Genomic DNA, 72,089 nt, shown 5'->3' with positions numbered 1-72,089 from the left:
AATGGGCACAAATTAAGAAGATTCCATAATAATGCACACCAAAAAGTGAATTGCAGATAGAAGTCTCATGTCCCCTTATCAATATATAATAGCTTAATATCTTGAGCAGGCACATTTTGTGATACTCATGGTTAATTAGGACATCCCCACCCTTACTTTGATACAGAAAAAGTCAATTAGGTTAAGAGAAGTTTAGGTATTGCTGGCATTTCATCTGAGTCTGAGGAAAACTGTAAATGGCTCAGAATAAACAGTGGCTAAGTTATAAGACTAAAACTCATCCTGCATTCTCATGTACCTGTAAATGCAAGTCATTTTTCTCTTAAGCACAGGCTCTTTGCATTCTGATTGGTTCAGCGTGGCCCATTTATAACAAAACAGACCAACAGATGGGACTTGAATTTTGCACTAACTCAAAGTCAATGTCTTAGATCCATCTATCAATGAACCAAAATGACTAAGACGTGGGATGCTGAGGTGTCAGGAGGTTCAATGGTTAACACTGCTATTTCACAGCTGTAGGTGACTAGGATAAAATTTTGGTTACTGCATGTGTAAATTCTGCATAAGCACCCTCTGTCCATACAAAGTTTGGCAGAATATGTTGTTGGATGTTGACTCTAAACAAGTCTGTTGTTAGCAGATGTGTCACCATTTGACTGGCACCCCATCCAGTGTTATTTCCTGCCTTGGATTAGACTTCGCCCAGAGTGACCTTTAATGAGAAAAAAAATAGGTACAATATAACAGATGGATGAGTTGGATGGTAAATGCTGAAAACAACACTCTGTTGCACTTCATATTGGGTGAAATAAGTGTCCATGGATTAGAAAGTGTTACTTGTGGACAATGGAGTGTCTCATCTTGATCTTGAAAGGATGAAAGGTGTCCTAAACCTCTTAATCTAAAGCCAACAAGAAACATTGTTTCCTGTGCATAAAGGCAGTAGATTAAGAATTAATCCATGTGCTGATATTCAACACAAACTTGGATTGTCCTACTCAATTCATCCATCCATTGATTTTTCAATCTGTTTAGTCTAAAAGATGGTTAAGATAAACGGTATCCTGACAGCATCGGGCACAAATCAGTAACTAGTTGCAAATGAGACACCAGTGCATTGCAGGCCCACTTAACCGCAATTCCATTGTTAACCACAGTGGTCTAATTAAATATGGTAAATCGAAGGACACCAGATCACTTGGAGAAAGTCTGTGTACATGTGCGTGCAAGGTGAATGTGAAAAGTCTGTACAAACAGTGACCACACAAGGAGCCAAACTTGAAGCCTTCAGTTGTGAGGCAGCAGTGCTAAATATTTTGTCTCTATGCCAACTAATTCTCATAAACCCATTTAACATTTATCTTTTATGTTAAAATTTTGCTCTTTTATCCACTATATGACATGTAAAAAGAAGACAATTCACAGAACAGAAAAATAAACAGCAAAAAATTCCTTCTTCTCTGCAGGACACAATGACAAATGCACATGTTTATAATGAAGAAAACTCATTAGAATTTTAAAGCTGACGTGTTCAAAAACTTGGAACAAGCAGAAACCAATATCAGGAAGTACAACGTTTTCTAGAAATGCACATACCACATTGTCATGTAGAATTCACAGAGTGCAGTGCTCATCTATGGCTATGCACCAGAGGTATAGTGGGCAAACTTTACATTGCAGGCAGCACAAGGCAAGAAACAAAGTATAAAACACATGAGATCCTAAAGCAAACTTGGGGAGATACTCTAAATGGCCTCAAATACTGTATAACATTGTTGGATGAGTTCAAGGATAAGGGAACACAGAGGATACCAAAATGTTGAGGCATGAACTCATATACTTGATTCTGCCAGCTGGCTTGAAGATCCAGGAAACTCCACTGATGTGTGGTGTTTCAAAAGCTTGACAAGAAAATAAAAAAATTATGCCAGCACAAAATTCTGTTAATGCCAGGGATTAGGCTTTGATTAAAAGAATGAATGCAGAGAAAGCCGCTGCTGAAATCCAGACTTGGTCATTCCAAGTATAGAAACTCAGTGCAGGAGTCTGTTATGCATAGAGATGGACATGAACATTCCTCCTTCCTGCCTTGTAGTACTGTATCTAATTTAAACACATGCCAAGATGGCATGCCAAGATGGGCAGCCTCCTTCCATTTATGCACACTATCCATTGTTAATGTACAGTCATAATTGTACAGCCGCAGTTCTCAGGTTCAATCCTGGGGCCTGCTGTAGCTGCAGGTTTTTTGTTCCAACCAGGTTCACAGTCAGTGAGTCATTTTATCTCTGATTGATGTTACTGGTATTTTTTAACATAACTTTAAATGATGTGTTGTATTTTGTCCATTTCTATTCACCTTTTTTCTGTAGAGTTTGCTCCCTCAATTGTATCCTAATAAGGACAATTAAAAATGAGCAGAGTAAACACCTGGGCAAACACCACTGAATGCTGAAAGGCTCCAGCTAGTCAGTGTCAGATCCCCACAGTGCTCATTAGTAAATAATAACGTAAATAACCAGGACTCCTGGAAAAGTGGACTGTAAGTCACAGTGACGAGGAGTAAAATTTTAAAAACCAAGATAAAAAAACACTGTAGTTTCCCCATGTAACATACATAAAAGCTTGCTACATTCCAATAAAATAATAAACCCAGTTTTTCATTTTCTGGACTGACATGAAAACAAAGAAACAGGGAAATGACACCTTTTGTAAATTAAAGTAGGTGTCCAATTAAAAGAATAAATTGGTCAGGATGAAAACCTGCAGCTGCAGTGGTTTCCCAAGACTGAACTTGAGAACACTTACACTCTCTTATTGGCCTAATTTAACATCACCAATTAACCTAATCTGTAGCCAATGTGTATATGTTACGGCCAAAACCAGAAACCGGCCAAAGCGGAAAGTGTCTGGCCAAAGTCGCTGTAAATTGACCGGCCAATGTCCGATCTTTTCCTCGATTTTGGGATTTGGCCAGCCAGTTTGCGAAATGGCATGGGGTGATCGGCCAAAGTCGGAAGAAAAAAGACATGAGCAGCGATTTGTTGCGCACTTAGTAGTGCAATTGCATCGAGTGCAGCCCTGGCACCTCTTGTTCAGAAAGCGGATGCCACTTGGTTGTTTCACTATAATTAAGATTAGGTATATAAGTAGGTTTCACCATTTCTGTTATCATTTTAGCCCTATAATAGTGACTTAACATCAGGGATCTATTTTATTGACCTTAAGGTTAGTGTTTGGGCGAGGGGAAGGCCGTCTCAAGTGGCGTCCGCTTTCTGAATAAGACCCACCTTGAGCAGTTTCTCGTGCAGAATGGAAAACTCACTTCTGAATTTGCATCAGAAATTTTTAAGCATCTTCACACCTTGAACGGACAGTCTTACATCAGCGCATCGAATTTTGGCCAGGGAGTTCTCGCCACTTCATGAAATGGCCGGCTAAAGTAGCATATACACTGGTCATTTCAAGTAATTTGGACTTTGGCCACACCTCTCGGCCAAAATGCGAAACGGCTGGCCAATTTGGGAACTGGCCGAACTTCGGGTTTTAGGATAATGAAGTCAGCTAGAGTGCAGTGACAGTTTTTGTAAACTCCGTACAATTACTTCATTACCTGAACAGAGATATGAACATCTTAGCAGTATGGAGCTGTAAGTCAGCAGTTTTTTTTTTTGAGCTAATAAATGATTGTAGCTCATTGCTGACATTAACTAGACTAAGGTTGGTGAGGTTTCGACAAGCAACCATCATACATAATCTAAGCATGCTTTTAAGGGTAAAATAGGGCAAACAAATATAAATATGTCTTTTACTAAAACATGCCAGTGTGTCATTGAAGAAAAAAAATAAATCTGCACCTGCCTCAGTTCATCAATTGCATCTGAAGCAATCTGTGATAACATGCCTCCAAGTCTCCTGAAATTTGATGCCGCTAAGCTCAGAAAGAAGCCTTTCTATATTACACTCCAATCCAATAACTGAGATAGTCTGTTACATAACTGTTTTAATACCTAAGGATATTAAAATATGGATGTTTTGCAGAATCCTAGGCTGCTATTACAGATATAATAGTTTGAAGATTCAACAAAGAATCAAGATGACTTAGCACCAGTGCAGGCTGCTTGAGCCTAATACCACTTCAGATACAGTTGGTGAAGGTGAGTAACCAATGTCAAATGATGCTGTAACTGTTCCATCTTTATAAATTGTGGGTCTACAGGTATATAGTATGCAGTGATTCACAGCGGTTAATACATGTCTGAAGAAGATGAAATGTACAATGGAAGTCATAGCAAACCTGTAAACAATGTTCCTGACATCACCCCACTGCTTAATCTGGAGGCCACACACTCTCTTAAACTCACTTAATTGCTCATATAACTGACAGCTGCTGTGTTGAAGCATTCTTTGGTGTATTGTAGCAGCAATTTAACTATCATGAGTTCAGCATTATCTAGCCCTGTCCAATCTTTGCCCTTCCAGAGTTGAACCTGTATGGTTCCTCTAACACCGGTCAGAACTGTAATGGGCACGCAAACCTAATCATTTGCATGCCTGACCATGCTGATCCCCCATTATGCTGTAATGCAGATTGGGTCATTTCTTCCACATGCAGCTATTTTTTGTCACAGTGTACTTCAATAATGAAAGGCATAAATCTCCTGGTAGTGATTCCTCTATACAAATGTTTTTGCATAGTAACAACAAAAACAAGCTGGGAGCACATTTTCTTCCATTATCTATGAAACTGAAGTTAAGAATATTAGCCAGTGTCAGTAATTAATAAAGCTGCAAAGCTTTCCACAATTATAGTAGGAATGTTTGTCATCTGTTTCTAAATTAATGTAGCCACCAATTTTCCAGACCAAGTGATAGAAGATGGTGTGCAGATTTAAAAAGTAAAGATTTTTAGCTTCTACCAAACATAATAAAGCCTACAGGGATTCTCATCGAAGAAGCACCCAAAGGTAAATAAGAATGCGGACCAATATTAAGACATCTTTTCTTGCAATAACCCTCCCTTATCCTGAAAGTTTACAAAAGACTGCCAGTCATTTACATGGTCATTAGACTACTAATACAGACACACAAAAGAACAAAAATGTTGACATATGTTAAAAAAATTTTTTTTAAAAATTGCCATGTCATCCATCAATCATCTTGGAGAATAGTAAAGCATGAATTCATATTCAGAACTGAAAACTTGAAATATAGCTCCCACAATATAACCATTAGACAGTGAATGTATTTTGTGAAATTTCTATTAAAAATGGCTGTGGTACTGTGGGCAGGATTTTGGGAGTCTAATAGAGAAACACATAACTTGTGATCTCCTACTAAACAAGGCACTTGCATGTTCTGCATTGCTTTTGCAGCGCTGTCATTCTAAGCTCTACCCTACTATACTATTTTGTACCAGGTGCTGTGCTGAAGCAGGCTGTGCCAGTTTTAGGAAATCAACCGTTACTATTATGCCCTCCAGCTAACTTCAGCATTTCCTAATATGTGAACTCCCATCTTAATCAACACACAGTTTCTTCCGTGTTTTTGTAAATCAATTACATGTGAGCTAAAGAAAGTGCTTGTATTGTGGATTTTCAGTAGTGTAATGGCATTTTTGCCAGATGCCGAAGACTTTACTTTTGTATTATACTTTGAGTTTAAGACTCATGTATATTATTCATTCACTCCATTTTGAAAATTCATCAGGGTCACAGGCACCAGACCTGTTAATGTAAAATTGGGCATGTGATGGGAACCAACCCACATCACGGTCAAATTAAATTAACCAGTTAGACTAATGTGTAAATATTCTGAAAGTGATTCTTGACTCATATTCCAAACAGGTACACAAACTATACTTAGGATTATCAGCTAGTTTTTTTCACAAGTATTAGCCCTGTTGCCATCCGGAATATAATAAAATGAAACCTATCCATTTGAGCATTTTCAGATCTTCCTGTCCAACGAGTTCATAGTCAAGGTATTGAACCAGCCATAAATGGCATACTAGGCCAGGAACTTTCAAACACCATCCGCACACTTTTTCAGAACAAATCAATCATGTGAATGTGTTTCTTTAGAAACTGAGAATTCTTAGGAGGAACAGGATAAGCATGAGAAGAAGATTCTGCATAGAATTCACGTGAGACTGCAAAACAACATACTGCAAAAACCCTATGAGGGGCCACAACTATCTATCGAGCAACTGTTCATCTCTGATCTAGTAAGCAAGTTCCATAGCAAATTACAATGTTTCACATAGTGTGTCTTGATTCATTACTATGCCAGTTGAAATATACTAAAACCATTAACCAAAGACTGGAAATTATGGTTCCCGGTCTGCATAGTTTAAAAGTATTAGAAAATAAAATCCTAATAAGTTAGTCAAATGAAACAAGATTATTCCCCCTTTTTACTTATTGAGTGACAGATCCTTTCTGCAATGTACTCTAGGGTCTTTGAAAGGAAGAGAGTTTAAAATTTACTCATAAATTGTAGAGATTCTATCTGAGTCTTCAAGACTGATGAATAATTCTTCTGGAATAAAACAAGCTGGAAGGTGAGGGAAATTGGACAGATCCTGTCCAATGTCTTTACAGCTTGCATATTTGCTACCCAGTAATAAAAGTGAAAGTTGTTTAGTGCCCTGCCCCCTTCTGGTTTAGGTCATTGTAGAGTTGCCCTTTGGATGCGTGGATGTTTCAGATTCCAAATAAATTACGTTATGATTGAGTCTAATTTCTTAAAAAATAATTTGTTAATGTGTGCTTTGAAATAGGAAGAGAAGCTTGGGAAGGATGGTCAGCTAAACAACATTGCTTCTCCCTGCTAACATAAAGTGGAGGGTAGACAATCTAGTCATGTCTTGTTTAATTTTTTCCATGCAGACAGCAGAATTTTGTTGAAAAAAGAGCTTTATATTTACTTGTGATATTTACCCCATGATATTTAAACTGATCTGCTAAGATAAATGGGAAGGTGTCCAGTCCAATATTACATGCTAGGGAATTCACTGGAAAAAGCACGCTTTAATTCAAATTGATTTCAAGTCCAGGTATCTTTTGGAAATCTGCTAATGCTTCTAAAACTGCTGGCACAAAATATTGTGGATCCAATATATACAGTACCAAATCATCTGCATATAGTGATATTTTCTGTTCAATCCTTCTCTGAAAATCCCCTTTTTCTCTGATGCATTTCGAAAGCATTAAAGAGCAAGTGATAAGGGGCATCCTTGTTGAGTACCACGGTCTAGTTTGAAGTTATCTCAAATAATGTTAATACAAACTAAGGCTTCTGGACTAGCATAAAGCAGTTTGATCCATGCACATATGTTTGGGCTGAACCCAAATTTGTGCAATGTGGTGAATAGGTTGTCCCATTCAACCGTATCAAATGCTTTTTATGCATCTAAAAATAATAAGATCTATGGGGTGTTAGATATAACGCGTGTATATATTATATTAAACAAATGTTGAAGGTTAGAAGTCAAGTATTTGACTTTAATAAATCTGGTTTGGTCTTGTGATATTACTGAAGGAAACACTTTCTCAGTCCTTCTGGCTAGAACGTTGGAGAGTATCATAACATTGTTATTCAGAAAACAGATTGGTCTGTATGATGCACATTGTGGTAGGTTATTGTTCTTCTTAGGAAAGATGGTAATTAATACTTGGCAAAACGTTTGAGGTAGAATTTTTCTCTATAAACGTTGCTAATAAGAGTGCAGCTAACTTATTTGAGAATTTTTTTATAAAATTCCACTGGGTAGCCATCAGGGCCAGCTGCTTTCCCACTTTGAAGTGAGTTTATAGTATCTAGTAATTCTGAAAGTGTCAGTGGTTTATCCAGTTCTGTAGCACTAAGAGTATCTAGCTGTGGTATCTCTAATGAATAAAAAAACTCACTAGATTGTGTCTTATCTACTTTAAAATGAGTAGAATATAAGGACTTATAGTACTTTCTAAATGTGTCAGTTATATTTTTATGGTCAATATCTCCATCTGTGTTGTTAATAGCTGTTACAGCATTATGGACTTCCTGCTTGTGGATTTGTTGGGCTAAGACCTTATTGGCCTTTTCTCCTTGTTCATAATAATGATGTCACGATTTAAAGATAAGCTTTTCTGTTTCTTTAGTAGTCAAGAGGTCAAATTGTGATTACAAAACCTGTCTTTTCCTATAGAGTGCCTCATTTGGAGACCTGATGTATTCCTGATCTATTCTGGTAATTTCGCTGATTAACTCAGACGCCTTCAAAAGTTTCCAGTTTATTTTTGTGAGAAAGATATGAAATAATCTTTCCTCTTAAAAATGCCTTCAGACTTCCCCAGAGTATACCAGCTGAGACCTTTGAGGATGCATTTGTCTCAAGAAAATAATCAATTTGTTTGGATATGAAATCTGTACAGATCTCATCAGCTAATGACAGGGGGTTAAGATGCCAGCTACGAGATGAGTGTGTAGAACATAGTAATTTAAGCTCCATAATCAGAGGGCCATGGTCAGAGATAATGATAGCATCGTACTTACAAGATTTGATAGTGGGCAAAAAATTATTGTCTATGACGAAATAATCAATTCTTGAGTAATAATGTATGGGGGAGAAGAAGGAGTATGCTCTAATGTTAACATTTAACAACCTCCATTGGTCAGATAAGTTATGATGTGTTAAAAACTGTGTAATTAATTTTTACAGTATTAGGTGTTATCGCCATTGTATCTGAGGATCTATCCAGGTCTGGATTTAAAACACAAAGTTTCTGGCCATTATAATTTTGTGAGTGTTCACATTAGGGACAGATGGAAATACATTTTTCAAGAAAGCTCTATCATCAGCTTAAGGTTCATAGATATTAATAAAAATCATTTTATGATTAGATAAATTGCCTGACACCATGACATATCACCCTTCAGAAATAGATAAGATGCACTGCATTGCTATTGGGGGGGGGGGGGGGAAAGTATACATCTCCTACATTTCTGGAGAAAGCTAATGAAGGGCTTGCTAAATAGCAAATGAAAGTCACACAAGATTGGGACGCCCCTTAAGACATTGATTAGAATGGACTTTATTTACATAAATTATTACTTAATGTACAGAAATAGGTTTAAAGGCTATATTCAGATCTGGCATTCTGGATTAGTTTCATAACCCAAAAATGTGAGAGTTACATTAAATGGAAACTCTAAAATGTATCGGTGTGAGTGAATGTGAATGAATGCAAGAGGCTTTTGGATTTGGGTCAGATCCTGCATTGGTCTCAGTCTTGGTTAAGTAGTTCAAAAACAATAATCAGAGCTGTATATTTGAGAATGTAAGTCACCTAACGAACCTGCATTGCTACATTTCCTAAAGTGATGGTATAAAATGAAACAAGAAGCAACACTTTTTGATGAAAATGATTCAATAATTTCAATTTTTAAAAAGTCAAAACATTTTATTATATAAAGTAGATTCAAACAACAACTTACTAATTTATCAACATTCATAATCAGCTGCAACAAAGTTAATTTGCATAACCAAGAATTCTAGTCTATACTTGTTAGTACAGGAAATGAACTCTGTTGAGGAGGCTTGGAGAGATTTATGCCTAGCATGTCAGTTTACATGCTGTTGAAAGCCAGATTCTATCCTGGCCACTTCCTTCAGCGTAGTTCATCCTCAAAGCATCTTGTATCATTGACATGTATTTTTTCTGGGCACAAAACCCAAAGTATTACATTTCTCAGGCTCCACCTAGTCAAGAATTTGAAAACCAGATGGCTGATTTGGGATCGAGATTTTAAATACCATTTATTTCATTTTGCTGAATTCTATTTTTAGGATCTGTTTAAAGTTAAAACGCATCTCCTTCTATTTAGAGATCAGCGTTATACTGTTAAATATACCGGTGGTGTGTCCACTTTATTTGTAATAATTTAGATTTCCTATAGCACAATATGAGGATGGGAATTTGCCCAGTGCGTGCTCTCTGTCTCTCTTTCCATCTATACATGCAGTTTATATATATATCTATATTTTATATAAAAAAATTTTGGGTCAAGACGTGATCATCTCGGGGAGGGACTTTGAAATCCCGTGAGACTACTTGCACGTCACACTCTACTTACAAACAATTTCTCAGAGACACTTTAACGTCCCGGGAGACAAGGAAGTGAGACAAAAGGACAGCTGCTGTTCAGGCTTTTAAATGATCGTCGCACACTACGACATGCAGAACACGCAGTGCGGTAGCAGCAGCTTCAAGCCAGCAGCTGATTCGTCCACATCTCCTTAGAGTGCGTTCAGCCCCCCCCAACCCCTTCACAACGCGAGCGGCAGAGTCACGAAATGGCAAGCGTGAAGCGCGCTCCCGGAGAGAGGGGTTAGGGGTGGGCGATGAACGCGAGTAGGGGGCAATTACATTTATCTGCTTTAATAATTCTGTATACATTTTCAGGTTTCTAGCTATGGCCCAGGCACATTAAATATGGAATGTGCATATTTAAAAATAATCTAGCTATTCTACATTCACCAGTCACTTTATTAGGTGCACCTTTCTAATACTAGGTTGGACCCCCTCTTGCCTTAAGAACTGGCATAATTCTTCGTGGCATTGATTCCACAAAGTGCTGGAAACATTTCTCAGGGATTTTGGTCTATATTAACATGATTGCATCACGCAATGTTGAAGATTTGTCGGTGGCACATCCATGAAGCAAATCTCCTGTTCCATGAGATCCCAAAGGTGCTCTATTGGATTGAAATATGGGGACTGTGGAGGCCTTCTGAGTACAGTGAACTCATGGTCATGTTCAAGAAACCTGTTTGAGATGATTTGTGACATGATGCATTATCCTACTGGAAGCAGCCATCAGAAAATGGATACACCACAGTCATAAAGGGATGGACAGGATCAGCAACAATACTAAGGTAGGTATTTAAACAATTGGTGCTCATGAGGTCCAAAGTGTGCAAAGAAAATATCCACTGTAAGAACTGGTCCGAATACCATCAGACAAACACCAGCGCTTAAAAAAAAAACACGTTTTATTCTTTTCAAAATCCCACACAACACCCAGTGCTTCAAGCACCAAACACTCCCAGCATGGGCCTCTCCCAATGTCCGTGGGTCGCCTTTCTTTCTCCTGTCAGTGGAGCTTCGGCCTGCTCCAGCTCCCGACTCTAGCTCCCTGACTGTAGGAAGGCGGCCCCTTTAATCTTCACCAGGATGTGCTCTAGGTGCTTGCTGCTGATCTTCCGGCAGCACATCTGCCACACTAGAAAGTGCTGCCGGAAGATCAGCAGCAAGCACCCGGAAGCACTCTGGGCATCCTCCTACCCAGGTGTGGTGGATGTGCAGGTTTCCCGGGCTCCACAACGCCTGGTCACAGGCCCCTTTAGGCTTGAGCCTCCGGGCTCTGTCCCCGTGGTCCCCTCCTTATCCAGGGCGGTTGTCCCCTCGTAGTCCGGGGGACGTATAAGCTGCCTCCCGGTCCTTCCAGGCATCCCGGCTGGGTCTGGCAACCAACCTTCTGCCACACCACCAATACAACCATCCTGAACCGTTCATACAAGGCAGGATGGATCCTTACTTTCATGTTGTTGATGCCGAATTCTGACCCTAACATTAGAATGTCAAGGAGAAATCAAGACTCATCAGACCAGGCAACATTTTTTACAATCTTCTATTGTCTAATTTTGGTGAGCCTGTGCAATTTGTAGCCGGAGTTGCCTATTCTTAACTAACAGGAGTGGCACCTGGGGTGGTCTCCTGTTGCTGTAGCCATCTGCTTCAAGGTTCGATTGTTGTGCATTCACAGATGCTCTTCTGCATACCTTGGCTGTAACAAGTGCTTATTTGAGTTACTTTTACCTTTCTATTAGCTCCAACCATTCTCCTCTGACCTCTGGCGTCAACAGGGCATTTTCGCCGAGAGAACTGCTGCTCACTGGATATTTTCCCTTTTTCGGACCATTCTGTATAAACTCCAGAGATGGTTGTGCATGAAAATCCCAGTAGATCAGCAGTTTCTGAAATACTCAGACAAGCACAACAACCAAGCCATGTTCAAAGTCACTTAAATCACCCTTCTTCCCCATTGTGATGCTTGGTTTGAACTTCAGCAGGCTGCCTTGACAAAGTCTACATGCATAAATGCATTGAGTTGCTGCCATACAGATTCTTCTAAAAAGTTGTCAAAGCTTCTGCTTCAACTACATATCTCAGTAGTTTGTTCCAGAGTTCCACAACTCCACATAAAGAAGTGCTTCCTGGCTTCAGTTTTAAATACACTAACATTTACGCTGCTTATTCAAGTTCAAGTATATTGTCATGTGCTCATAGTAAAGGTAAACATTTGCATATCATAACAAAATGCAACATGTTACCACACTATGATGCCATAATTAGCAAAGATTACAAATCAGATGTGGACCTTACCTTGAAACACAAGACTGGAATCTCTAAATCTCAAGCATATCTTTAAACGATGAGAAGAAAGGGGCATGTCCAGGGATAAACTATGTGGACAGAAAAAGAACATGCAAACACCAAAAATAGTGTAACCACTGAAGTATGCAGGGAAGCTCACATGAACACAATCTGAATTGCAAAATCCAAATTGCCAGTTAATATGCCTGTAACACAACTGACATATTTAGATACTAGGATATTATAAGGCAAGAGTGATAATCGCTGTGTCATCCCTATAGATAAAGTCAAATCAAGTCAAGTTGGGGAGCATGCAATGGTACAGTACGTTGCCACACCCACTACACAACGGAACAACTCGGGATCCCGGTTGGCAACCCCCCAGGCAGACACGCAGTCCAGTCCCACCCTCTGGAAATGACCTTCTATCTGTCGCAGCCAGGTGTTACGTGGGCGACCCCTCGGTCTGGTCCAGCCACTCGGGTCCCCAACAATGAGGATCTTACGAGTTGGATCACCCTCCAGGAAACGCACCACATGGCCGTAGTGCCAAAACTGACGCTCCCTCACAATGCAGGTAATGTGCCTCATTCGGGACTCCATGAGCAACTGCTCATTCAACACAAAGTCAAACCAACGGTACCCAAGGATTTTCCGGAGAGACACAGTACTGAAGGAGTCCAGTCTTCATCTTAGGTCACTGGACAGCGTCCATGTCTCGCAACCATATAACAAGACAGGAAGCACCAGGGGCCTCATGTATAAACGGTGCGTACGCACAGAAATGTTGCGTACTCCCGTTTCCACGCTCAAATCGCGATGTATAAAACCTAAACTTGGCATAAAGCCACGCACATTTCCACGGTAACTCATACCTTGGCGTACGCAATTTCTCCGCTTGGTTTTGCAGACTGGCGGCACCCAGCGTCAAAGCAGTGCTACTGTTCCTGTGTGGTCACCCTTTCTTTCTTAGCTCCACATTCCTGACGCAGCTTTATAAATACACTGAAACGAACTGCATATTGTTTATTAGTGTAATGCATCTGATTGTAATTAACCTGCAGCAATATAATGGTCCAGGGAATAGCCATAGTATTCCAAATACCATAACTGCTTTAGCGTTGGAACTCTCACTGCATCTTCTTCTTCTTTCAGCTGCTCCCGTTAAGGGTTGCCACAGCAGATCATCTTTTTCCATATTACTCTCACTTCACCACTCAGAGTATTTATATCACTGTATCTGAGTGGGGAATCACAGCAGCAGCTGATTGGAAAGAGAAATATCGGTATACAGCATGGTATACAGCATGAAGCAGATGCTGCCTGAGCCACGGCAAAATGCTTTAGAGACTTCCCAGTACGGACTTCGCGGTTTAGAAAAGGTTTTATCCCAAGAACTCTAAACGCACTCAATCAGTCCATCAAGTGCTCCTTGTAGAACTGTTTACTTATAAGTACAATTAACTCACTACAGTTATAATATTGCACAATCTGCGCCACTTTATAAAGCGTGTATTTAAATATGATGACGGTATTAATTTTTAAGATGAAATGCAGCAAAGTATGTTGATTATACTATACAGATAAAACTTTAACTTCATTTAAATAATCTGTATTGTTAATCAGGGTTGGGAGCGAGATCCTGCCCCAAGTGCAGGAGTTCAAGTATCTCGGGGTCTTGTTCATGAGTGAGGGAAGAATGGAGCGTGAGATCGACAGGCGGATCGGTGCGGCATCCGCAGTAATGAGGGCTCTGCATCAGTCTGTCGTGGTGAAAAAGGAGCTGAGCCATAAGGCAAAGCTCTCAATTTACCAGTCGATCTATGTTCCTACCCTCACCTATGGTCATGAGCTATGGGTAGTGTCCGAAAGAACGAGATCGCGAATACAAGCGGCTGAAATGAGTTTCCTCCACAGGGTGTCTGGGCTCTCCCTTAAAGATAGGGTGAGAAGCTCAGTCATCCGGGAGGGGCTCAGAGTAGAGCCGCTGCTCCTCCGCATCGAGAGGCGTCAGATGAGGTGGCTCGGGCATCTGATCAGGATGCCTCCTGGACGCCTCCCTGGTGAGGTGTTCCGGGCACGTCTAACCGGGAGGAGGCCCCGGGGAAGACCCAGGACACGTTGGAGGGACTATGTCTCTCGACTGGCCTGGGAACGCCTTGGGATTCTCCCGGAAGAGCTAGAAGAAGTGGCCGGGGAGAGGGAAGTCTGGGCATCTCTGCTCAAGCTGCTGCCCCCGCGACCCGACCTCGGATAAGCGGGAGACAATGGATGGATGGATGTATTGTTAATAATTAAACATGTGAGGACACGGTGCCGCAGCGCTAGCTAGTTCAGGGATTGTTCCTGCATTGCGTTGTATTCTTGCGCTGACGCGACACTGGAAAGATAGACGGATGGAATAATTAAACATGTACTACGAAGATATTTCAATGTTCCTTAAAAGTTTTGAAGAATCGGCGTTCTAAGTTTACAAATGGCTTCACGTCTATTACATAGCTGATTGTGTGGCGATTGGGTATTTGGAGAAAGAAAAGTAAGGACAGGAATTGGAGGTTAGTACGTTTGAAAGAGACAGTACTGCTGTGATAAATTATTTCATTGAAGGTCGCGCATGGCGCAGCAAGCATGTTTAATAACATGCTTTCATTCCTATCATCATGAAAAAGATATCACGTATACATCTCAGTATTTTAATTATTCAGACAGCTGTAATATCACGAATGTAATGGATTATGTGTCCTGTTGGAGAAAGAGAAAGCCCGTCTGTGCACACACAGAGCACAAAGAAGATCAAATACAGAACAAAGCATTTAACGTCCTACTTTAGTTACAATGGGATTTGAGAAACTAGTAAATTAAACGATTTTAAGATGAAGTTTATGATGTTCTACTTTAATGGCAAAATAAACTTCGTGATTAAAGTGGAAATTTCGAGATTAAAGTTGACATTTCGTGCATTTTTCCCACTGTGTGCCTATTTTTTTGTCTGTACCCTAATAAGCTTTCATATGACACTCAGACGGTGGGCTACGACTTGCCTTTTCACGGCGACTTTGATATGTGATTTCTTTTTTATTTCGGACACTGTGCGACTTTGTGAACTTGAGCTTTCGAGTTTCTCCGACACTCTGTCACTCGATCAACTTCCTTTTGTTGATTATACCACTGTTTAAACCAACAAATACTACATTTTTCCTTTGCCTCCACTTGGTATTCGCTGAAATTCTTATATTTTCCCCCGTGCTTTTCCCATTGTCTTTTCTCAGAAGGCTATTTATATTGATTTGCATATTCAAAGAGGCGTAATTCTGGGAGGAGTTGGGACGGGACAGAAGGCGTGTGCACGTGCGTTACTTTTCACGCTGATTGGGATTTATGTAGTGGAAGAACGTGAAAGTTTGCGTACATACAGATTCCTGCATCTGGATTTTTCTGTGCATACGCACATTCCCGCTTTTGTGCTTACGCCATGTTATAGTGTGAGTTCTACGCACGGCGTTATATATGAGGCCCCAGGACTCTAAAGACTTGGACCTTCATCCTTTTGCATAGATATCGGGAGTGCCACACACCCCTTTCCAGCGACCTCATGACCCCCCCATGCTCTCCCAATCCGTCTACTGAGTTCACAGGAAGAGTCACCAGAGACATGAATGTCACTGCCAAGGTAAGTAAACCTCTCAACAACGTCAACACTCTCTCCGCAAACAGACACACTGCTGATGGCTGTGCCCAAGAGGTAATTAAAGGCCTGGATCTTGGTTTTTATCCAGGACATTTGCAAGCCCAGGCACTCGGACTCCTCGCTCAGTCTCTCAAGCGCCCCGATCACATCCTCCATTGACTCCGCGAAGATCACAGCATCAGTAGCAAATTCAAGATCTGTAAACCTTTCTTCACCAACAGATGCCCCACAGCCACTGGACCCTACGACCTTGCCCAACACCCAGTCCATACAACCACTGAACAGAGTAGGAGCAAGAACACACCCCTGACAAACCCCAGAATCAACTGGGAAAAACGCAGAGGTCCTGCCTCCACTCTGCACAGCACTCACAGTACCAGTATACAGGCTGGCCATGATATCCAGCAACCTCGAGGGGATCCCACTAATCCTCAGGATGTCCCACAGGGCAGCTTAATCAACTGAGTCAAACGCTTTGCGAAAATCGACAAAGGCTGCAAAGAAACTCTGCCGATATTCGCGTTTGCGCTCCATGAGAACCCTCAGTGCCAGGATGCGGTCAATGGTATACTTCTTAGGCGTAAAACCAGACTGTTCCAGTCGCTGGTACGTGAACAAGTGATCACGGATCCTACTGAGGACGACCCTAGCAAGGACCTTACCCGGCACCGAGAGCAGTGTTATCTCCCTGTAGTTGCTGCAAATCAGACGATCACCCTTCCCTTTCCAGATAGGGACGACAAGTCCTGTTTTCCAGACAGTTGGGATGATGCCAATCTCCCAAATGGAAGCAAAGATTGCTAGCAATGCCAGAAGGACAGCCTTACCACCAGCCTGAAGAAGTTCACCCCGGATACCACAGATCCCTGCAGCCTTTCCCTCCCTCAGCTGGTTCACCACCTGTGCAATCTGAAGTGAGATTGGGTGGTTCACAGCTAATTGGAGGATCAGCCTCAAGAACCGTGGACCCAGAGATATCCAACATCCTAGCCTGAGGATCAGTTTTGAACAACTGCTGAAAGTACCCTGCCCAGCGGGTTACAATTGCAGTGTCATCCGTAAGAACGGTCCTTAGATAAAGTCTATCTGATGAATATTGTTAGGTTATGAGGTATTTGCACATTCAAAATGAATACTTGTGAGATTTCTCTGGACACTTTTGCACCCTAATACATTTCAAAGACATGCATGGGGGTGTCCATTTTAAATCCTGGTAGATGTTTAAATGAAACATCTGAGTAGACCCTGTCATAGACTTGTTTTATCTCGTGGTTTACATCTTGCTTTGTATGTGTGATCTCATTTTTACAGCCATTGTGCAGAGTTTGTCATAATAGGTGAGGATGTGGATACAGATTAAACGGTAAAACAAAAGCACTTTTTAAAGACTTTACAGAATTGCTTTCACCAGTTCACTAGTAAATCTTACAATGATCTCTAACTTTATTTAATGATTAAGCTTATACTTCTCCACTTCGTACGGCTGCTCACCCTCTTACCTGCAGGGAACCTGTTCTCTTCTCCGTGAGTTCTCCAATTTTAGCAAATACATTTTTCTCATTATAGGCATCTTCTTAAGTTTTCAGTTTAATACTGAGTAGCATGGTGGTCACACAGTATATGACTTACTGTTGCTGCTAGGCTTGAGGATGAAAGATAGTTTAGCTGAACCTTTAGTATAAAGGTTCATCATCACTAACGTGACGTAGAAATACATAGTGAATTACATAAAACAAAATCACCAAATTGACAACATTTTAAATTAAAACCTCCATATGTTATATGAAGGTATGAACTTAGTTTAAAAATTACAGCATATAATTTATTACGTTATACTTTTTAAAAATTAGTTGCTATTCCATTGCAGAATATTTCACAATAGAGAACTTGGCATTTCACATTTATAACTACTGACTTCTGAACATCAGTGAAACAGGATATAGAGTGAAGAAGGGCAGCATTTCAGTGGGATGGAAATGGAATGGAATGAGTTAACATGTTTGTCTGAAAGATAACCTCTACCTCAAAACATATTGGTAAAGGGTATATAGATACTCTGTAGTTGGTAAATTATATTTAAGGCTAGATAGGTGACCAAAGTGGGACCAGAAGCTCTTATTTTCAAGTTTGTTTTTTGGGGGGATTTGATCTATGATGTTCTTCTAAAATCCTGGTGAGCAGGAAAAGTATTATTCTGTTTTTAATGAATGGACACTAAAACTCAAAAAACATCTTACTCTTGAACTACAGTAAATAACTCTGTTTTGACAATGGCAGCTAAATAAGCCTGTTACACCATTTGCTTTATAAAGGTGCTTGACTGCATTGTGGACACTGCCCACATGCTATTTTACTTGTAACAGACCCTCCTGAATTACCTGCCAGCAAGAGAATGTGGCCAACAGCTATGAGGGGGTAAACTGAATAAGAGATGCACATATGTTCAAGAAACCATAGTAAGAATCAAAGAATAAAAAATCAGAGAAACTGTTGCCTAAACCTAAAAGCTGAACCATAAACAATATCATAAGGGGAATAACCAGAAATCGATAACCAAAAATGTATTATCATTAAAGCCTTGACAATATACTGTAAACAAAGTCCAGAAGAGAATAGCTAAGAGCTGATAACCAAATGACACAAACCACTAAGAGCTTTCACACTGAAGTTGTTTGAGGGAAGAATCCTTAATCCTGGATACTGCAATGAATATGAAACAGGGTCAATTTAAAGTGTTTAACCGACTTAATTTTCAAGAGGAAAGACCCACACTGACCCACAAAATAGTGTGGAAACTCCATACAGGCAGAGAGAGACCTGGTCAGGATTTGAACAAAGTCTCCTGAAACTGTAAGGCTGCTCCATTGAACACTGTGCCATAGTGTCAACTAGCATTTAAACATTTTGTATTGGTATCTTCCGTCTCCTGTCACCATTACCTATATCTACAGCACTTTTTGTTCTCTGCACTTTCCACTTAAATTGTACAATGGTTCGGCTATGACATGTGACAATACTACTACTACTACAACAACTACTACTACTTCTACTATTACTATTAAACTGTTGAAAGAATATTGAATAATGAAATGGTAAGCTTGCTGTACAGTATGTAACATATTTTGCCACTTCAGCCAAAACAGCTGTCTAATTCTTGATGTAGTTTAATATCTCTGAGTAAAATCAACACCGGACTTTGGCATTCAAACATCGTAGTGTTTCAATGCATGTAGCATATGATACAATTAGATCCTGTCAATATGCAGTATGTTTCTCTGTTTTGCACTAGTGATCAAACACTGGCAGTCTGATGGTGTTTCCATCTCTACTGATGTCTGTTTTAAAATTATTGTTTAAAATCAGAATAAGTTAAACAACATACATTATAAACAGTTGCAGAACACTGCAATTATAAAATAGATATGTAAATGATGTAATTGTGAACATGTGATTGTGTACAGTCTGTATTAGGTGCATTGGCGATCCTAAATTGTCCCTAGTGTGTGCTGTGTGTGTGTGTGTGTGTGTGTGCCCTGCGGTGGACTGGTGCCCTGCCTGGGGTTTGTTCCTGCCTTGCGCCCTGTGCTGGCTGGGATTGGCTCCAGCAGACCCCCGTGACCCTGTGTTAGGATATAGTGGGTTGGAGAATGACTGACTGACTGTATGCACACATACACACTTACCTGTAAACCTTCATACAGTATATGAAAGAACACATGAATAACCATGGAAGACAGGCTAAATTACTGGTTTGCCAGAGCTATGACTCTGGGAAGCAACTGTCTAGGTGTGTTTTAGTTTTTACTTTAATTGACATTGATAGTGATTACCAGAGGGGTGTTTTTGGAACAAGTGGGTGAAATGAGTCATTGATGATCCTTTTGATGCAGTATAATACTTGACAATTCACATTTAAATAATCAAAAACTTCTTTTTATCTTCTAGTTGTATTTTCAACTGCTAATTCTGCCATATGGTTGCAAAATATGGTCTACTCTAAATTACAGTATACCTGTATGACTCAGTATAGGTTTGAATTGCTAGCATGGGTTGTGCGTCCATTGACAGCCACCATCAATGGATTGGCAAATCCATGCAATCAGTACATATGGGTTCAGATGGAATCTTAAAATGTCCTCTGTTTCTAAAATAAGGAACCCGGAAGCATATTCTGAATAGTTGTGCCAAAACTCACTGCTATCTTGACTAAGCCCTAAAGGCCACTGCTAAAGTTGCTATCAAAGGTATCTGGGAAAGTAAGCAAATTCCACCTTCAGCACAAAGTAATACAAGAGCTCAAGAACAGCTTAGATCTTATAAGTGAGCATTGTGGCTGTTGAATGTTTTTTAAAATAATAACAATAATACATTTTATTTATATAGAGCCTTTACCATGCTTGGAGAAAAACCTCAATTTTGGAGAACACCACAAATATTGTATCTAGAGAAGGAGGCCTATGACAGGATGCTCACTGAATACAAGGGACTAACTAGTTTATGGCTGTTGTATAGATTTTTTAATGCTATGGGTTTTGTAATAGAGTGGGGAAGAAGAAAAGAAAAAAGAGAGACAAAGAGAGAGAGAGAGATAATGCCACAAGATGCTTCTGGCTTAAGAGATGGCACCACAGGGCTTTAGCTCAACCTAGGCACAAGTAGAGTTCTCATCAGGCATAGCTGGGTACCTGGAGTAATAAATATGATAAAGCCTGAAACACTACTGAAGATGTCAAGGAACATCAACAGATGAATAAATTCAATTATTACAAAACAGCATTAATATCATTTAAATATCCTGCAATGTGCCGACCTTTAAAAACATGTCTTTTCACTTTAGATGCTATATGATGTTCACATTTAAATAGACCCTAATTACAAAACTAATTATTTTTGTATTTTGAATGTGAACAGAAAAACAAATCATGTGAAACTGAAAATAAAAATCAATTTAATGTATGATTCACACTTACTGAGGCAGATGGAAATATGACTGTACTCACAGTTGTAAGTTGCCAAACTTAAACAAAATTGATATGCAATGAATAAGCTTTCCTGAAGAAATAAACCTTAATGAGTCAAGAAACAAACATTTACATTCCCCAAAGAAAATACAATACCAAATAAAGTTTTCCAACCATTTCATTCTTTTTTTAGGCGTTGAACTGTCCGAATGGGAAGTCGTGTAAAGTATCAATGTAAAAATGTAAAGATCGTGGCATAATTTTCCCAAGATACACAGTAAGACACTGGATGAAAATTTCTAGCATCTGCACAGTAAAGACAGTACAACTTCATCCTTAAAGTAAAGAAGACTGAGGAAATACCAAGGTTGTCTGACAACATATTTTCAGACCAACAGTAAATTAAATGTGAGAAACATACAGAGTGAGCAGAATCGTGGACTACCATTTTACAAACAATTTCGAAAGATGTATGCTCATGTTCTGTCATGCCCTGATTCAGACTGCCAGGAAGTACAATGAAAGGAGGTTCAGCAAATGCTGAAAGCAATTATTAGACCTATTAATTACATTTTTACATAGCAGTTCAATTATCACAATAATAAGTCAAAAAGCAAAACTGTTGTACAAAATCTTTCAGTAAAAAGTTTAAGAATTCTGTATTGGGAATAGGTTTGGCCCAGTGGGACAGACGTGAACACCACTGCCTCACAGCTCCTGAATCCTGAGTTTTAATCTCATCCTAGATATAATCAGAATAAAGGAGTGTACATGTTTTCCCATGTTTGCAAGGGTTTTTCTCTCACACTCTTTAAAAAAAGCATTCTTGGTTTACTGGCAATTCAAAACCAGCCAAGTAGGAATGATTTTGAGTGTGTGTGTGAATATAAACTGCAGTGGGCTGGGATCTTGTCAAGGGTTGGTTCCTACCTTGTTCCCAGTAATGCCATGATAAGCGCTCACTACTTCTGACCCTAAAAATGAGAAACAGGTTATAAAATGTATGAATGGGTTTGTCACAAGTAACAGTTTTCCTTGTGCTGTGCTACATGACACTTCATGATAGTCATTTACAGTGATCAGGATGCAGATACTCTGCTGTGAGTTAACCCCTCTTTTGGGGTGACCTTTTTCATTTATGATCTGGAGAATGTACTTTTAGAGCCTCTTGAAAGACACTCTCAGTTAGTTAGGAGGACTGTTAATTAGCCTCCACCCTTCTTGGCCTCCTGACACTTTCACTCAAGTTCATGTTTCTCTTCCCTCAGGATTCTGTCATCCCAGGTTGTTTTGCCCTCTAGGCATTTCTACTTCTGAATAATATACTAATATAAAGAATCAGTGAGGACATTTAAAAACTTGAGCTCTGATCCTGATTGATTCTATCATACTATTATCTATGCAGTGCAGAAGGTTAACTTTAGGTGATACTACTAACTATTCGGGGTATTTTTAACAACTTTAGCTTAAACCGAGTTACTGTGCTATTTTATTGCATAAAATAAAGTATTACAACAAATGCAAATCTGTTTACTTTTAAAATGTGTATAAAATTCCCTGTGAAGATGAATGTTCTTTAAACGGTTGTTGAACATAATGGCTGATTAATTGATGGGTGATAAGTGATTCTTTGGTTAGTGCTGTTGCTTTACAGCTTCAGTTCTTGATTTGTAACTTTGCTTGAGGACTGTCTAGATGGAGTTTACATATTTATGTTCTCCTAGCATTTGTGTGGAGCTTATTTCCATGTTTTAAATATGTAGGTGCCAGGATGATTAGCCAAGGGTTGAGTATGTGTGAATGTGTTCTCCAATGTAATGCTGTCCATCTAGGGATGCTGTCTGCCTTGAACACACTGATGTAGCAATAGTCTCTGTCATTATTGTAAATACAAATTGCTTCTCAAATGACTTAACATGCTAAACTGTTAAATAAATAAATGTACTATAAAACTATAAACTGGATAAATAAATGATTGATTAAATATAAGATTTATATTAAGTAAAAGTATGAAATCAAAAGAACTGCATTTATTAATTTGTATTACCCAGTTGTTTTAAACAGTCTTAGTCTATCCATTTATAATTAATCTGATTTAATGTAATTCAGGACCATGGGGGCAAGCCTTTCTCAGTATTCCATTTCATCACAGAGCACACTCATGCACACACCCAGACCAATTCATATTCAGCTAATTTAGAGTTATCAAATAATAAATATCTTTAGGATGTTGGAAAAAATGGAGAAAAACTCACACAGACACAGAAAAAGCAAAACTCAATATAGGAAATGGCTGGCCCAAGATCAGAATTCTGGAGCAGCCAGGTGCTTTGCCACTCTTTTACCCAGTAATGAATAAAAAATGTTTTTTTAGCACTTTGAAAATTAAAATCACATGTTCACAAGAAGATTAGCAACTATTCTTTAAGTTAATGAACGTTAAAAATTTCACCATTAAACTTGAGTTTAATAGAGCCCCTTCTACTGTTAAAAATGGAAGTTCAAACATGGATGGAAATAAATGTTCTATTTTGTTTTGGAAACAAAACACTTTTTCCAAATTCCTAACCATCGTGCTTTCCTCTGTATGTAACCATCAACAGTCAAACTCAAATGAAGTCAAATGCCTTCATTTGAACCTCACAAAGATTCTTTGCTCTCATGTACAATTATTCATTATTTCTGATGATACAGATCTAAGATGATGGTTGACATGAAATAACCGGTTTGTCTATGTAGCAAGTCACTTGAAGTTCTTCTGTAGACAGACAGACCAATCAACAGGCAGACAAATAGATAGAGAGACAGACAGAACCTACATATTTTAAGCCCAAGAGGATACTGCAGATTTTCAGCATCCTCATACAGCAGTCATGAAGTCCGTGATTATATTAAATTCGCTATGCTGATCTGCTCCCGTTTCATCTTACAGTACTCTATGACTGGAAACTGATCTGATTTTCATATTAACCTGGCTTTTGGCTCCGGGGCGATCACGCCTGAAATTACCAAGCGTTACTCCTTGTGGCTGTGTATTGGAACCTCCAAATCCTGCTACCTCCTCCTGCTATGCTTTCTGCTGCTTTGCTATCGCCGCTCACCTACGCTACCACACCCGCCTGTCCTACCGGTTCCGCTGTGCTGTGCTGCTTCTCCAGTGCTATTCAGATAAGTATTGCCCAGTATCATGCTAAAATACTCTCATGACAAACTCCTTCTTATTAAATAGTTTGTCCAGAGCAAGTGGTCTGACTGGAACATCCTAAAAGACGCCGGTATTTTGCAACGCCCGAAATATACACATCGCGGGTCAGGTCGCCGCCACCGCCGGGCTGCGAATGAAAAGACCACCGGCAGTATTTGCTCAGGAATACGCCGTCTTTCTCATGACCCTGGAAATAGAAGTGTCAGTGTGCCAAATTTACATTATGTGGAAATAAACCCTGATCGCGGCTCTGTGCAAAAAGAAGCCTCATTAACTAACATTGCACTATTTAACTCGAGGTCTCTTAATGGCAAAGCATTGGTGCTGTCAGAACTCATCACTGACACCAAACTTGATATTCTGTGTTTAACGGAGACTTTGCGAATTTGCGTCTCTCACAGAGGCAACTCCAATTGGTTTCACTTTCCACACAGAGCCTCGCAGCTCAAGACAAGGCGGTGGGCTTGCAGTAATTGTCAGAGCTGACTTAAACATTAAACGAATCCCGATTGACTGTCCATTGTCTTTTGAGTGCCTGGCTCTTAAACTAATAACGAAATCAGGTCCTGTCTCACTCATTGTTCTTTATCGTCCCCCAAAATACAATGCATCCTTATCCGATCTGATTTAACTTTTGACCCACCTGAGCTCTTACTCTCAGAGAATTATCTTTCTTGGTGATTTCAACATCCATATTGACATCCCCACATCTAAACTGAGGAATGAATTCCTATCCTTACTGGACTGCTTTGACTTGACACAACATGTTGATTTTCCAACCCACTCTGGCGGTCATATATTGGATCTGATCTGCACTTCTGGACATCTGTTGCCAACATTTACAGCACTGATTTGGGACTCTCTGGCCATAAAGCAGTATTTTTCACTGTTTCACTGCCTTTCCCTCCTCTTACCTGTAAATGACAAATTTCTTACAGAAACCTTAAAAATATCTGTCCCTCTATCCTTTCTGGATCCATTTCTGATCTTTTACTGTCTTCACCTATTCCACCAACACTAGATAGTCTTGTTGACCACTATAACTCAGCCCTTCATTCAGCATTAGATAAAACAGCTCCTTTAAAACATTAAGGAGGTTTCCTTTAAACGTTCAGCTCCTTGGTATAACTTAGAATTGCGATCTATGAAAGCAGCTGGCCGACGCCTTGAGAGAATGTCACGTAAGACTGGCCTCACCGTGCACATCCAGGCTTTCTCTGACCACCAAAGAGCTTACAGAGAAGCACTAACTTCTGCCAAGAACACCCATTACGGTAGAATAATAGAAAGTGGCCACGATAACCCAAGGGTTCTGTTCTCTGTAGTTAATAAACTACTCGAACCCGCATCTGGCCCAACTACCTCTTCTACTGAAGTCTGTGAGGAATTCCTCCACTTTTTCCGTAACAAAATTAATGATCTAAATAATTCAACTAACATAAATACATCATCTGTTTATATCTCTCCCTGTTTTCCCACTCCATCCAGCTCCTTCTCTAAGTTCTCACCGGTCACATCTGCGTCTGTTAATAACCTGCTTTGTAAGATGAGGCCGACTACTTGTGTACTGGACCCCATCCCCATCACACAACTTAAATCCTGCCTTCATGCCATAATCCCGACTGTTACAACAATAATAAACTCATCCCTTGACACTGGCTCTGTGCCGCCCACTTTTAAAATTGCTTCTGTAACCCCAATGTTAAAAAAGTCTGGTCTTGATGCTGACAATCTTAACAATTTCCGGCCTATTTCCCACTTACCTTTCCTGTCAAAAGTTCTTGAGCGTGTTGTAGCTTCCCAACTCACCAATTACCTAACCTCTAATAATTTGATGGAACCCTTTCAGTCTGGTTTCAGGGCGCGGCACAGCTGTGAAACTGCTCTGCTACGGGTAACCAATGATTTGCTTATGGCAGAAGACTCTGGACAAACCAGCATATTAATTCTGTCAGACCTCAGTGCAGCATTTGACACTGTCAGACATGACATCCTACTGTCCAGAATGGAGAACATGCTGGGTATCTCTGGCACTGCCTTCCAGTGGTTCAAGTCCTATCTGACTGATAGGCAAGAGTTTGTTAGTCTTGGCAAGAGCAGATCCAGCTCAGTGCCAGTCACACAAGGAGTCCCTCAAGGCTCTGTCCTCGGTCCTCTGCTTTTCTGTATTTACATGCTTCCCCTTGGCCATATTATCCATAGCTATGGACTGGGTTATCATTTTTATGCAGATGATACTCAACTCTATTTCAATGTTAAAAGTGGAACTTCATCAGAGCTTTCTCAGCTCACAACCTGCCTTAGTGAAATTAAAACCTGGATGGAGCAGAACTCTTTAAAATTAAATTGCAATAAAACTGAACTCCTGCAAATTGGGACTAAAATGCAACTTAATAAAATGAGATCCTTCCCAGTCTATCTTGGCAGTGATCTCATCAGACCTGCCTCTACTGTAAAAAAATCTTGGTGTCATTTTTGATTCCTCCCTCTCTTATTCCGCCCACATAAATCACATTAAGAAACTTTCTTACTTTCACCTCCGTAACATATCCCGTGTTCGCTCCTTCCTCTCCTTTTCTAACGCTGAGAAACTTGTCCATGCTTTTATCACATCCTGCATCGATTATTGTAATTCCCTACTGGCAGGTGCCCCTTCTAATCTTATATCACAGCTCCAGCTTATTCAAAACTCAGCTGCAAGAGTCCTTACTCGAACCAGCAGCAGCGAGCACATCACACCCATCCTGCTCCGTCTTCACTGGCTCCCTGTATCTTACAGAATCGAATATAAAATCCTACTAATAACTTACAAAGCCTTAAATAACCTCGCGCCAAACTACATCAGTGACCTTCTCCATCACTATGTGCCTGCCCGCCCACTAAGGTCCTCTGATTCTGGCAATCTTGTTGTGCCCCTCACTAATCTACACTCCATGGGTGACAGGGCCTTCAGCTGTATAGTGCCCAGACTCTGGAATGACCTACCAAAATTAATCAGGTCAGCTGACTCCATGAATTCTTTTAAAAAACAACTCAAAACTCATCTGTTCAGGAAGGCTTTTAGCTCTACTTGACTTTATTACACTTCTCTCAGTTTACTTCTCTGTCAAGATGCTAATGTAACCGGTGTGTGTGTGCTAGACCATCAATTATGTTGTCTGCTTCTTTTTTTTTCAGAATTCACTGTCTTAATCTTCTTTATTTATTTATCTGGTTTGTACAATGCTATATACTGTATACGCTGCCGTTCTTTATTTTATTCTGTAAGTGCCTTGAGCATGGGAAAGGCGCTATATAAATAAAATGTATTATTATTATTATTATTATGTATGCACAAAAACTAACTTATGTTTAAAAAGCAAATAAACAAACACATACTATATGTCTGTAATCTTTTTAAAATTATCAAACTAGAATAGCAGAAATATACCACATAGGTTTGAAGATTCTTCATATAATTCCTTAGAACGAAAGAGACATATGGAAAAGAAACTGAAATCTGTTACGTCTATGCAGACTGTTCTGTTATCCTTGTCTTCTTAGCCACTATTTACCATAGTGGTAAGAGTAACTGCATCAATATCTTCGGTGAATATTCACTTACAGTATTCAGACCACAAAAGATTTACTACAGACACTAGATACTATATAACATATTGTGGAAACAGTTCTACAGCCAATGACAATGTTGATATCTGAACTCTAGTAATAATTAGAAACAAACATACAAGATAATAAATATCAGAGACATTAACTAGAACCACTTGCAGATTCAGAAGCTTGTGCTCATTTATTTTAACTGAAAACAGGTTACTCAGTGTCAAGACCACATTAAAAAATTTGAATATCTAGCAACTCTTCACAAATTCATCCTGTCAGTTTACCAATAACAGAGAAAATAAGTAATAAGTGCACTTTGTTATAGTGTAACTTGACAAACTGACTTTTTTTTGGTTGATTACTAATTACATATATCTTTATAAATGTTTTATGTCTAGGCAAAGACATATAGTGCAGAAACATGCACTTGCAGCCATGCAGTCAAAGTATACTCACACCAGGCCAATCCAGTATTGCCAAGTAAACTAACAGCACATTTGATGATGATGATGGCATCAAATCAACATAATCAGAGAGAACAAGCAGATTAAATGCAGAAAGGATTCATGCCTAGTATCAAATTCAGGTTATGAATTGTAAGGTGCGCTATTCTTTGAAGTGCCACTGCGCCACCTGGAAACACTTTAATTAATTTAAAGGCAGGTATGACAAACACTGCATTAGTGAAGAGAGTCTAATGTGCACCACCATGCATTGGTTAAACACTCTGAAACTGCTTGAAGAGAGAATGCAGCATATCTTGGCACAAATATATTTGATTTCTTTCTTTTATTAATATAAAAATAAATAAATTGCAAAAATAACAATAATATGGCCCCTGGCCCCAATAATTTTTGATTAAATGAAGCAGTTAAATATTAACATTCCCAATTTCTTCTGAATTTCAAGAATGGATAAAAAGTAACACAGGCTCAATGAATATGAGAAGTATACAGTACAACACAATCAAAGGTGAGGCACTGGTATAAAGGCCTGTAGTATAGTAAGAGATACCTTAGGTTTCTCGCCAGGCCTGGATTAAGTATCTTGGCAAATGAAAATAGCAACATTTGGAAAACATGTTATTTAGAAATTACAGTAAAACCTTGGATTGTGAGTAACTTGGTCCGCGAGTGTTTTGCAAGACGAGCAAAAATGTTTAATGAATTTTAACTTAATAAACAAGCGAGGTCTTGCAATACGAGTAGTATGTGTACGCTCTGTCTGCTGAGCGTCACGTGATCACAACCGAGCTGATGGTTCTTCTCTCTCTCGCTACGGGATTGTGGGAAAGTTTCCCATGCTTGGTCTCAGTTGGCGTGCCTCACTCATATAGTTAACACCCATATGAGCGTATACTGTTTACTATAGCATTGTGACAATGTGTGTGTAAAGCATTTTTTATTTTGTGTGCGAGTGATTAATCTGTTTAACCACAATGCAATGTCATATTTCCTCGAAATCCTCAAAAGGTGGCAAAAGCAACCGTCATTGGATTAGTTCCTTGTTAAAGTCACAAAATAAGAAAAAGAGATTCCAGTGAGCCAACAGACACCAGTGATTCCATTAGTTATAGTGAAAGTTGTTCTACACAATAATCCTCCTCCTCTCGTCTCCCTAACACCAGCCACGATTCTTTTCAAAGGTAAAGTGCAGGTTAATCTGTTTTATGTGTTTTTACTTTATATTTTGTATTAATCATTTTTATATGAATATTTTTGGGCTGTGGAACGAATCATCTGAGTTTCCATTATTTCTTATGGAGAAATTCTTTGATATACGAGACCTTTGGATTACAAGCACGTTTCAGGGACGAATTATGCTCGTAAACCAAGGCACTACTGTAGTTTCTCTTGCTTATTTTAATGTTGCTGTCACTGGTTTTTGAAGCCATGTTTTTTTATTGACTGATTTTGTGAAATGGAGTATTATTTACTGAGGAAAACATCAAACTTTAAACAAAACCCACATTACGTATTATTATCTCATATACTTTGCATATAGTCATATATACACATGTATATAGATATACATACATACTTACATACACATATATATATATATATATATATATATATATATTTATATATATATATATATATATATATATATATATATATATATACAGTATATATTTGCTGAACATTTGACATTAATAAAAAAAGATTTTTTTTCTAATTTTTATTAAAAACAATGGTGATTCAACCCTCTGGCAGTTGCAATTGAGTCAGTTTCTGCATACCCTCTCTTGGGGCCAAGTCTCTCGCAATTTCTCAGGAATGTTTAATTCTTGACATCCCTGTGTATGGTCCCTGAGGACACTGGGGAAAGGACTGAGGTGGGGGTGGGGTCATGAATCTCAGTGACATCCCCTGTGGCTGCTTGCTAGCTAAATTAGCATGAGATAAGTTGAACTACTCCATCAAAACATGCAAACACAAGGGGTGAGGGGTGAATTTCATTAAAAGTGTCGTGAGACCTAGGTAATCCAAGGTAATCTCTGCCCTGAGCAGCTGCTGGAATTGAAAGAGACTGGTCTTCGATTTGACATACCACGTCAAAGCAAAAACCCATTCATGTACAATATAGGGCATAACATGTATTGATAAACATCTTTAAAGTTAATTTATACATTATGATTCTAATTTCATTTTGGGACATTCCATGTTAAATCAACCAATGGCCCATGCACTTTGGACTTAAAAAGTTCTGGAAAAAATACCAGGTGTACCCATACTTTCCAAGATACAACCAATTTACTGAGGGGAATGTGTTAGGGGGGCAGGGTTTTGGGTGTTGATTAGGGTGTCGATTTTATTCAGACTAATTTTTTCCATCAGATTTCACAACATTTTTCATCAAAGCCAAAACATAGCACAAGAACTAAACCACTGAGCAGGCTCAGACTTTGCATGCGGGTACATTAATTGGTATAGTATTTGATGAAATTAAAACATTTGGTTCAGATGACCCTGCATGGTCAAAGCAGCCCCTTGAAGCGCACCAAAATTTAATTTTAGGTTTTGGCTTACCTATGTTTAGGCTTCAGAAACACATATTTCTACACAACATGGACTTTAATTTTTTTTTTCTTATTCAGATAGCTATATAGGCTTTCTGAAAAAGCAATAAGCAGGAAAGCAATTGTATCAGGGTTTGAACAGCAGAACTCTCAAATCCAAAAAATCATTTGGGATTTCATTTTCAGAGCACCCTGACAGCATGTGGGAATGTGCAGATAATTTTAAAAATATTTCTACATTGTGTCTTCTTTCTCAAAACACAAACCTTACTTTTCTTATGTAAATCTTTCATGTATATTTTCCATCATAAGCATAGGCGGAATGTGCCATGTGTCAATAATGGTAAACATTGAGTTTTCAATCAGTAAGTTATCAAAAATATACTTTTTTTCACATCAAATGACAATGTCCTATCTCATGTTGCTGAACAAAGAATGTGGTTCTCCATGGTCAAAAGAATACCCTGTACTTGAGAACACCACCGTTACATCCCTACAGAAGATGGCAAACTCAAAGTCAGCCGGGTGTCAAGGAAGACAATCAATTCTGATGATCACACTCCTGATGGATTAGATGTGTCCCTCACATTAGACCAGTGTCCTGTTGGAGGCTATGTTCCATGCGTGCATAATGAAAAATGTTGGATTAGTGTGATTCGTGACAAGAGTGAAGCAGAATCGGGCATCCTGACATGTTTCATGCATCCAAACTATCCTGAAATGTGTTTGCAATGGCCACAAAGAGACGACATTTGTTGGGTGCCATTACAGTGTCATTGCACTGCTTAGTCCATATATATATGTATATAAGCTAGATATCCCTGTTTGAACCACTGAATGACTGACTAGACATTCTTGAGTATGTAGACCTCATAATCACAAAAGAAGATTATTTCAAGGCCCTGGAAAATTCAAACACGTTGACAACTTTATTCAATCATGGCAAAATCTCAGAAAACTGTAATGATGTTTCACTTTGAATAGTCAGAAAGGGTGATGTTAGATATTAAGATTTTCACACTGCTCAGTCTTATGTCTGCTTTTCATCTATTAAGATGTACATTTAATTTATATTATTTTACTGTGTGGAAGCATAACTTGCTAATACAAAATTATTCAGCTGCAACTTTAGAATTTTCACTCTTATTCTTCAATATGTCATTAGTATTCTATACATTTCTATGTTCTTGAATGTACTATAATGTTAACTGCGTTATTCAGACAATGAGAAAAAACAAAATGGTTTATAGAAACCATGTCATAATTACTACTAGTAATACATAAAAGACAAACACAGAAAAAAATGACTTCTGCTTTCATACATAATACAAACTTTATATATCAATAACCAATGCTTTATTAAATTCCAATCAATGTGTTATTTTACATTCGAAAAAACCACAGTCATCAATAAAACATGTAGCAAATTCTTCCCATAAAGAGAAGTGACAATGGCATTTTAATGAAAAAGCTGAAAATAAACAACTAGCAAGAAAGTTAGCAAAGGTAAGTAAAGATACTACGGGTATTTGTATCAGGTAATAGTAAAAATGTCTGTAGTAGGACGTCTGCTTGTTAGATTTTTTTTAACTATATGAGAGCAAAAACTCTGTTAGTTTAGCATTCCTGCACAATGTTGCAGACCTCTTAAAAATTCCTTCACAGAGGATGATGTTGGAAGTAGCCTTTTTTTGCCAGTGTCTTTAAATGGGGGCTTTATGCAAATAAAATATTACAGATTAGTTATTGACTATCTCATCATTTTTTAAATATGGACTGTAAAATTCTCTGCATGCATTTTTTCCAACCACTCATAAATAATAAAACAATATTTTGATGTTGCTAAAAATGGTTCATAGTTTAGAAATACCCAATAACTGGACTATAACAAGGATTGTGGAAAAATGACAAGAATGGTACAAAAGAACATTCTAGATGAGAACAATCTAGATGAGAAAGGGCCATTCAACCCAACAAAGCTTGCCAGTCTTGTCTACTTAACTTTTCCAAAATATCATCAAGTCTAGTTTTGAATGTCTCTAAAGTTTTACTATCTACCACACTACCTGCTGGCTTATTCCCTGTGTCTATAGTTCCTTTGTGAAGAAAAACATCCCGTGTTTTGCAAAATTTACCCTTAACAAGTTTCCAACTGTGCCCCCATGTTCTTGATGAACTCATTTTAAAATAATAGTCTTTATCCACTATACTAATTCTCGTCATAATTTTAAACACTTCAATCATGTCTCCTGTTAATCTCGTTTTGCTTAAACTGAAAAGGTTCACCTCTTTTATTCTTCCCACATAATTCATCCACTGTAGCCCTGGAATAAGCCTAGTTGCTCTTCTCTGGACCTTTTCTAGTGCTGCTATGTCCTTTTTGTAGCCTGGAGGACAAAACTGGACAAAGTACTCCAGGTGAGGCCTCACCAGTGCGTTATAAAGCTTGAGCATAACCTCCTTGGACTTGTACTCTAGACATTGTGCTATATATGATAGTATTGAGTCAACTATGAATCCTAAATCCTTCTCATAATGTGTACTTTTGATTTTCAGACCTCCCATTGTATATTCAAACCAACATTTTTAATTTGTACATGTAAAACTTTACAATTACTTACATTAAATTTCATTTGCCACAAATCTGCCCAAGTCTGTCCAAATTCCACTGTAATTATTTAATGAATTCTAGATTATCTGCAAATCTACCTAGCGTGGTATCACTTGCAAACTTAAACTTTTTATTCATATTCCTATCCAAATCAGTAAAATATATTAAAAATATCAGCAGCCTTATCACTGACCCCTGTGGGACACCATTCTATATATTAGGCAATTCTGATAAGATTCCCCACACCATAACCCTCTGCTTCCTGCGTTTCACCCAAGTCTTCAACCATCTACACACTACTACTTGAACTCCCACTTCTTTTATTTGATTCCCACCCTCTCATGTGGCACCTTATCAACTTTTTTTCTGAAAATCAAAATAAATATCATATGCTTCACTTTGATAATATCCTTTTGTTGCTTCCTCATAGAGTTCTTCCATGTTAGTAAAACATGACCTCCCTCATCTGAACCCATGCTAACTGTTCATTAAAACTCCTGTTCTTGGTATGTGGTGCTCAATCTTTTCCATAGCAATTCCTTCCACTAATTTACCTGTGATGCACATTAACTTTCCTGGCATATACTTACATGGATCTGCCCAATCACCCTTTTTATATAACAGGATAATATTTGCCATTTCTCTAGTGCGCAGTGACTTCTGAAAAATATGCGTGAAGGGTTTACATATGTACTCGCTAATCTCCTTAAGAACTCATATTAACTTGCTCCTGGTGTTTTGTTTGTTTAGTGCACACTAAATAACATAATATAAATGTCTTTATTTTGTTTGACAAATACGTTCCGAGATTTTCAGGTAAGGAAGACAGAAATTTTGAGATAAAATCATTATACTTAATAAGCATGGTGCCAGAAAGTGGAGACATGTTACGTGTTATTTACCCTTGCAAGCTGAATTTCACTGTACTCTGTATTTGTAAGAATAATAAATATAAACCTTCCAAAAAATCATCAAACGAAAAGGTAATTGAATGTGTACAGGGTAACAGAGCAGGCACTTTTCACAACTTTTTAGCTGAATTCTTTGAGAGCCTCTGTGTGTAATGGCTGAAATTTTAACTAGAGCTCATGAAGATTTTAATTAACATTATTAATCTTTCAACAGTGGGTGGAACTGAGGTGCAGTGGTAACTTGCTGCACCCACTGGCTTCAACTCCTGGTCTAGGCATTGTCTGCATGCCATTTTCAAGTTCCTCAAGTGCCTGTGCTAAGGCTGGGTTAATTGGTAATGTTTAAGTCACCTACTGTAAATTAGTATGGGTGTAAGTGAGTGTGCTTTGCTGTGGACATTTCAAGAACTGGTTTGCATCTTATGCTAGATTCTTCTTAAGTAGGTTTCAAGGTATTTGCAGCTCTGTGTTTAAATACATTGAAAGATTAATGAATGAATATATTCAGTGGAGTACATTAAAAAGTTTTCAAATAAAGAACTAATTTAGAGATATATAACAACACTTCACTGGTTGAAATTGATGAGATAAAGGGACACAATATTCTGCAGGATGTTATGTGATAAAGAAAACTTAAGTGAGTGTACATTTTAAAAGTTCACCCCGCCTGCAAGCTATAGTCTTTTGGCTCCCCTTTGCTAGGTTTCTGCCTGAAGGTAAATTCTGAACATCCATCATTTTTGAAATACACCTTATATAAATATGAAGTTGCATTTGGGGAACTGTAGATCAGGTGCCACCTGCGACCATTTTTAAAGTAATTTTTTCAGTCTTTTTTTGGACATAGTATTAATATTCTAGGTAAGTTAGGGTAAAATGTCATTTAGTAATGTACTCACACATTCTTCATTTTTTTTTTTTTTTAAACAAGTTCTGAGAGAAAAGTCAAAACATGTTCACCGTATTCATTCCAAGAGTATGTTTCACTCTACGCTCGACATGGTTGCCCTGGGCATTTTAAGGCTGTCTCTATTATTGTCATTTATTTAAAAGGACTAAAAAAATAGCATAGTGTGTGCTCCACAGAAAATATTTTGATGACTCCATGCACAGAACTGAAACATGTACCAAGTAAACTTTACCTAAAATGAACTTCTTCTGCTGTTTACATTTTCCTTTATCCTTAATCTTATAATGTATATAATTATTGTACTGAGGAAGTATAAAACACATTTGTACCACCCTGTTAAAAAATTAGCAAAAGTACAAGAGCAAGCACAATTTAAAACTTAAAAAATATCACTATGGCTTCTAAGCACAGGTACTGATCCTCATAAGGACATGGCAATGTGAGGAAGCATAAGCTTACATCGCATTACTGTCTGTCAAGTGCATTCCACAACAGCTTAGAATCACAGTTAATTTATTTCCACCATAAATGCTTAAATTCACAATCTTATTCAATTTTTACTTTTTGTCAAAAGATCCTATTCAATCACTCCTCTCAAGACACAATTAATAGTATCTACAGTACTTTAATGATACAACTGTACGTATTTGTCTGAGTTTTGTTAAACATCTTTTAATAGTTTGCATTGTGATGATACAGTGGTTAGCACTGTGGCTTCACGGGTACAGAGTCCTGGGCTCATATTATATCTTGGCCACAGTGTGCATGTTCTCCCCCTGCAAAGTTTTTTCCCCGGGTAAATTCCTGAATCAAATATCCCTGAATCTTCCTGAATTAAAGATGGTGAAGGTGAGCTGCTGTATATTTTTGATGAACTCAGAGCCCTGAAGTGACAAATTCAGTAGCGCCTAGCCAGAAAATTGTATCTCAGGGTAAGCTCGACTGCTAGAGGAAACCTCTTCTTTAGAGGTTATTAACTGAGCATCATTCCACTTGGACTCCAGGTCAAGTAAGCTTCGCTCCAGTTCCTACTCTTAAGGATGATGACAACAGAATCTCTTGAGTTTCAGCAGTGCCAGCAAGGACGTAATCTCAGGTCACCAGTCACCTCCTCTTTTTCAGGCAAACATCACGAGTCATAACTATTTTGACCATCTCCTCCTCACCACCCCACCATGCCTGCTAATGGTGGTGATGCATGTGCTACTGAAGAAATGATTGTGCACTGACTTTTCAGTCATTTAACTGCAAAACTCTTGTTTTCTGTTTTTATGGTGTGCAACTAGTAGGTGATAAAAGAAGAGCCCCCTCAGTCTTCGAGAATCAAAAGAACAGAACTTTTTGGACAACAGCACTGCACACCGATGCCAATGACATTCAATGTTCACAGTTAGAAGTTCTGAAGATGGTGTTCAATTCACAAGGGAGTGGACCCCTGCTGTAAGAATCATAATTTCTGGACCATTGCCCATGCCGTGGTGATTGGATAAATCCTACAGCTGAATCCTGACCTTGAAGACCTGGATGGCAACCTTCTGCTAGAGGCAAATCATTGGCTTCATGGACAGTTGGAATTGTTTTGAGAAGAAATCATGTTTCTTCAAGCGTGATGGATTGCATTTGAATAGATTCTGCACCAGCATTCTCTCCTTAAACCTCTCTAAGCACATCATTCAGGATTACCAAGCTTTAGGTCTAATGTTAGCCATAAACCTATAGATATGCACTACATTAACACTAAATAACAGATTACAACTTAGCTAAAAGGTTTCGGACAAACCAGTATAAATACGAATGACTTATTGCCATCTCAAGCTGCCCAGTTATGCTTTTCTGAGGCTTTCAATGTGGCTTTACTTAATATCAGAGCTTTAACCAGTAGGATATTTTGTGTTAATGATCTTATCAGTGAAAAAAATGGGCTTTCCAACACTGTGTGAAATTAGCGCTTTCCAACACTGTGTGAAATGTAGCTTAACAGTGAGGTTAAATTTAATTAAGTGTTATTTGATGCAGCACCTCTGTTTTATAATTTTGTTCATCAAGGAAAGAGAGGGGGTGGCTTATTGAGTATTTTTTTGGCCCATTTAAACTGTAAAGATACCGGTTTTGGTACTTTCACAAATTTCGACCATTTTGCCATAGTTATTGCACTCTTTCATATTAGCCACTTAGCAGACTCCAAAAAAAATGCATTGATATTATCTATGAATTCTCAGGCTTATTATCTATAGCAATAACTAATTGTGACAATTCTCTGAGAGGAGGGAGGAAGTGGTGGCTCTATGGCTAGGGATCAGCACCGGCAATTGGATTGTTGCTGGTTTGAATCCCGTAAATGCCAGAAGTGACTCTACTCCATTAGGCCCTTAAGCAAGGCCTTTAATCTGCAATTGCTTTGTCCTGGTATGACGTTAATCTGCATCCAGCCCTGAATACAGGTCCTCCAATTTACAGGGAAAACTTAACAGTTGGTGGCAGGATTGGCACTCCAGCCACCGTGAAAAACTTCATACTGTTCCAATATGGTGCTGAGGTGTCACCTGCTGCACTCGGGTCCGAATCCAGGTGGTTTGCTGTGTGTGGCAACGCTCTATCAATGCATGCTCCCAACCTAATAGGAGAGGATTTGAGTTCTCATGATGAAAAACCAGTGTGACTCCAAAGCAGGAAAATTTGTTAAATTACTGCAGAATATTGATCTCAGTCAGCAGTCAGCCAGCCTACACGTAAATGATGACATACGTGCTGGACTAGTAATATCAAAAGGAATAAAAATTGACATTAGAGTTTCACAGATATCAGTGTATCAGACAGTTTATGCCTTTTATTTGATGTAGAATTATTGGTGACTAGAATTAAAGAGCAGCGAGTTGTGTTAACAAACATTATTTTGATGCCACAACAGTTTCTAGGTTTGCTAATATACTGAATAATCAGTCAGATTTTAGTTCTTATCTTAATAAAGTATCTATCTATCTATCTATCTATCTATCTATCTATCTATCTATCTATCTATCTATCTATCTATCTATCTATCTATCTATCTATCTATCTATCTATCAGCAATGCAACTATTATGACTGAAAATTTTAATGCTAACATGAGAGGTGCAAAATGAAAAAAATAGTGAAGAAATCTTGTTCAAAGAAATAATCTTGACTTCTCTGTCTTTAACAAACTTAGGACTCTCTCTAAACTGCCTTTTTAAAGTACAATTCTGGAAAAATCAGTTTTTCTGTAATTACTGTAAATGATTGCTTGAATAAAAACTCTATTCTTGATACGTTTCAGTTAGGTTTTAGACCAAATTACTGTACAGAAACTTTGTTGTTTGAAATAGTTCATGATTTGCAGGATACTGCTGACATTGGCAACATACAGTATGCCTTTGTGTTCTCTAAGGCTTGAGCACAGCATTTGACACCACAGACCACAGCATTCTTTTTTATTGCCTTAGCTAATGGGCAGTTCCTTCTCATAGTGTCTTAAACTGGTTTAAGTCTTATATGCATGGTAGAAATCGCTTTCATAGTTGTGGTGATTGTAGTTTGATATTATATATGTTGTACCACAGGGATCTATTTTGGACCCATTGTTATCTTCAATCTAAATGCTCCTGTCAGACCAGATTATCTCAAAACACAAGGTGAACTAGTACAGTTATGCAGATGACACGCAACTTTTATCTATAGTACCCCATGAATGTGAAGGTCTATGATCTTTGATCCAATTTGTTATTTACATTTAAGATTGGATAATAATAATACATTTTATTTATATAGTATCTTTTGGATGAGTTGTAATTTCCTCAAGCTAAACAAACATGGAAATCTTAGTTGTTGTCATCATTGTTTGGTTTTTTCAAAGCTGCTTTTTAGCGCTACTTCTAATAGTTGATACGTCTATTGCAATATGATATACTTCATAGATTTTCACTCATTATTAACATCTATTATTTTTTGTTTTGATTTTCTGTTTTTTGCAGTGGCTTTTTACTCCACCACCAAATGATCAAAGTGCTCTGCAGCCGTCTGTGATGTTAGAAGATATGTGGACACTTCAACTGTTGACGAGACACACCACATTGAACCTTCTAAGCCTAAGAACAATAATGAACACTTGAGCACATTTATGTTTAGTAAAACAACCAGTGGGTGCTGGGTGGTCATTTGGTCATGGAACCCTTATAGATTTTTATTCTTGCCTTTTGCTGGCTGGAGTTTTTATTTTTCGATCCTCCCTGGCCATCTGACTGTAACACTGGACTTATCGTTATAATCTTTAGAGACATAAAAATTGAATTAAGCAATTTAATTCATAATTAAGGTCATTACTTTATCGGTTACTTGTATAACCATTTTTTTTTGTTCTTTATTTTGCCTTATACAATTTCTTATATTAGGAATTTGTACCCTTTGGGATCAGAGTGCAGGGTCAGCCATTGTACAATGCCCCTGGAGCAATTGCAGGTTAAGGGCCTTACTCAAGGCCTAGCAGTAACAAGGAATCATACCGGTGACGTTCCTGAGGCCAGTGCAGATCCTTAGCCTCAGAGCCACCACTCCACCCTTAATTTATGTATGTGTGTACTCATTTCTTCTTATTTATTTACTTTTTAAATTTTATTTATTTATTCATTTACACACTTATTTATATATACTGGATTAGCACCTTGTTCAAGGTTGTTACCATATATCTAATGGATCTAGGAGAAAGTCTGGTCTCTAATGACCCTGATTTGATTTAAACAGGTTTGAAAAATGGAAGTATGATTAACTATAAAATATAATGGTAGTTAACAAAGTGGTTAGTACTGCTGTCTCATGTTTACAGTGACAATAATTAGATCTTGATTTGGGTTGGATTTATTTGAGTATACTGATTTTCTTTTACATGTTTGATGACATATAGGAAAGGCTAATTCATTAACCCAAACTAGGCTGGTTTTAAAGAATTTATGTGTTACTTCCAGGACTAGTTTCTGGTCTGCGCCCAGTTCTTCTTTAATACCAAGCCGCCACCCCTGGCTCCTTAAAACTCGTTAACGGAAAAGGCAGGCTTGGAAAATGGACAGGTCATGTCTATATATTTTATACACCTTTAGCTGAACTATCAATTAATGAAATGGTTTATTTCAACTGATGGTCACAGGGAATCAAAATTTATACCAGCAGTATAACTTAATACAGTGGAATCTTGGGTCATGACCGTAATTCGTTCCAAAACTCTGGTCGTAAACCGATTTGTTCGTGACCCGAAGTAATTTCCCCCATAGGATTGTATGCAAATACATAATCTGTTCCAGACCGTATGAACTGTATGTAAATATATATTTTTTAAAGATTCTTATGCACAAAAATAGTTAATTATACCATAGAATGCACAGCGTAATAGTAAACTAAATGTAAAAACATTGAATAACACTGAGAAAACCTTGAACAGATGTCCAAACATCTAATTTAATCACTCCTCAAAAGACACAATTAAGGGTCTCTACATCAATGACAGAACTGAGTAATGATAATCAGTGAGTAGTAATTAGTACTTACTACTTTCTTTAAGACTTCTATTCCCTTCCTCTTACTACTTACCATTTTTCCCCAACTGTGTGATTTACTATTTATATATAAGAAATCTTCTGAATTCAACCTAGATCCACAGTTTATCTATAGTTTATACAGTATCACTTACTCTTTGCTCCTTATGGGTTTTTCAAATGCGATCATTTTCAAGACAAACAATATAAGTGATGAGTTACTATAAACCCTGTTAAAGATGTACTACATAGTGAGTGAACCATGACCAAAAGAAGACACGGGCAAGTTTAAATACCCTAAGAATGCACTGTAACAAAACTACATTACAGTATCGCCTGCTCACTGGACTGTCTCGATCAAACTATTAATCTCTACACAACAAGGAATTCACTCTTATGCGCATACAGCTGGTAAAGGCCTTAACAGCATCACCTCTTCCAAATACTCTATCTAAACTGTTAAGTAGAAAAGAGAACAATGTTTCTGTTTAATATTATTTGTTAGTATGTGCCTAGAGAGCAACATCACTTCGAAAAGGGAAAATACAGTATCATTTTGCATTATATCTTAATAGTGCTAGGGAAATTAAAGGTAAGTGTGCTGTCTAACTGGTACAGCTTTTGTGTTGCCCTCAGCTTTTTAGAAAACTTGCTTTGGCATTTTTTGGGGCTAAACATTACATGTTCCTTGAAACAGCAAAGAAAGAATAATTTTTTCCAAGGGTTATGTTGGACTATCTCTTTATAACTCTAAGAAAATGGCTTAACCTATATGTGGCTCCAATTGTTTAAAAAAAATGGTAAACTATCCTGATTTTGTAAGACACCCTGAATAAAATGCTTTGTTTTTGAACTAAAGACAGGACTCTTCACAAATGAATGTTTTCCTGTTTACTATGTATGCTGCTTTTTTTGAAAGTTACGTTTAATAATATTTTAGCAAAAAATGAATGTGTTTCGCACATTTTGAGGAAAATGAATGGCTAACAGAGATGTGGGTTATGCAACACAAATAATGTTAGAATTTTGTCTTTTTTCCATGCCATGGATGTTTTTTATGTCATTTGCTGTTCTTCAACATGGGTCAACATTAGGCCTCATTATATGATAAACTTTTTCTTTGGTCTGCAAAAAACATGAGATTAAAATTTTTCATCAGCCATTGATACAAATTACGTGGGGTAAGCAACAAATAAAAAAACATCATTTTTGGGTGGAGTACTCTAACTAAATAAATGGATAGGAGATTGCATTCTGGGAGAGCATAAAGTAACAAATAAACAAAATAAAATGATAAATCTTTTACTTCTCTCAACCTAATTATACGTGTTATGCCCCAGCCACCAAGTGGGTTGCCTAAAGAACTTACATACTTCACAAACCACACAAATACTCTACTTCCATGTTTCTTGTTTGACCTCTTGTCTCTCTTGTTTGCTGCAGGGGAGCTATGGCCTGTATGCCATATTCATCTCCAAGGTCTCTAAAGCTGTCGTCAGAAGGATATTTAAAATTTCCTGCTGGGACAACTTTCTCATGCCGGGTTTGAATCACTTCTGAGGTCTGGGAATCTAAAAAAGGATTCCTTGGGCTGTCCCTATGTTCGCCCTAGGTGTCCCTACAATCCATCCTAACCTACTGTATATTATTCAAGCCGGACAAACCTGCAGAGGCCTTTGTGAACAAATAGGAAGCAGGCCTGCAGACTGCCTTCTGTCAACTTATGCTGAGTACTATACAAAAGTCCTAGGTACATGTGAAAAAATTCTGTAAAGCAAGAATGCTTCAATAATAATGCCAAAAATAATTTTAAATAATAAAAAGAGTTCCTAGAAAATGCAGTAAACAGAAATGAACTGATAATCCCCTTGAAAATCATTATAATTTTTTGTATGACAATAGATTTCTACACATATTAATTCATTACGTATTTTAATGTGAACAATACATTTCCAAAGTCAAAATAAACCAATTTCTGTAGATATTTAACTGAAGAAGAAAAATTCAAAAGTTAGTATTTACATAAGTATTCAAGCCCTACACATTAACACTTTGTTGAAAATCCTTCTGCTGCAATATGAGCCTTAATTCTTTTGGGGTGAGTATGTGCCAGTTTGGTACATTGTTCAGGAGTTATTCTTCGACTTTCTTCTTGGCATAATTTATCGAGATCATCTAGTCTGGTGGGATGGCATCTCTGGAAAGCAGTTTTCAAACAGTACCACAAATTCACAATATGGTTAAGGTCAGGGCTTCAGTAGACAAATTGCCTTCCGTTCAACATAAAAATTTCAAATTTCGACTCATCAGGAGCACCTGCTGCAATTTTTTTGCACCCTAGTCTTAATTTAATTAATTAAGTGTTATTTGTCTTTATTTCCAGGTTGGATGAATGGCTTATTGGGTCAGAATCTTTCATGAAGACTACTTCTGTTGAAACATCTCCATGCTGTAGATGGTGAACCAGGTTCCCAGTGGTCTCTGTCAATTCTGACCTGACAGTAGTGTGGGGCACCTTCCAATTTCGAAGGGAAGTAAGTTTGATATAGTGCTCATTTACTACACTTAGTTTATGTGTCCAACCACTGCATTTATAGTCCTCATCCTTGCCTCTTTGTCTGTGCTTCTGTAGAAAAACCTGAATAGGATATCTGGAAAAAACCTAAAGCTTATGTCATCTGGAAACACCTGTCTGCTGCAAAATTTCTACTCATGAGAGACCTTGATGATGCAGGAAGACCACCTTATGTTTTGTTGCTATGTTCATATTTTCCATTGCACAAGACTTGGAAGTCACACTACTATATCTACCTATACCCCACCTTTTGAGTATTGTGGCACTCTATGTAATTTTATTCTGTTTTTTTTACTGTTGATATATATATATATATATATATATATATATATATATACACATACACACTATATATGTATTAACTTGTATTAATAAATATCTTCCCTATATGCCCCACAAACCTCTTTTTTGTTTGTATTTAAAAATAAATAACTTGAACTCCTGTTGACAATTAGCTCCCATAAACCATTGTGTTTAGCTTATTTGCATTCGATAAAACTGAATTCTTTATAATGTACCAGACGTTTAAAAATCTTGCTTTTTACTTTGTTACTGTAATCAGGATGTCATATTGGCACACAGGTTAACACTTCCACCTCAAAGTTATATGGTCCTGAATCAGTGTGTCTATGGTCTAAGTGTATTTTATTTATTTATTTTTTTATAGTTGCATTACTTTTCTTGTTTGTTTTTGCTAACTGGTGATTTTCTGTTCATGAGTTAGATGGGTGTATGCATAAATTAGCAGACTATAACCACATTCGGTATATTTTTCTGAAAATTATGTTACTGGGATATAGAAATATAAATACTGATATTACACATGTATATATACAAAACCTGTACATTACACATACATCAGTGTAGAGGAATCACTGAAGTAAACACTGCCAGCCAAAACCGAAACTGAAAAAATGTGTTCCATGATATTGTCATTTACATCATGGTAAGAAGGGGAAAGAAAAAAAAAACTACAGCAGCAGTGCATATATAACAGGGGCTTAATTCTAAGGACTTGTCCTTAAACTGACACAGTTCTTTTCACAGTAACTTAATTAAAACGCATAAAAGATAAACCATTGCATGGAGACAAGAACTGTACAGGAAATGGGTTCTGACAAGAATAAAGTAAATGGGAACACTGTTCAGTAGAACAAGATTAATAGAATAGTACTACATTGCTTAAAAATTGTAAAAAAAGGATCAAGTTAAAATTTCTTTTTCGCATGACTTTTTTAAAAGTGCCCCTTGGGCCTCATTTCACAAGGATGACTATTTATATGACAGGTAAGGGAGTCTTTTAGGGAGATTTGGTTACACTAGACCTTTGCAACCTTGGGGTCAAAGGGGCAAACAGAAAAGTGACAATGAGGATAATTGGCTGCTAAAGATAATGGACTACTGATTGAGATCAATTGCTTTCTAAGTAATGTCTTGAAAGAAGTGATGGTAAAAGATCAGCACAAGAGTGAACATGTAGCATGTGCTGTAGAGGAAGCGCAATTGACAAAATGTAAGAAATGTTTCCATACAGCCACTTTCAAAAAAGGTTTTATAGGATGTAACTCATCAGTAAACTAAAACCATAGCATTACTATATATCTAATGCATACTGTGTTAAATTATGTCTTTATGTTCTTCCAGGAGTACAGTGAATACAGTATTCAATAGCTCTAAGTGCCTCCAAGTTTGTTCACTTCTAAGAAAGAAATACGTAGGACAGTACCCACCATAGCACATCAATTGAAGCCCAGTGTGGAAAAATACATTAAAGACAGTTCAGAAAAAAGGACAGAATAAAGTATTTTCACTAAGCCTCCTACCCTGGGATGCTCAAAAAGCCCAGTGCACACACGCGCCAAGGATGTTGTGGCTATGTGTCTGATGTCATTTTCGGCTTGTTGCTGTGTCAAGTACAGCATAAACCAGCCTTTAGCCTCTGATGTTCTTGCTGCCCTCATTCGCCACGTTACTGCTGTTGTGAAAATAACTCTTAATTTTGCTTAATAATGACCCCAAAGTGTAAAAGTACTGTACATGTAGTGAGGCAGGCAGTTATTCAGAATCTAAGAGAAGTCTTGAAGTGCTATTCATAGGTAACAACAAAGAATGGAAAAGCCGATGAGTACGCATAGTAGGAAAAGATATTTTTTAAGTAATAAATATTAAAAATGTTATCTAAAAATGTTTTCAAACTGTGTGTGAGCAAGATATTTTTCATTGCTCTATCGTTCCTTGTGGGTGAAGTTAAAACCGAGACAGAGAGAGAGAGAGAGAGAGAGAGAGCACAATAAAACACAATGTATTTTATTATTATTTAATATGGGTAATGTATCATTGTGTATAATTTATCAATTATTATATTATATTATCTGAACCTCTTTGTTAAAACCCCATTTGTTGAGTCAAGAGTGTAATCGAGAAGTAGGGGAAATAATGGAGGAACAGCTACTTGTGAACTGGGTGCAGAACGCTCTCACATTCAGCAGATTAAGAGTCACAATAAACAGCTCATCCATGGTTTCGATGAGGAAATCACTGTACCCTTAAAGAGACCTCATTAGTATCAATCAGGATGAACAACCAGAGGCAGCATTTGTAGAGTCTGTCACATTCAAAAGGAAGAACTGTGGCAGGATTACAGACAGCAGTGAAGGAGGACAGAGAGAAAGAATTGATAATTGCAGGCAGTATACAGCAGAAGCAGTCATGGGAGACTGTTGCTTTGAATAGTGTAGCAATAGTTCAAGAGTATAGTGGCTATAGGGTCCAGATGAAGAAGGTGCTCCAAGCAAGATAAGCTATTATTTCCAGACCACAGAAATGGATCAAGTAAGCAGTTTACAATGATGGCAAGAAACATAAAAACTCAGAGCACAAGGCAGAAACAACATTTCCCTAAGGGAGATAACAAAGAGATATATCTCTCTATATATAAAACCCAACTTCTGTCTGTCTGTCTGTTTGTCTCTCCACTTTTCAAGAGAACTACTTAATGGATTTAGATTGGGTTTTCCTTTATAATTTGCTTAAACATTGTGGTAGATTTTGCAACTTCCCTCATCAAGCTAAGAATCATAGTTTGCTTGCAGGAGCGATATATTTGCTCTAATCTGAGACAGAGGCTGTTTGCCAAGGGTAGGGGGAAGCATGACGTCAGTAGTAGGGAGATGGGCAGGGCCCTCCTCACTGTCCTGTTTCACTACTACACGGGTGGAGCCGTGGGGGACAGCTAGTATATAAATATAAATGTAAGGAAGAAATTTGAGGACTTAAGGAAATTTGGAGAAAAATTCTGCTGTTGAATTTTCTACTTGTTGTTAACCCTTAAGAACCCAGGATTAAATTCCTTAGCTGTAAAATACTATTACATTTTGATTACTTTATTATTGTGCACCACATGGCATGGTTGGCATTATGAGCATGTAAATGCAAATGAAGATGAAATCAAGTTGGCCATTTAGGAAACTTATATATATATATTACATATACAGTACTGTGCAAAAGTTTTACGCAGGTGTGAAAAAATGCTGTAAACAAAGAATGCTTTCAAAAATGGAAGTGTTAATCATTTATTTTCATCAATCAACAAAATGCAGTGCATGAACAAAAGAGAAATCTAAATCAAATCAATATTTGGTGTGACCACCCTTTGCCTTCAAAACAGCATCAATTCTTCTAGGTACACTTGCACACAGTTTTTGAAGGAACTCGGTTGGTAGGTTGTTCCAAACATCTTGGAGAACTAACCACAGATCTTCTGTGGATGTAGGCTTCCTCACATCCTTCTGTCTCTTCATGTAATCTCAGATACACTCGATGATGTTGAGATCAGGGCTCTGTGGGGGCCATACCATCACTTCCAGGATTTCTTGTTCTTCTTTACGCTGAAGATAGTTCTTAATGACTTTGGCTGTATGTTTGGGGTCGTTGTCCTGCTGCAGAATAAATTTGGGGCCAATCATACGCCTCCCTGATGGTATTGCATGATGAATAAGTATCTGCCTGTATTTCTCAGCATTGAGAACACCATTATTCCTGACCAAATCTCCAACTCCATTGCAGAAATGCAGCCCCAAACGTTCAAGGAACCTCCACCATGCTTCACTGTTACCTGCAGACACTTATTATTGTACCACTCTTCAGCCCTTTGACGAACAAACTGCCTTCTGCTACAGCCAAATATTTCAAATTTTGACTCATCAGTCCAGAGCACCTGCTGCCATTTTTCTGCACCCCAGTTCCTATGTTTTCGTGCATACTTGAGTCGCTTGGCCTTGTTTCCACATCGGAGGTATGGCTTTTTGGCTGCAATTCTTCCATGAAGACCACTTCTGGCCAGACTTCTCCAGACAGTAGATGGGTGTACCTGGGTCCCACTGGTTTCTGCCAGTCCTGAGCTGATGGCACTGCTGGACATCTTCTGATTTCGAAGGGTAATACGCTTGATGTGTCTTTCATCTGCTGCACTAAGTTTCCTTGGCTGACCACTGCGTCTACGATCCTCAACGTTGCCTGTTTCTTTGTGCTTCTTCAAAATAGCTTGAACAGCACATCTTGAAACCCCAGTCTGCTTTAAAATCTTTGTCTGGGAGAGAACTTGCTGATGCAGTATAACTACCTTGTGTCTTGTTGCTGTGCTCAATCTTGCCATGACATGAAACCGTCTTCCACAACCTCACCTTGGTAGCAGAGTTTGGCTGTTCCTCACCCAGTTTTAAGCCTCCTACACAGCTGTTTCTGTTTCAGTTAATGACTGTGTTTCAACCTACTTGTGACATTGTTGATCATTACCACCTGTTTGGTATAATTGGTTGATCATACACCTGACTATAATCCTACAAAATCCCTGACTTTTTGCGGGTGTACCTATAAGAATTGATGCTGGTTTGAAGCAAAAGGTAGTAACACCAAATATTGATTTGATTTAGATTTTTTCTTTTGTTCGCTCACTTTGTATTTTGTAAATTGATAACAACAAACAATCATTATTTATATTTCTGAAAGCATTCTTTGTTTACAGCTTTTTTTTCACACCTGCCCTAAAACTTTTGCACAGTACTGTAAATATATATATGCTTATAATCTCCAAAATATGTGATTGAACTAAACAAAAGCTCAAAAAAAATCAGGGTGTATTTTTCTATTTCGTTTAGCTTGAAAAACATACACTAGCGGCGAGTAAAGATTAGTAATGAGTGAAACCTGCAGAGTTCAGTTTGGAATGAGTTCTGTGAAATTGCAGAAATGTTCAAGAACTTCACTGCACTCAAGTCAAAGGAGATGGAGGAACTGAATTAGTTTTGAGTGGATTATAATAGTGCAATGGTCTTTAAAGTGTCCATGAGGGCTAGGGAAGCACCTGCCAACAATGCTGGACTCATTTTTGTGTCCAGAAATGTGATCTGAGGTGGTGCACGGCTGCTAAAGCTTTGTAATGTCACATAAGCCTTGCAAAGCATCCTTGGCTGCTGGAAAATTGTTTGTCTAAGCCAGCTTCATGGCAAATTTTCAGGAAAATATTCTGTGAACAAGGTCACCACCAAACACAGCATATTCTTCTTAAAAATGCTTAGGCCAACTTCACAGATCAGCACTAGTGAAGATGGTCACGTGAACTTCAAGCACTAAAGTTAAGGTTAAGAGCTAGGTTAGGGAAAAGATAAACAGAGTTTTTAAGGTACTGAGAAGTCAGCCATAGCAGAAACATGGTATATTATGCCTATGAAGAATGGATATCGCCAGAAGGCATTATGTCCTACCTTTGAAAAGAATATTCTAGGATTAATATTCGATAGGCACAGATAATTATTATTTTAATTATTGTTATAATATTTAAGAAAGAAGGACAGAAAGTAGCTGGAAAGAATTTCCCCAGGTTGACAGAGAGTAAGGTCCACTAAAGTACAGTATAGTTGTATTCTTGACACATATTATGAAAGAATTTCAAATTACCAAGAGTGCCTGACCCTTTAAATTAGAGCTGTTACTCAGGCGTGGAGGGCTACCTGGGACTGTCTTTATTTATCCTGAAGCACGAGAAATGCTCCCATTTACAAAACACATGCAATTACTACTGGTCTGATAAGTAAGAACAACAAAGTTATCTACAGTATATGCATAGTCTTGTCAGCCTTTAGACAGAGCATATACAGAAGACTGTGAAAAATGCCCAAGAGGGTTTCCAAATTTGTGAATAAAGTACAGTTTGATACATTATTTCAAGAAAAAAATGGTGATGTCACCCATCTACTGTATATGGTAACGTTGTTGTTTTATTATAGATTGTAGAATTTAGCAGAATAAAATTTTCATCTAGCACTGACATGCACCTCCAGTGTCTGTATTTTGTCTGGGTAGAGATTCAATGTTACAGTCCCTACAATTCAAATTACCTGTTTTAGGAGGAAAATAAAGCATTGGTATTTAAACTTCTGATCTGATCACAATTTAATCACAAGTACATTTATGCCTTGTTCTTAATGTAGTAAAGTGCTATTTGATCGGATGATAGGATCAATAAAAATGCATGTAAATGCCAGATTCAAAGGGTGCAAGTAAATATTCACTAAATATGATGGAGGGCTCATTTATTTTCCATTTCCATTAACAAATTTTATCCCAAGCACTTTGAGCTTGGGAAAGTTGCTATACAAAAATTATTAATGGTATTTATTATAACTGTTACTGTTATTTATTATTATTTTGTTTGGAGACAGAGGCTGACAAAGTAGCAGAATGAATGGAAAGAGTTTGAAGTTCAATAATAACCAGCAAAACACAAAATTCAAAACATTAGACAAACCCAATATCTAAGAAGAAAGAAAAGGGTAGGAGATTCAAATTCAAATTAAGAGAAATCCTAGCAATAGCTAATATACCTAAATTTTATTTGTAACTATTTTAATTTTACTTTTATTTCAATTTCAACATAGCCTTCTTTCTGAACAGATATTTCTAGTTTAATAGAAACAAGTTCAGTGAGTTGGCACTCTCCGACTTCCATGTCCTTATATCAGTTGGTTCTTGGATATGTAAATAATGATCATTAAAAATAAGTACAATTTTGTATGTTCCACTTTTTTAAATTATACAGTCTTTAATATTATGACTTACAGTACAAGTCACATTTTTGAGGCGATTAATGAGAGGATGTAAAACATTTCAAAATTGTCTCACGACAGGCAGGCAAGCAGATGATAGATAGATAGATAGATAGATAGATAGATAGATAGATAGATAGATAGATAGATAGATAGATAGATAGATAGATAGATAGATAGATAGATAGATAGATAGATAGATAGATAGATATTTCATTTCTCTACAAAAAAAACTTTTTTGCCATGTTTCATTTTCTGCCTAAGGTTACTTGATTAGTAAGGTACAAAAATCCATCAGATGGAAACGAAGCAAAACAAAATACATAAGTGGTGTAAAAATGATGTGAATTAGCAAATAGTTCCTTTGGGCTTGATGAATTTTACATAAACCATTTTTCATTCTAGCAAAAGGCAATATACTGCTTGAACTCAATAACTCTTTTACATGAATTTTACACAACACACCCTTATTGAAGGAATATTTAATATACTAAGGCAAAAGGTACATACACTATTTTGATTTTCAAGCAGAATACATTATTCAAAAATTGCTAAGAGTTTGCTTAATGACTGCTACATCTAAGTTATATAACACAGAATAAACTTAATATCCAAAGTAACAAAATATTTCAATATCTTTGCCCAAATGAGTACTCAGTGATGGTAGAATAAGTGACACATTGTTTGTATGGATATTACTGCTATCCTCTAAAGTCCAAGAACCCAAAATGATAAGCTATGGACAGCTCTGACATTGATGCCCATTATACAGACGACTGGAAAATAGCTTCCAGATGTTCTGTGGTCTATGGAGGAATATGGTGAAAAAACGTATTTCATGACCATGTATTTATTTATTTATATTCACATTGCATGCTCTTATTTCTTTATTGTCACATTTCACAGCTCATTTATTTATTTCCAGAAATTGATGTACAACCAACTGTTTAGTGATTCTAGTATCTAACAGAGATAGATAGATAGATAGATAGATAGATAGATAGATAGATAGATAGATAGATAGATAGATAGATAGATAGATAGATAGATAGATAGATAGATAGATAGATACTTTATTAATCCCAAGGGGAAATTCACAACCTTTTTGGGTCTAATCAGTCACCTCACAAATGTTTCCAAAGTAATTATAGTTCATTTCAAGTTGCCAAATGTCAGTGGGACAGAACTACAATAATTCTGTTCTGCATACACAGTAATCAAATTTTGTCATTAAAGTACATTTTTGGAAAACATACAGTGGATATAAAAAGTCTACATTATAAGATACAGTATATAATATTATGTGATCATATATCTGCAACATTTTGTAATGACCTTGTGTCAACTATATATAATGTTATATGTAGCCTTCTGCATAATTTGCTCCATCATATACTGAACTATTAAATGAAATGTAAAGTGCTGTCTAATATTGCACAGTATTAATATCTGAAGAACTGAATTGGTTTGTTTACTTAATTCTTCCTTAAACCTACCCACATCATCTATACTTATTGCATTAATCTTGGCAAAGGTTCACATCTTATCCAGTGGAAGGTCACAAGCTACAGAACTTAATTTCCAAATGCCAAAAGACATAAAGAAAGTAAATTATGCCAAGTACTTAGGCATCATAGTGATGCAATTGGGTGTGAGAAAATACATGTAGACATAAGCACAATGTGTTTATTGAGAAAGATAAATGCTTCAAGTATGATAGCAAAATCTGAGCAAAACTGGATTCAGCCTGTAACTATAAATAGAATTTATAAAGAAAACTAATGCATTCACTATTTTATTTATTAATATATAGACTGCATGAGTGTATAACATACATCTATAGTTTTTACTTGACTATAATTATGCGTACTTTACTATTTCCATGGAAAATAAAATAGGCTGTACTGTAGGGCCAATTACGGAATGATATCAAGGAAATGATTGATATCATTGCATAGATACTTAGTATTAACATATACAAATCGCAATAGTTATGGCAGTGTTTCAGTAGTCAATAAAGCATTAAAGTTAAGGGAATGAATTATGAACAATACAAATACAGGCTCAAATGAACAAACTGGCTAACACTTTGGACCTGAGGTAATCTAAATCCCCAGTGATATAAATAATGAACTATGAAGTTTTTGTTTTTGTTTTGAAATGAGGCTCCTCATTAAAGACAACAGAGATAGTCTGAGAGTAATTTATTAAGCTGCGTAAAACCACCTTTATCAAATAAATGCAGTCTTGCCGAACAACTGAAAAAGAACACTCTGCTGGGCAAAATCTCTAAACTGCTTTAAATCCCAATAGCTGCAAGTAGTAAGCAATGCCCAAAAACTGCACGCCAACCAAGGAAGTGACAGAAATTGAATCTAATGAGGAACATAAAAAGATTTGATTCAGTATTTAACAGCCAGGTATGGTGTTAAGCCTATATATGCCAGGATTAAAAGTGAAGTAAAAGGTTGCTGACACCAAATGATTCACATCTTCTGTAAAATCATATATCAGTCTTCAACTACAACACATAATCTGGAACTTGACACATTCAATATAAAGTCATAAGTTTAAGCAATAGAAGAACAGCAGCAATCAGAATTGAACTGTTATGCGAACATTTTGACTTTTCCACATATACCACCATACTCAAATAAGAATTTAATCAGACTGAGCAAATTTTTTACCCATGGGGTGTTATAAAAATAGCTCAAGGCGAGCTAGCATATTTTGAAGCAAAATTGTTACCCACTTGCTTCATTTGTTAGGTCCATCCATGCGTACAGAGACATTTTACACAAAGTTCATATCTCATTTTTGAAACAAAACAGATGGGATAAAAAGCCTGTATCTACTTTTCAAGTCTACAACAATTAACCCTGAGGGCAATTTAGTCTATATATATATTAGAATTGCACATTCTTCCACTAAAAGTTGCAACTAAGACTCTCTAGGAAATGTGTTTATGGGTTTAGGACAATTAGTTTTTTTGCCACTGGTAAATAACATTATTGTGATGGTGCTATAAATCATGCATGTGGGTTTCTTTTATTATGAATGATTACACAACTTTGTTTAACAGCGACTGTCTAATGTCCCAGCAGTTTGAACCAATAAAAATAAACCTGATTTTTAATAATCCAATCAAAGATTAAGGAGAAAATAATTGCTAACATGGGCAAAATCTTGATAGACAGTGAATGAGCCTATAATTGAAGATGGGGCTAAAAGTGCAGTCTCGTTAGATTTTTCCTTATTCTTAACATCTGACCTTGGTTACTTCTCAGTCATTAATCATGTTTTACATATTTTCTTATGATCTATTAATATTTACAGCATCAGAAAATACACTAATTAAACATCACTGCTAATTCAGAATTACAATCTATAGTAGAAATCCATAAAATCTGTAATTAGTTTATTTCAACTTGAAGATGTTTCCCAAATGTGTTGACAGTGGAACAGTATGTGGAGCACAGTGTTCACAACTACCAAGTAAATACACTGTCTAAAATTTAGTAGACAGATAGAGAGACCACCAAATGAAGCAACAGCTTGTCTGGACTCCAAAGTAATATGCCACAGTTCAAGAGTTTAACAAAGATAGCTTGTAAACTGTCTGTCATAAAAAGTGGACTCTTCAAGCAAATCCTGTCATTTATTAAAGCATGATTTATACTTGCAATGTTGGCATCTGGAGGGAGGGCTATTCCATTATCTCTAGTGGTTGGAGGAGTCATTTTAACGGTGTCGCCCTATAGTATTGCTGAAATGTTTTTGAAATACAAATTAGGCTCCATTATGTATTATTATGTATAGTGTTGTTCATGCTTTCTGGTCTGGTATTTCAATCTTTATGTCCTCAATTCTTTCTATTACTACTCTTCTATTGCCTAAAATATTCTTTCTGTTAGACCTTTTTTCTCTGCCTTTTACTGTTAACTGGCAGAGTTTATTCATTTTTAGTACACTTTCTGGAAAATAAAATGTTAGCATCTCAATAGAAATTTCCTGTCTGTCTCTATCTTACCAATTGAAAATCTTTCTTGTAAAATTTACTTTTACTCAAACTCTCTGCAGCATGGACCAATGAATCATCTGGCCCCAATAATGAAAGGTGAAGGTCAGCGCTGAAGCTGGCTCACGATCAGATGGCAGGTATCCAGTTGCTCTGATCTTGCTATTTATGACTGATATTTTTCCTTTTTCAAAAATTCCTTTACTTTCTTCCCTATAGAGGCTTGTCTCAAGTGGTGTCCCTCTCACCAGGTTGAACATGCAATCTTAATCCACTTGATTCATTTCCTTACAGGGTTGGGTTGGGTACAGATGGGGGGGATTGTTCATATTTATTTGTGTTTTAATTTTTCCTCCAAAATTGTATTACTTGATTTATTTCTAAATTTGATATTTAAATGATAATAAAAAGTTGATCACAAAAAAATCATGTGTGGTGTCATCCATTATCAAACTCATTCAATACAATTAACAAGCTGCAGGGCAATACTCTATAACAACAAACTAAAATACGATGTTATGTACAGAGGTGTGCTATAAATTTACATTCATTGCAGATTGAATTAAGGTTCTGGAATAATGAATCAACTCTTGTTAAGGGTAAAGACAGAGGTGATAGCGAAATTGGCTTGAAGATTGGTAGCATGGTAATATAGATGTTTTACTGGACAGTACAAGTGAATAAAAAGACAGATTAATGGATAAAATTAATTTACAACTCAACAATCGGAGAGTGGATGATGCTCAAAATCAAGAAAAGCCAGGTAAAGCAGTTTAGCCATCCACATATTATGTCACTTGAAGATCTCCTGTATATTAGATACAGTCCACTAACAGGATAGTTACAGGGAGAACAAGCCCACAATGGAGGTTAATAAAGTATCTATCTATCTGTCTATCTATCTATCTAATTACTGTATATATATTGAAATTCATTGTTTTACTCTGCATTTAACTTAATGTTTATTTTATGTATGTGTTGTATAAATTACTGTTATATTCATGTGTAAGCAATCTAATAAACAATCCACTTTGCTATACAAAAAATGAACTGATCTTAATTGAATCATAGCTCCAGGTTGACTTGTAAATTTAAATGGAAATATGTGAATGAGAACACTTGAATTGATGAGTCTTGTCTGGTTGTTACAACATTGGCCCTCCCCAAGAACAAAGTGGTAGACACAACATGTTATGATTCATTCAGTGGGTTGATGAGTTACACAAAAACAGTAAAGAATAGGAAAACACAAAATTTGTGTTACACATGAGAAGGAGAGCTATGAAATACAATGCAGGTTCACTATTACATGGGCGGAGCCGCAGGGGGACAGCTAGTATCTGAAATATCTGAAAGGGACGAGAAGGGTTTAACAGTAAAAGCAGAAGGCTAAAGAGTTTGAGTTAGCATTACAAGGTCCTGTGGAGCAATACTGGAGTTACGTTGAATGAAGACTGGATTCTTCTCTTAGCTGAGTTGCAAGAGGAAGCTATGGAGCCAGAACACTCTGCTGTGGCTACAGGGCTCCTAATAAATAGAGGAAATATCTGTCTCTATCTCTTTGAGGATTCAGTAGGAAAGAGAGGATGGCAATTAGCAGAATGGGCCAATCACTTCTAAGAGCCTTGGGTAAAGGTGGACTGGGTGGTTCCACATTCTATTATTTTTTTCTGAAAATAGTGTAAGATTTTGGGGATTTGTGCAATATGAATAAATTATAATCATTTTATTTATTGTGCATGTAATGGACACTTTTTATTAAATAAATCATTTTAGTTACTATTTTATTTATATGTAGAGCACTTCAGACTTTTTGGCATTTTTGTTCTTCTGGCTAAGCTCAAAAGGATATTTTTTGTGATGCAGTCTTTGTTTTGAACTCCTTTGTTGACATACTGGTCTCTTGTCCAGTTTACTAGACATCCTTGTCCTATAAATCTGTAGTTATAGTATTGATATCACACAGGATGCAAGGCATTGACCATGACTGGCTAGGGTACCATTCTATCACAGAGTCAACTAACACAGACATTCTGACATTAAAGAAAAATAAAGTAAAAAGCAAAAAAACAATCCAGAATGCTAGTAAGCATTAAATAATAAATAATAAAGCATTTTTTGGAAATCTGAAATATTCTGCCTTTGTTTAACTACATATGCCAGAGCTGGTGGCTCTCTGATGTACAACCTCATAATTCATTTCAGTGACTGAATTAAGTTTAGTTTATAAGAGGGATTATTTTGCATCCTTGATTTTTCAAACAATCATATATCTACACAAGCAACAGCAATAAGCAGAGTTGTGGACGATGAGTTTTTCTATAGAAATCTGGCAAGTATCAAAAAGCTACTCAACCAAAAGGTCATACAAAGACATTATCAGGATATAGTACAAGTAATGCAATGCAAACCATTTTAGTACAAAGTTGTAAGGCACATATCTTCCTACCTTTATTTCACCTGTGACATGGAGAAGTTAAAACTATACTTTCTTGTTTTTGACAGAAAAGGCCTGTGTTAGGGTAGTCCATAAAAATATGTATCTTAATTCCCTTTTAAATCAGCACAGAAATTGGTAAAACACCTTCAACATATTATTAGAGTGTATCCCAGTTAGTAAGACACACAGAACGTTGGTGACAAATCACAGTAAGCAGGACCTGATCTATGGGAGAACTAATGAAGGGGATGAGTGGGAATTGGTTAAGAAAATTAAGAATCAGAGGTGCTGAGCAGAAAAGAATGCATATATGTCATGCATAGCATTCCTCTTTTCCTCTTGCATGATTATTCCATCCTCAATATTCTTTTCCCAATATACTCTTCATCTCTCCTATGTACATACCCAAACCATCTCAATCTAGCCTCTCTCACTTGGTCACCAAAATGTCATACCTCTGTTGTTCCCCCTAATATACTCATTACTAATCCTGTCTACCCTCATTACTTCAAGTGAAAACTCTGCCACTTCCAACTCTGCCTCCTGTCTTTTCCTCAGTGCCACCGTCTCCAAATCATATAACATAGCTAGACTCACTGCCATGTTACAGACCTTCCCTTTCACTGTTAAAGTTACTCTTCTGTCCCAAATCACTCCTGTCACTCTTCTTCACCCAGTCCACCCTGCCTAAACTTTCCTCTTCACCTCTTTGCTGCACTCTCTGTGCTTTGGACTGTTGAATCCAAGTATTTAAATTTGTCTACCTTCACCACCTTCGCTCCCTGCAGTCGCACCCTTCCACCACTTCCTTCTCATTTACGTGCATGTACTTCGTCTTACTCCTACTGTCTCTCATTCCCCTTCTCTCCAGTGTGTACCTCCACCTTTTCAGGTTCATGTCAACCTGCTGCCTACTCTCATTACAGATCACAATGTCATCTGTGAACATCATAGTCCACAAAGACTCATCTGTCAACCTTTCCATCACCATTGCAAACAGGAAAGGGCTCAGAGTCTATCCTTGATGTAATCCCACTCTCACCTTGACCTAGGCTGTCATTCCAACTGCACACCTCACTGCGGTCACACTGTCCTCATATATATCCTATGACACCCTTACATACTTTTCTGCTACTCCTGACTTTCTCATACAGTGCCCTAAAATATTTTTTGCACCCTCTCATAAGGGTTCTCTAAGTCCACCAACATTCAATGCAATTCCTTCAGACATTCTCTGAACTTCTACATCAACACTTTTAAAGCATAAATCGCATCTATAGTACTATTTCATGGCATGAAACCATATTGCTGCTCACAGATCCCAACCTCTTCTCTCAGCCTAACATCTATCACTGTTTCCCATATCTTCATAGTGTGGCTGATCAACTTTATATGTAGTTACTGCTGCTCTGTACATCTCCCTAATTCTTGAAAATTGGTACTAAAATATTTCTTCTCCACTCCTCAGGCATCTTCTCGCTTTTCAAGATTTTGTTAAGCAATCTAGTTAAAAACTATATTGCCATCTCACCTTAACATCTCCATGCCATCACTGGCATATTGTCTGGGAAAAAAGCTTTTCTACTTTTCATTCTCTTCATAGCTTCCCTCACTTCAGCCTTGCTGATCCCTGGTACTTTTTGATTTACAATCTACTGTATACTTCATCCAACCTATACTTTCCCTCATTTTCTATATTCATAAGTCCTTCAAAGTACTCCTTCCACCTTTTCAACACAATCTCCCTGCTTGTCAGCAAATTTCGACCTGCATCCTTTATCAACATGACCTGCAGCATGTCTTTACCCGCTTGGTCAATCAGTCTGTTCAATCGGTACAAGTGCTTTTCTTGTTCCTTTGTGTCCAGCTTCTCATATAGCTCAGTGTTCACCTTCTCCTTAACCTTTGCCACCTTTCACCGCATTTCTTTGTACACCCATCTGCTTTTGTCATCTCTCTTGTTGTCCAAAATTTTTTTTGCTAACTTCTTCCTCTTAATGCTTTGCTGTAGTCCTCATTCCACCTCCAAGTCTCTTTGCTTTCCTTCCTCTGTCCAAATGTACACACCAAGCACCTTCCTAGCTCTCTCCCTTACCACTTCAGCTGTGGTGTTCCGATCATCCATCTATGTTTTTCTTTTAGCTTCCACCACCTGATCTTTTGTTCCATTCTCACTCTTTTTCTTTTTTTCACTTTGAAATTCATCCTGCATACCACCAATTGATTCTGTCTAGCTACGCTATTCCCTGCCATCACCTTACAGTTTCTAATCTCTTTCACATTGCATCTCCTACATAGAACATAGTCCACTTGTGTGAAACTTCCTCCACTCTTATACATCACCTTGTGTTCCTCCTTCTTCTTAAAATATGTATTCACCACTGCCACCCTTTTTGCAAAGTCATCAACCATCTGCCCTTCAACATCTCTTTCCTTAACACAAAACCTGCCCACCACCTCCTTATCACCACTGTTCCCTTTGCCAATGTGCCCATTAAGATATTCTCCGATCACCACTCTTTCTTCTTTGGGTATACTCTCTTTAATTTTGTCTAACTCACTCCAGAAATCTTTCTCCTCCATCTCAATCATCCCACTTGCAGAGCATATGCACTGATGACATTTAACATTACCTCTTCCATTCCCAAATTTATGCTCATCACTCTGTCAGACATTCTCTTCACCTCCAAAACACTCCTAACATACTCTTCCTTTACAATTATCCCCCCCCCCCATTTCTGTTCCCGTCTACACCACAGTAGAACAGTTTGCACCCACCCACCCTCTATGCTTCTGGCTTTACTCCCTTTCCACCTGGTCTCCTGTACACACAGCACATCTACCTTCTCTGCTCTATCATATCAGCCAGCTCTCTCCCTTTACCAGCTATAGGGCCAACATTCAAAATTTCTGAACTCCACACTCTTTCCCTTCCTCCTCTCCCATTGTCTTTGAACCCTCTTTTCCCCGCTAGTTCTCATTCGCATTCTTTGTTCAACAGTAGCAGAGATTCCACCAATCCCCTGCTGGACAGCAGCATTGGCGGAGGTCATTGGTAACCTAGGCCTTGACCAGTCCAGTATGGACATTCTGTTTGTTAAGAGCATGTTTGATTTGGCATAGGTTTTATGCCGGATGCCCCTCCTGATAAAACATAAGTTTTTCTGAAATATGGAGTATGTATGTTGTCCCTAAATCTCCATATATTTTAACAGAGTCCACTGGCTACCTCCCACATCCTAAAGATGTGCAATGAAACTGAGAAACGGAAGGAGGTTTATGTGTCCTGGACCCCACTCTGAATTCAGGAAAGGTCATATGCTATTTCCACCTCTGAATCAGATTACAAATTTCAGGCCAAAACCTCAGGAAGGGAGGGGAATTCAAAGTGCATACAGAAGGGCAAAGTGGGTGAGCAACACAGTAAGTAACTCATTAGCATTATTAAGGCCTGAAATCTGCTAGGTGTGTCAATTTAATGTCAAGCTATTCCCTCAGTTAAGGTAGATCTGGACTTCTTGCCTACACAAAGTTCAGCAAATGGAAAGATTTAACATTATGAACATCACTACTACTGTGTGGCTTTTTTATGGGTCCAGTGGGGGTAATGTCAGACATTGTTTTCTGACTTATCTCAAATAGCTCTCCTACCGCATTCCATTATAAGCTTTTGGTTAGTGAGACATTCTTACAGAATGTACAAGATGAACATGTAGCTGACTCAGCTTCAGGGCAGTCTGAAACAAGCCACATAATTTGCTAAAGAGTAATGACAGATTTGCAGTATTCAATTGCAGCTCACGCCTATTAAAGGGCTCTGAAGTATATAGCTTCCTTCTTTGCATCAAAACATTTTGAGAGACAGGTTTATTTACTTTTAAATATCACAAAAGATCTGTAAACATCTGATTGTAGACAGTTTTTTCTGCTTGCTGCAGCAAGCATGTACAGTGTGTCAAACTTGGACTTGTGCTTACAAATTCTATTTACACACACAAACTATCTTTGTTCAACCACTGAAGAAATAAATGACAAACTACAATAAAGGAACTGTGTTTAGGAATCCTCTCTCTAAACATTTCTTTTTCTCTTAAATCACCCTTAGTACTTGCACAACGTTTAACTTACAATAGTCTCAAAGCTTCATTTCCTAACAAAGGGAGTTGTACATGCTACTTTTGACCTCACTCTGGGATGTACAAAAAATGCAAGTTTCAGTTGGGAGGAGAAATAGACTCTTGCTATTAAAATGTCATGCTTCAGAGAAATCACTTACTTTGGGAATATGTAACTTCCTTTCATAGATACTCTCGTTAACATGATACACTGAACAACAAATGAACTGTAGCCTCCACACCTACTTTACATTATATATGCACTTGCATTTGAAACAAAAATTACCTGAGGATTTAAGTTTAATAAAACATTTAAGGACATTTTGAAAAAAATCTTGCCTAAGCACAGTTTAGAATAACCAATTTGATCAAAGCAGATTTCCAGTACAATGTGTTTATGCTGTGCTATCATTCTTTAAACATATAATCTGAAAAAAACACAGTTTGAAAAATGAATGGATGGAAGAACAACTGAAATCAGAATGAAAAGTTTATATCAAGAACTTGTCAACAATTCATTAATGTTGTATGGCTCTAAGAAAAAGAAAAAACTAAGATAAAAATGACAAGATCTGAATAAATTGAACAAATGGCGGTTACTTCATAAATCGATACAAAGCATATTTAAACCATAATCATGTTAGGGCTGTACCTTTTCTCATTTTTTCCCTCTGTTTTTGTAAATTCTGTAATTTCCTCCCTTTCTCTTATTTATTTGCTGCTTACGATTTTTGTAATGTTTATAATTTTATCCTGGTCCGGTCCCTCACTAGTTTGCAATCAGGGCGTTCAGAGGTGACTCAAAGATTCCTATATATTTTACCTGATTGCCTCAGTTCCTTGCTAAGGCATTATCTTACTACATACACATCAGAACAGGTAATCCACCTGAAGTTACACATGTTCAGGCCCAGGCCAGTACTTGGATGGGAGACCATCTAGGAAAAACTTGGTTTGTTTTTGGAAGAGGTATTGATGAGTCCAGCAGGGGGTGCTTACCCTATGGTCTGAATGTGGATCTCAATACCCCAGTGCAGTGATGGGTACACTGTACTGTAAAAATAGCACTGGGCTTCGGATGAGACATAAAAGCCAAGGTCCTCCGACATCTATTTTCCAATCTCCGACGCTTGTTTAATGTTATATATTCACCAGCAAAATCAAACACCCCAGAGATATTACTATCATTAGACGCAGAAAAAGCATTTGATATGATTGAATGGAACTACCTTTTCACTGCATTGGAGAACTTTGGGTTTGGCCCGAATATTGTGCATGGATCAAACTACTGTATACCAATCCAAAAGCTTCAGTTTGTATTAATAACATTTGCTCAGACTACTTTAAGCTAGAACATGGCACCAGACAAGGATGTCCCTTGTCACCACTGCTGTTTGCAATCGCCACTGAACTACTGGCGGTTCACTGCCGAAATTCTTATCAGATAAAGGGGATTGTCAGGGAAGGACTGGAACAGAAAATTTCTCTATAATGCAGATGATATGGTTTTTATATATATCAGACCCAGAAAACACTGTCCCTGCAGTTCTAACAGCACTAACAGAATTTCAAAAGATATCTGGTCTTAAATTAATCTGAATAAAAAGTATACTCTTTCCAGTGAATTCACAAGCATATAATATCGGATTGGACACCCTACCTTTTTACCATAGCAGATCAGTTTTAAATACCTAGGGGTAAATATCACAAGTAAACAAAGTTCTTTATCAACAAAATTTTGCCATCTGCATGGAAAAAATTAAGCAAGACCTGGATAGATGGTCAACCCTTCATCTCACTCTAGCCGGAAGAATTAACGTTTGTTAAGATGAATATCCTTCCTAAACTACTTTTTTTATTTCAAAACATTCCAATATATATCAATAAATCATTTTTAAGCAATTAGATTCAACAATAACCTCATTCATTTGGAACTCAAAACACCCACGTATCCGAAGAGCAACCCTACAAAGACCTCAGGCAGAAGGTGGCATGGCTCTACCTAATTTTCAGTTTTATTACTGGGCAGCAAACATACAAGCCATAAAAACCTGGACACAAATAAATGAACATACACAGACCTGGTCCGCAATAGAAATAAAATCCTGTAGTACTTCTTTATACTCCCTGCTCTGCTCTCCAATAAATGCAAGTTATCGCAAATATACTAATAACCCAATTGTGCTTTACTCACTTAGAATATGGAACCAAATTAGAAAGTATTTCAAGATGGAAAATCTTTTATCCATGGCACCTCTGCAAGAGAACCACCTCTTTCAACCCTCGCAAACATCCAGTTTTTAATACCTGGAAAAGTTTTGGGATTAAAATGCTCAGAGATCTTTATATAGACAACATATTTGCATCTTTTGAACAATTACGTTCAAAATTCAACCTTCCAGCTACACATTTCTTTCACTATCTTCAAATTAGAAATTTTGTTAAACAGAAATTGACCGATTTCCCCCACCTTGCACCCTCCACAATGCTGGAAAAAATACTGCTCAATTTCGAGGAATTAAACACCATTTCCGCATTATATAAAATCCTATTAGAGTCCCTACCTTTCAAAGATCCGAAAGGACATTGGGAAGAAGATCTCTTAATCAATATATCAGAAAACGAGTGGAAAGTAGCAAAGCAGAGAATTCACTCGAGCTCCATATGCACAAAGCATAGAATTATTCAACTAAAAATTATGTATCGAGCTCATCTGTCTCGCTTAAAACTGTCCAAATGTTTCCAGGGCAAGATCCAACCTGCGAACGCTGCAACCAAGCTCCTGCCTCACTGGGTTACATGTTCTGGGTGTGCACCAAATTAACATCATTTTGGACAAAAATTTTCAAGTGCCTTTCAGACAGCCTTGGGGTCACAATCTCTCTTAACCCACTAACAGCTGTGCTCGGTGTTCTTCCAGACGGACTTGAAGTGGAAAAGGACAAGCAAATGGTGATTGCATTCACTACACTTTTGGCACGCAGACTTATTCTGTTAAATTGGAAGAATCCTAACTCTCCTCTGATAAGTCAGTGGGAAACTGATGTTTTATATTATTTGAAATTGGAAAAAATCAAATTCTCAGTTAGAGGATCTATACAAAATTTTTTCAAAACTTGGCAGGATCTGATCAATATTATTTTAGAATAAGAGAAATAACTATTACCGCATTTAATTCCCTTCTCCATCTCTTATTTACATATATATTTATTTCTCCCTTTCCTTTGCTTATTGTTGTCTTATTAAAAAGCCCTAAGCAATTCTCCTTTAGCTAAGCCCTTCTTCTCAGGGGTGGGTTTGATTTGTCTTTAATTTGTTTGGTTATAAATTGATCTATTTGTATGGAATGATTACAATAAAAATTAATAAAATAAAATGAAAAAAAAAAAAAACAAGGTCCTGACTCTCTGTGGTCATAAAAGATCCGTGGGCATCTTTTGTAAACGGCGGTAGTGTGTATCCCGATGTCCAGAATAAATTGCTCTCCATGATCTAGTACTTCTGGTCGCCTAATCAACCTAATCAATTTGATTTTGGTATTCTTTGATAATTTTATCTTTTGTTTTGGAGTATTTTACAATCATTTTTTCCCCAGAGATTTTGGATTTGTTTCGCTTTGTTGTTTTTTATTTTAAGTAAATGAAAAATATAAGTTTAGTTTATTTTAACAGATTTTGGTGGTTTCCCCTCTCCATTTCCAAGTTTTGACTTTTTGTCATTTGTTTGTGATTTTTAGGCCTTGGAGCTTTTTTCAGAGAGTGTATAAATTCAGGCCTTTATATTGTAGCTACCAGGCATTGAACTTTGAATCAGGTAGGCCTGAATTACAACATAATGGTTTTCACAACAACTTGTCTTTTAATTTATTCTCAAAACAAAGAACATTATTAAAAAATTTAATGAACCTCAAACTCAAATAAAATAAGTCAAACCAACAGAAACCAATAGCAAAGTGCAGTGATCAATGGGAATATAACAAGTAACACAATAAAAATAATAATAATAATAATAATAAATACTGAGAAATATCTGAAAAGGGTTAAGACTAATTAAGAATTATCCTCTTTAATAAAATCCCTTTGTGCGTCCAGGTGTCCGTGTGTGTGTGTCTTCTGGTGAAGTGCGCATGTGCGGGGGCACGGTGCGATGCGCGCTATTACTGTCAGAGAAAGTTACAGGCATTTTGCGGAAATACAAACCAGTATTACTGTGAGAGGAAATTAAAGGTACACAATTCAGTGACGCATATTACAGCCACATACAAGCCAGTATTACTGTCAGAGGAGATTAAGGGCATATTACCGACGCGCACGCCTGTATTACCGCCAGAGAAAATCACAGGTATATTACGGACGTACAAGCCAGTATTACTGTCACAGAAAATTAAAGACACACAATACACGTAATACAAGTAAACATCAACAAAAGAAAGGCTGAAAGAAAGAAAAATACGACCAACAAAAAGAATGAGGTCAAAGTCCCTTGCCATTTAATATAGACTGTTCCTACTAATGTTTATGCACTACTGTTCTAGCGCCCGTTATTGTAACGGGCTAAATGACTAGTAAACATATAATCTTGCTCCTTACAGGAGTGCTCAAAAAGAATTTAAACAATTAACACAATTGTAGGATTCATCCTTCACAAATGCAGTATGTGGTTTATTGTGTGGTATACTATCAGTATTACTATTTTACTCAGAGATAATCTTTAGTTCACCAGAGTTTTGCCTGTTCCCCTCAAAGTAATTTTACTTCCTCTGATTTTCAAGGAATTTCCTATCAATAAGCCACTACATAAGAGGCGTCTCTTTTTAAATGTTTAATTTTTAAAAGGTAACGATTACATGTCATTCCCTGGTACACACCAAGGTGGCCTGAAATCCCATAAAGTTATATCTAGTAGACTCTGCCAAAATGTAACATACATAGTCTGTCAAGTATCAAAAATTCTCATCTTATGCTTTTATCTGGCTAAATAAAGATATAACTATAAATTTCACATTAGAAAACAGTTTGTAGCATTCCTATCAATGCTGTGCTGATGGTTTTATTGGTGTACAGTAGTCCTAAAGAACAAAGGCAAGCACTGAAACTGAAGAGTTTTAGGAATTCAGAGAAAGCATATATTACACATCAAATAGGGCTTGTAGTGGAAAAAGAGGGATTTACCCTCACACATCTTCTCCAACAATTACTGTTCTGCTTTTTCTTCTCTTTTGGACAACTGTTATTTGGCAAATCTTACTGCCAAGCACATTAAGTACAGTGAAATTCTTACTTGCACATAAGTGCAAGTCCAAGGAATTAAATTGAATTTTTGAGAGAAAATCAAAATAACAAAATTAATTTCTGAATAATCAACAAGCAAAATCACAAAATTAAATTCTGATGCTAGAGTTATATTAAGTGCTGTGTGTCAACAAACTGACATTAATGGCTGCTATCAGAAATAACTTACAACTGGGATTAGAACACATTTAATGGACATTAATGTTAAGGTCATGGGCTAAAGTTGCATCTCTAAATGTCAAGAACCCCTACAAAATTCAAGTAATATGAGACACCAAGTGCCACCTTGTAATGACAGTGACAGAGAGATCAGGGTAAATGACGGGAGAAGAGCAGGAAAATTTGTGTCCTGTTGAAAAACAACCTAACAGCTGTAAACAATGGAAGGTAAAGTGTCTTAAGTGTGCAGCTCAAGCGGTGCTTGAGTAAAAAAAAAGGGGTCTTCAATCCTGAGCAAAAAAAAAAAAAAAAAAAAACTATGCGGTGGAGCAGTTATAAGTGAAGAAAGGGCATAGGTGGTCAGTGCTCTTGAAATTGCTTTCAGTCTAATGAAGTGACAAAGGCACTGACCAGCTATGTAAAGCTGGCAAGAAACACAGGACTGATAAAAAAAATAGAGTTAGCTTTAAATTAGAAACAGTTTTTTTTAAATTACTATAATTATTATATGGTTATGAAGCAAAGTATGGAGATTTGTGTACATATATGCTTACATGTCTTTTACTAAACACCTGTTTTAAACAACTCCCACCTATTTCAGATATGGAGACAAATTTACTTGAAATAAATTACAGAAGCATACAAATTATATGTATTAATTGACACCAAAGGTTTTGTCCTACTGACATCATCAACCATTATATATTAAATTGCATTTAAAATATTTTGATTCTACTATTTACTGTTTATTTAAAGGTGTATTAGAATTTATGCTTATAAGTGTTAAAGGTTAACTTTTTTGTGCAGCATTATTACACTTGTATTATTCAGACAATAGTAATATATGAGAATAAACTAAACTGAAATTACAATAATCACAATTTAAGTTTGTTCTTCTGAGATGTTTTGTCAGGAGTGGCTTCAGCATTTCTCATTGTTTATTTAAAAATTTCAAATTCACCCACCTTTCCAACAAGTTAAAGACACATTCTATTAGATTTATATCCGGTGATTGACTTGACTGACTTTTCTCTTGTTTGTTAATATGCTTCTTTGTGTTAATGACTTAAAAAACACAGAACTACAACATATACAGTCTTTAAAAACTACCATTCAACACAATAAAGCATTTTCCAGTATGTTCTGCATTAGAAATACTCCAAATAGAAACTATGGACCATCCAAATAGAAAGTTATCATAGCATTTCATCAAGATGACCATTTTCATTAAAAAAAGGAGAAAAAAAAGGTTCACACAGTGGTGTAGCTAGCGTTTTTGTTGCCCACTGCGGTCTTTGAGTTTGCAGGAACCCCTCACATACAAAATAAAAATAATACATATCATGAGAAAATAACAGAAATTTTAACTACATTTTTAACTATTAATTATGATTGAGGTATTTCAATAATGGCCCTTCATTCATTAATACTTCTTCCCTCACCTTTTTCTTTTCTCTAAAAGCAACATTGCTCTCTTTTGTTCTTTTCATCTTGATATTGAGAGAATAATAAAATATTGATAATGAGATAGAAGAGTTCATCCATTTCGGTTGGAATAAGTCGATGGAAAGAGTCTTCAGTCAGAGTAAGTCGGCAAACTGGTGAAGATTTGCATTTGTAAAATATAACTTTGCAACATATGTAACCATTAAAAATGGTGTCATTTTGACACAGATACCACACATTAGCTTGACAAAGCCCTAGCAAACAAAACTGTCTAAAAAGTCTAGTACTAAAGTTTATTAAAAAGTGCTGCCACTAAAAAACTGCCACCCGGGGCGGTCCGCCCCCCTCTGCCACACCCTAGCTACACCAGTTGGTTTACTATATTAAAATGATATGAAAGTAATTCTATATGCATGTTTTTCTCACTGCTCCTTGGTAAGAAAAGATTCAGTGTATCTTGTAGCTAATGCACCATAGGTTAATTTTGACATTATATCACTGATGTAAACAGGACTGCCTTACAGCTTAACAGTCTCAGACTTGAATCATTGTCTGTGTTAAGTTTGCAAATTCTTTTTTTGTAAGTGTAGTTTTTTCACTCAGATCCTAAAGATGTGCATATTAATTTTATAAGCAACTCTACATGGGCCCATAGGCCTGCATATGGAAAAGTGGGGGTGCCCTGAGATGGACTGGCACCCCATGCTGTACTACTATGGGTAGAGCAAAATTGTAAAAGGTTATTATTAGAAACATATTAATTATACAGCAAAGATACCCAGATACATTAGAAACTGTATATATGTTCTTATGTACAGTAAAAACTAAGAGAAAATCAATTGAACGAAAAAAGAAAAAAAAATGTACTTGAGAAATGTCCACTAAATCAAACCAGGTTTGGCTGTACTTCAGTTTCATCTATTACTAGAGTTTGTGTTCGTATTTCATAAGTAACTTGCTCCCAATACCAACAGGCACAAAGCTTTTCCCTAACCATTCTACATGCAACAAGTGAACAATTCAGAAAATATTTAACAAGAAGGACAAGGCAATAAAGGCTGTGTGCTGCATCACATTCAATAAAAAATAAACACTTCTAGTTTGTGAAAAGACAGAATGAAAAGTTCATATTTTATTGTACAGCTAATGGAGGGAGTGCCATTAAGAGTTATAGTAAACACTTTTCCCCCAATCTGTCCAATTTTTGTTCATGATTATGTAGGATTTTTTATTGAGGGTTTTATTTATTTATCTCTGGTGGTTCTTAATTTTGTACAATCTATACACATTCACAGCTGTAACACATTCAATAAAAAATTGCTTTTCATTTACCAGTATACCTGATTCAGTCTATTTTATCACTGAAAACTCTACTTAGAAATATTTATGTTCATCTATCCATCATTTGAACCAGGCTTTAATGGAGTTCTTATACATCACGGGACACACTCACACTCACTAATCTTGAGAAAATTCACATTTGCCAATCAACCTAACACATAATCTTTAACGGTGGAAAAACCAGAAAGGAATGAAGGGAGTGCTTTGAATGAAACAATGCAGTTCAGAGAACAACATGTTACCTCCAAGCAGACAGTGACTGGGCAGGGATTCAAGCACTAATCTTTGGACATGTGAGGCAGCAGTATTAACAATGTTGCACCATATTGTGCCCTTCATTTATGTAATATTTTATTTTTTTACTTTAACTAATGTTAATACTGCATAAAATAAACAACTTTAGCTTATGCACAACACTTGCAAAGGAATTTCAGAAACATAGCTTATAGTTTACACAGTCAATGCTAAAAGAGTAAATTCTAATAGCATTTACTTAAGAGACATTTTAGCTTATAAATATTACCTTCTGTAACTAATCTTGGCACTGCATGTTTTTCAGGTGTCACCTCCATTTGTAAAGGAGGCTTTAAATTTCAATCCAGTGTAGTTAATGTGTGTACAATGGGATTAATGAATGTACAGTGGCACAGGAGAAAAGTGGAGTGAAGGTATGGGACTTTTTGAATCTGCAGATTACTGACAACACCTCCAGGGGAAAAAAAGTTGGAATATACTGTAAGAAAGCCTTTTTATGAGAACACAAGACTTTGAAGAGTAGGATTACTGACACAAAGCTTAAGCACTGAATAATACTGAGACAGATACAGTGGTTAAGTAAAATAAAAGGGAAGTAACAAATGGGAAATGCTTAGGAATAAGACGCAGTGTCAAGAGATTAAAAGGCTACATATATTCTATTGACAACATACAGTTTGGATTTCAGAGTATGGTGCTATAACATTGCATAACGTATAATCTACTGGAGATATTCTGCAAGAATACATGAAATGCAAACTTTAATTTTACTGTCCACTTATTTAAATGAAAAGTTAGTTACTGATGAAATTTGCATTTTTTTTTTTTCAAATGCTTACTCTTATAATAATATTTAAGTAAACAGTTTCCCCAGGATCTTACTGGAAGTGTAAAAAAAAGTTTATTCCGACATAGCCTAAGAGCATGATCATGGGAAATAATTGTTATAATTTTACACAGCATGATTAAAGTGTTCATCAGGGGGGAAAAAAACATCTATAACTGCTTTCAAACATAAATGTACTGTAACTTTTTACACAAATTTATATCTTGAAAAAAATCGCACAGTAGTGCAGTGAGTAACATGGATCCAGTGTTCTGGGTTTGAATACAATGTTCAATCGATTTTGCAGAGCTTATACATTCTTCACATGTCTACATGGGTATTCCTTCAGATAACACTTGTTTTCCTCCCATAATCACCATAAACATGGTGGTTAGTTTGACTGTAATTCTAAACTGTATGAGTCTTGGTATGTGCATGAATAGGGTTCTACAATGGACTGGCATCCTGCTTGGGATGTTTCCTGTCTTGCGCCCCATGCTGCCAGCAATCCGCAGACTGAATTGGATTTAGCTTATATTTTTTCATGTTATTTTTGGACACCTAGGCAGTAGGAGTGATGGATGCATTCAACATGGAGGTGGGATTACATCAGGGATCGAGTCCTTTTTTATTTGCAATGGTGATGGACAGGTTGAGAGATGAGATTAGACAGGAGTCCCCATGGACTATGATGTTTGCTGATGACACTGTGATCTGTAGCGATAGTAGGGAGCAGGTTGAGGAGACACTGGAGAGTTGAGATATGCTCTAGAGATGAGAGGAATGAAGGTCAGTAGGAACGAGACAAAATACATGTGTGTAAATGAGAGGGAGGTTAGTGGAATGGTGAGGTTGCAGGGAGTAGAGTTGGCGAAGGTGGATGACTTTAAATATTTGGGATCAACAGTACAGAGTAATGGGGATTGTGGAAGAGAGGTGAAAAAGAGAGTGCAGGCAGGGTGGAATGGGTGGAGAAGAGTGTCAGGAGTAATTTGTGACAGACGGGTATCAGCAAGAGTGAAAGGGAAAGTCTACAGGACCGTGGTGAGATCAGCTATGTTATATGGGTTGGAGACGGTGGAACTGACTAGAAAGCATGAGACAGAGCTGAAGGTAGCAGAGTTAAAATGCTAAGATTTGCATTGGGTGTGATGAGGATGGACAGGATTACAAATGAGTACATTAGAGGGTCTGCTCAGGTTGGATGGTTGGGAGACAAAGTCAGAGAGGTGAGATTGCATTGGTTTGGACACGTACAGAGGAGAGATGCTGGGTATATTGGGAAAAGGATGTTAAAGATAAAGCTGCTAGGAAAGAGGAAGGCCAAAGAGAAGGTTTAAGGATGTGGTGAGAGAGGACATGCATGTTGTGGGTGTGACAGAGCAAGATGTAGAGGACAGGAAGGTATGGAACAAGATGGCTGCTGTGGCAACGCCTGATGGGAGCAGCCAGAAGAAGAAGAATAATTTTTGGACACCTAGGCATTTCTTTAACACAGCATTTTAGATATAAAACAGACATTTGGATAATAGATGTCTTTCATTTAAAGATGTGCAGAGTTTGAAAATACCACCACTATAATTCATTCAAAGTATTACAAATAAAGGAACTGTTTGGAACTAGTTGAAGTGAATATCCATGTACTTAGGGC

Source organism: Erpetoichthys calabaricus, chromosome 6 (genome assembly GCF_900747795.2).
Source record: "Erpetoichthys calabaricus chromosome 6, fErpCal1.3, whole genome shotgun sequence".
NCBI lineage: Eukaryota > Metazoa > Chordata > Cladistia > Polypteriformes > Polypteridae > Erpetoichthys > Erpetoichthys calabaricus.
This window is presented reverse-complemented; position numbering follows the sequence as displayed.